Source organism: Nicotiana tabacum, chromosome 22 (genome assembly GCF_000715075.1).
Source record: "Nicotiana tabacum cultivar K326 chromosome 22, ASM71507v2, whole genome shotgun sequence".
NCBI lineage: Eukaryota > Viridiplantae > Streptophyta > Magnoliopsida > Solanales > Solanaceae > Nicotiana > Nicotiana tabacum.
This window is the reverse complement of record NC_134101.1, coordinates 12842800-12914888: the sequence shown is the minus strand read 5'-3', so window position 1 is coordinate 12914888 and position 72089 is coordinate 12842800. Positions and strand designations below refer to the sequence as shown.

Below are 72089 nucleotides of genomic sequence, written 5' to 3'. Positions count from 1 at the left end.
GAGATTCTAGTACATATAACAGTTCTCGTGCCCCAGCTGTAGCCCATCATGGTAGAGGCTATGTGATTCGTCCTATTTATTCAGCACTTCCATCTTCCAGCAATATTATGGCTACTCCTAGACATCAGGTTCCATATTATGCACCGCCAGTGTCTACTGTACCTCCTGCATGGGGTGCTTTCAGCGGTCGGTCCAGTCGATCAAGCCCGAGCCAGTCTCAGCAGCCACATCCTCCGAGGCCTTGTTTTAAGTATGGTGACACTCGTCATATAATAAGGGATTGCCCCAAACTTAGGAAGGGTGCACCTCCATAGATTTCTCAGGCCCTACCTATTCCACAGGGCCCTCAGGCTTCTAAGGGCATGATTACTGCACCAGTTGCTACTCCACCTGCACAGCCAACTAGAGGTGGAGGTCATACAGGTAGAGGTCGCCCTAGAGGGGGAGGCCATGCCATATATTATACCCTTCCAACTAGGACAGACACAGTTGTATCCAATTCTATTATCATATGTATTGTTTCGGTCTGTCATAGGGATGCATCAGTCTTATTTGATCCAGGCTCCACTTATTCTTATGTGTCATCTTATTTTGCCTCTTATTTGGGCGTATCCCTTGATTCTTTGAGTTCTTCTATTTATGTATCTACACCCGTGGGTGAATCTATTATTGTTGACCACATGTATTAGTCGTGTTTGATTATTATCAGTGGTTTTGAGACTAGATCTGGTTTATTATAACTCAGTATGGTAGATTTCGATATTATTTTGGGCATGGACTGGTTGTCGCCCTATCATGCTATCCTTGATTATTATGCCAAGACAGTGACATTGGCTATGCCAGGTCTACCGCGACTAGAGTAGAAAGGTACCTTGGATTATGTTCCTAGCAGGGTTGTTTCATTTCTTAAGGCTAAATGAATGGTTGAGAGAGGGTGTGATGCGTATCTGGCCTATGTGAGAGATGTTAGTGTTGATACTCCTACCGTGGAGTCAGTTTCGGTAGTAAGGGATTTTCCAGATGCATTTCCAGCGAATCTTCGGGTATGCCGCCTAACAGAGATATTAACTTTGGCATTGATTTGTTACCGGGCACTCAACCCATTTTTATTCCACCATATCGTATGGCCCCAGCAGAATTGAAAGAATTAAAAGAGCAGTTACAGGAACTGCTTGATATGGGTTTTGTTCGGCCTAGTGTATCGCCTTGGGGTGCACATGTCTTATTTGTGAAGAATAAGGATGGTTCTATGCAGATGTGTATTGACTACCGCCAGTTAAACAAGGTTACAGTGAAAGATAGGTATCCATTGCCACATATTGATGGCCTATTTGATCAGCTTCAGGGTGCTAAGGTGTTCTTTAAGATCGACTTGCGTTCATGCTATCATCAGCTGAAGATTCAGGAGCCAGACATACTGAAGACTGCTTTCAAGACTCGGTATGGTCATTATGAGTTCCTTGTAATATCAATTGGGCTGACCAACGCCTCAGCAACATTGATGCATTAGATGAACAGTGTATTTCAGCCCTATCTTGACTCATTCGTCATTGTGTTTATTGACGACATTCTGGTGTACTCCTGGAGCCTAGAAAATCATGAGCAGCACCTGAGGAATGTGCTTCAGACTTTGAGAGAAGAGAAGTTATATGCAAAACTTTCAAAGCGTGAATTCTGGTTGTATTCAGTGGCATTATTGGGTCATACAGTATCGAGCGAGGGGATTAAGGTAGATCCGAAGAAGATCGAGGCAGTGCAGCATTGGTCCAGACCGTCCTCAGCTACGGAGATCTGGAGTTTCCTTGGTTTGGTAGGGTACTATCGCCGATTTGTAAAGGGGTTCTCTTCTATTGCTGCACCTATGACCAAACTGACCCAGAAGGGTGCTCCGTTCAGGTGGACCAAGGAATGTAAGGAGAACTTTCAAAAGCTCAAGACAACTTTGACTACAGCCCTAGTATTGGTGTTGCCTACAGGTTAAGGGTCGTATATTATGTATTGTGAGGCATCGCTTATTGGTCTCGGTGCAGTGCTGATGCAAGACGGTAGGGTGATTGCCTATGTGTCCAGACATTTAAAGGTACATGAGAAGAATTATCTGGTCCACGACCTTGAGTTAGCAGCTATTGTTCATACCTTGAAGATTTGGCGGCATTATTTGTACGCTGTCCATTATGAGGTTTATACCGATCACCGGAGTCTACAGCATCTGTTTAAACAGAAGGATCTTGACTTGCGGCAGCGGAGATGGTTGGAGTTGCTTGAGGATTATGATATCACCATTCTGTATCATCCCATAAAGGCCAATGTGGTGGCCGATGCCTTGAGTCGTAAAACGGAGAGTTTGGGAAACTTATCATATTTACCAGTAGCAGAGAGGCCTTTAGCCTTGGATGTTGAGGCCTTGGCCAACCAGTTTGTTAGATTGGATGTTTCCGAGCCGAGCCGAGTTTTGGCTTGTGTGGTTTCTCAATCTTCTCTTTATGATCGTATCAGAGAGCATCAGTATGATGACCCCCATCTGCTTGTCCTTAAGGACATAGTTCAGCACGATGATGCCAAGGAAGTCACTATTGGAGATGATAGTGTATTACGGATGCAGGATAGGCTATGTGTGCCCAATGTAGATGGTTTGCATGAGTTGATTCTCCAAGAGGCTCACGGTTCGCGGTACTCCATTCATCTAGGTGCTACAAAGATGTACCAGGACTTGAGACAACAGTATTGGTGGAGGCGGATGAAGAAAGACATAGTGGAGTATGTAGCTCGGTGCCTAAATTGTCAGCAGGTGAAGTATGAGCATCAGCGACCGGGTGGATTGCTTCAGAAGATAGAGATTCCAGAATGGAAATGGGAGCGGATCACTATGGATTTCGTTGTTGGGCTCCCACGGACTTAGAGGAAGTTCGATGCAGTTTGGGTGATTGTGGATAGATTTTACCAAGTTAGATCATTTCATTCTTGTGGTTACTACTTACTCTTCGGAGCAGCTGGCTCAGGTTTACATTCGCGAGATTGTCATTCTTCATGGCGTACTGGTATCTATCATCTCTGACTAGGGTACACAGTTTACATCACGGTTTTGGAGAGCCATACAGCGAGGGTTGGGTACTCGTGTGGAGTTGAGTACATCATTTCACCCTCATACAAACGGATAGTCCGAGCGCACTATTCAAATATTGGAGGATATGCTTCGTGCGTGTGTGATAGATTTTGGGGGTGCTTGGGATCAGTTCTTGCCACTTGAGGAGTTTGCTTACAACAATAACTACCAGTCAAGCATTCAAATGGATCCGTATGAGGCCTTATATGGGAGCCGGTGTCAGTCTCTAGTGGGTTGGTTCGAACCGGGCAAGACTAGGCTATTGGGTACAGACTTGGTTCAGAATGCCTTGGAAAAGGTTAAATTGATTCAGGATCGACTTCGTACAGCCCAATCTAGACAGAAGAGTTATGCGGATAGAAAGGTTCGTGATGTTGAATTCATGTTTAGTGAGCTGGTCGTGCTCCGAGTTTCGCCTATGAAAGGTGTTATGAGGTTCCAAAAAGAAGGGCAAGTTGAGCCCAAGGAATATCGGACCTTTGGAAATTCTCGAGAGAGTTGGAGAGGTGGCTTACATACTTGCACTACCACCTAGTCTCACTGCAGTTCATCCAGTGTTCCATGTTTCCATACTCCGAAAGTATCACGGCGATCCATCTCATGTGTTAGACTTCAGCTCAGTCCAGTTGGACAGGGATCTATCTTATGTTGAAGAACCAGTGGCCATTTTGGATAGACAGGTTAGAAAGTTGAGATCGAAGAGCATTGCTTCAGTAAAAGTTCAGTGGAGGGGTCATCCGGTCGAGGAGGCGACTTGAGAGACCGAGCATGATATGCGCAGCTATTATCCTCATCTATTCACCACTCTAGGTAAAATTCTAAATCCGTTCGAGGACGAACGTTTGTTTAAGAGGGGGAGGATGTAACGACCCGGTCTGTCGTTTTGAGAGTTGTATCCCTGTTCCCCCATTTAGTACTCATTTTGTACTTTATAGCTGCTATATGACTTGTCGGGGTAGTCGGTTCGGGTCCGAATAGATTTCAGAATTAATTGAGACACTTAGTCTCAAGGTTGAAAGCTTAAGTTGAAATGGTTGACCGGATGTTGACTTATGTGTAAACAACCCCAAAATAAAATTTTGATGAGTCCAATAGCTCTGTATGGTGATTTTGGACTTAGGAGTGTGTCCGGATAATTATCTGGAAGTCCGTAGTTAAATTAGGCTTGAAATGGCTAAAATAGAAATTTAAGTTTGGAAGTTTGACCGGGGAGTTGATTTTTTTATATCGGATCAGAATCTGGTTCTGAAACTTTGAATAGGTCTGTTATATCATTTATGACTTGTGTGCAAAATTTGAGGTCAGTCGGACTTGATTTGATAGGTTTCAGCATCGAATGTAGAAGTTTGAAATTTCTTAGTTTCATTAGGCTTGAATTGAGGTATGATTCGTGGTTTTAGCATTGTTTAATGTGATTTGAGGTTTCAACTAAGTTCGTATGTTATTTTAGGACTTGTTGGTATATTTGGTTGAGGTCTCGGGTGCCTTGGGTGAATTTCGGATAGCTAACGAATCAAAATTTGGACTTAAGCAGCTACTGGAAATTTTGGCCTTCTGGTGCAATCGCACCTGCAGAATTTAGCTTGCAGGTATGGGTTGAGGCCGAGGTCGCGACAAGGTATGGGTTGAGGCCAAGGTCGCAAAAGCGGGCAGATGGTCCGAAGAAGCGACCAGGCATGGGTTGAGGCCGAGGTCACAAAAGCGAATAGGTGGTACGAAGAAGCGACCAGGCGTAAGTTGAGGTTGAGGTCACAGAAGCAAGCAGATGGTCCGAAGAAGCGACCAGGCATGGGTTGAGGCCAAGGTCATAGAAGCGACCAGACATGGGTTGAGGTCGAGGTCGCAGAAGCGACTGCTCGACCGCAGAAACGGCAAAGTTAGTCGGAGGTGCGAAAAGCCCTGGACAGAACATATAATTCGGGCATTGGCCATTTTTACCCATTTTTGGATTTTAAGAGCACGGGTGAGGCGATTTGCAGGAGATGTTTCAAGGAAAACATTGGTGTAAGTGTTCTTAACTCAATTTTTGTCAAATTACCTGAATCCATAGTTGTTTTTAACATTTAATTAGTGATTTAAGGTGGAAGATTTAGAAACTCCTCTTGGTTTAAATTGAAGATTTGAGGATCGAGTTGATGTCGGAATTTAGTAATTTTGGTATGGTTAGACTCGTGGTTGAATCGGCATTCATATTTTGTAACTTTTGTTGGGTTCCGAGACGTGGGCCTCACGAGCGATTTTTGAGTTAAATTTCGGATTTTGTTGGAAAATTAGTATTTTCATATGGAATTAATTCCAATAATTTTTATTGATTGAATCGAATTGATTGTGACTAGATACGAGGTTTTTTGGGGTCCAATTCACGAGGCAAAGGCATAGCGGAGTAAAGAATTACCCGATTTGAGGTAAATGACTTGTCCAACCTTGTGGGGGGAAATTCCCCTTAGGATTGGTATTGATATGAAAATTGTGATGAGTTGAAAGTCGTCTGCGCGAGGTGACGAATGTGTACATGGGCTAAATATGAAAATTTCTGATTTTTAAATTGTGTAGATCTCTATTACATATTAATTAAATTATTTTATCCTGTTATATGCATCATCATTGGTCTATTTTTACATTTTAGATTTTTCTTACCTTTTCCTGCTAATTGTTTTACTTGTTTAGTTGATGCTTTGTCTTCTTTCGTTCTGTGCTCATTATTTGAAGGTTAAATTTCTTAATTGAATTATTATTAAAATGAAGTATTTGACATTAAAAATTTGGTATTGAGGCAAAGTATTAAATTTATGAAATATTATTTTTGTTGAGTTATTCACTTCCGAATATTTTGTGAAATTCTTGTATTCATTATGATTGAGTCGTGAGCTCCTTATTGTGGATAATAATATTGTTGTTGATTTATTTTGACAAGTTGAAATATTTGGGCACTTGATGTGAAAATTGTGATATATTGTGATATTTACGCATACGGTGGTATAAGGTCTGGGTGTTGAAATGCATGCGGTGAGATAAGGCTGGCTTGATACGTGTGGCTAGTAGGAGAACTACTAGAAGTCATGCGGTGTGATAAGAGTGGCTAAAACGCGGGATGCTATTTCGAAAAAAATAATTTCTTTAAAATTAATTGTGAAGGCTCCCGCGATGATATAAGGAAATGAGATATTATGAATTTATTTATGATTTGGGACTATGAGGCAGTACCTCAGTAGTGCCCTTGTTGATGTTTCTTTATGGCTGCATTTGTCTTTGGTTATTTTTGTGTTTTCCTTAAAGTTGTAAATTTCTGTTTTCCTTCTGCGAGGTATTATTTGCCCTTATTCTTGGTAGTTAAATTGTGACATACCCCCTTACACAGTTCATTTCCATTATCATTATTATTAGTATATTGTTAAACCTTTCACCCTGTATTTTATTATTCTAGTAGGGCATGACCTGACCTCGTCACTACTCTACCGAGGTTAGGCTTGGCACTTACTGGGTACCGTTATAGTGTACTCATACTATGCTTTTGCACATCTTTTTGTGCAGATCCAGGTACTTCCTATCAAACCAGGCATCAGTGAATTACCCGTACGCGGAGACTTCAAGGTATATTTGCCAGAGTCTGCAGACCTCGGAGTCCCCTTCTATCCTTATTATGTTGTTTTTCCTTGTTATCTTTAGACTCTGATGTATAGAGACACTTAGAATAAATGCTTAGAATCTTGTGACTTATTTCTACCAGGTTTTAGGAGTTGTAACTATTTGAATCGCGGTTTGATTTATTTTATATGTTGAGATTTGAGTTTCAGTTTTGTATTCCACATAATTGATAGGCTTACCTAGTCTTAGAGACTAGGTGCCATCACGATATCCTACAAAGGAAAATTGGGGTCATGACAATTGGTGTCCGAAAGGTTCAAATCTTGTCATAAATAATTCAATACACTCAACACGAATTGTAGGAATTAATTCCAAATGAAATTACAGATTTTCTTGATTAAAATCCGAAATTCATCTAAAAATCAACGGTGGGACGCACGTCTTGAATCTCAAAAAAAACTCACAAAATCCGAATACCCATTCCAAGACGAGTCCAACCATACAAAAATTATCGAATTCCGACATCGTATTGCCTTTCAAATCCTAAATTTTTGTTTTTGAAAAGTTTTACAAAAATCTCAATATCTTCCATCTAAATCTGAAATAAATGATGAATATTGACATGGATTTATGAAAAACAATCACTTGCGGATAGAGAACACTTACCCAAGTTGAATTTCTGAAAAACTCCTTTGGAATCGCCCAAATCCGAGATTCAAAACTCAAAAATGAGTAAAAATGGCAAACTTTCGATTTTAAACATTCCGCCTAGGCAAGTCACATGTGTGAAATGCGACTTTGTCTCATATTTCCAGGCAAACAAAAACTGCTACCAGTATTCAGTAAATCGATCATAATGTTCTGTATAAATGTCCAAATGATGAATGGTTTACGTTTCTGAAAACTAGAATTAAAGGGATACAACTTTCATGTTTTGAAAATCTCCAGATTACTTATAGATTGCGAGATATAAGCTTTCAAAGTCAGCTCTCTACATCAGAAATTCGCACACTGCTGTAGCCAATAACTGCAATACCAGCCTTCAGTAAATCGATCATAACTTTCTGTACAAATATCCAAATGATGAATGGTTTACCTTTATGGAAACTATAAATAAAGGGTTACAACTTTCATGTTTTGATAATCTCCAAATTCCTTATAGATTACGCGATATAAGCTTCCAAAGTTAGCTCTGTGCATCAGAAATTCGCACACTGCTGTAGCCAAAAACCAGCGTCGAAAATTTGCCATTTTTACTCATTTTTGAGATTTGAGTCTCGGATTTGGGGAATTTCAAAGGGGTTTTTTCACGAATTCGACTTGGGTAAATGTTCTCTATTCGCAAGTGATTGTATTTCATAAATCCATGTCAATATTCATCATTTATTTCGGATTTAGATGAAAGAAATTGGGATTGTAAAACTTTTACAAAACAAAAATTTAGGATTTGAAAGACAATCCGATATTGGAATTCGATAATTTTTGTATGGTTGGACTCATCTCGGAATGGGTGTTCGAATTTCGTGAGTATTTTCGAGATTCGAGATGTGGGTCCCACTGTTGATTTTTGAGATGAATTTCGGATTTTAATCCGAAAAATCTGTAATTTCATATAGAATTAATTCCTACGATTCGTGTTGAGTGTATTGAATTATTTATGACTAGATTTGAAGCTTTCGGACACCAATTCGCGAGGCAAATGTTTATTGGAATCTTGAATTTGGTTGCAAAGCGAGGTAAGTGTCGTGGTTAACCTTGACTTAAGAGAATAGAACCATTGAATTATTTGTTAAGTGAATTTCATGTGTAATGACGTATATGCGAGGTGACGAGTGCCTATACGTCGTCAAGTTGATTATTTGCATATTTATCTAATAATCATAAATTATTTTAAATCATGATTAATTATTATATTAATTAATTCTCTCATATTCCTTGTCCAATATTATGTCTTGAATTCATGCTATAATTGTTACATGTTTATTTGAATTATGTGTCTTAATTGCTACTTGACATTTAACACATTAAATATTAAATTTCCTATTTTCTCCCTGATTTCCATAATTAATTGCTACTTGTCATTACTTATTATTATTATTATTATTATTATTATTATTATTATTATTATTATTATTATTATTATTATTATTATTATTATTATTATTATTATTATTATTGCGTACATGTTAATGTAAGTGACCTGCCTTAACCTCGTCACTACTTCGTCGAGGTTAGGCTCGGTACTTATTGGGTACATGGGGTCGGTTGTACTCATACTACACTCTGCACTTCTTGTGCAGATACCGGGGTTGATTCTAGCGGCGCATAGTAGACTTGTTCAGATTTAGCTATTCGCAGGAGACTTGAGGTATAGTTGCATGGCGTTCGCAGTTCTGAAATCCCCTTCCACTTTATCATAGTTGTGTATTTCTTTCACACAGTTTTATTTTCATTCAGGCCTTTATTTGGATTATTCTAGTAGCTCGTGCACTTATGACACCAGTTTTGGGATGATTTTTAGACATCACTATTATTATGGATTAATCACTTTATTTCAAAATTTATTTCCGTATTTATTTCTTTGTTATTAACTAAATTAAAATTGTTTAAAATGACTAATATTATTCTAACGTTGGCTTGCCTAGCAAGTAAAATGTTAGGCGCCATCACGGTCCCGAAGGTAAAAATTTCGGGTCGTGACAGTATGTGAGGTGACGAGTGCGTACTCGGGCTAAATGTTGAAAATCCGATTTTTGCTAAATAGTTTCTTTAATTGAGTTACTCTAGTACGTGCAGTCGTCATGTTTAGCCTTATGTCACATGCCTACGTGTCTTATCTCTTACTTGCAATTTGTGCAACATGCTTAGTTAAATTACCTGCTTTCTTGATTTTGTATTCAGTCTTTTAACTGTATGATTCCTTGTTGTAATTTCATTGTCCCATTGGTTATGTATTGTATATTTACTTTTGATACTACGAGGCGATACCTCGAGAGCCCCCATGTTGCATATTTACTTTTGGAACTACGAGGCGGTACCTCGGGAGCGCCCCTGTTGCATATTTACTTTTGGGACTACTAGGCGGTACCTCGAGAGCGCCCCTGTTGCATATTTACTTTTGGAACTATGAGGCGGTACCTCGGGAGCGCCCTTGTTATTTACCTCTATTTGTTGTATTGTTGTTGTTGTTGTTGTTTCTTAACTTGTAAGGATCTTGTTTTCCTCACGTGATGTAGTTGTCTTCTTGAATCTCGTGTCGTTATCTTCTGTAAATTCTCATTGTTACTTCTCAGTCATTTCATTATACTATTATATCTTCTGCCTTGTTTCCTATTATTTTCGGTAGGGCCCTGACCTGACCTCGTCACTACTTTATTGAGGTTCAGCTTGGCACTTACTGGGTACCATTGTGGTGTACTCATATTACGCTTCTGCACATCTTTTTGTGCAGATCCAGGTACTGTTTACCAGACCAGGTACCATTGAGCTAGCCCGTACGCGGAGACTTCAAGGTACATCTGCCAGCGTCCGTAGACCTCGAAGTCCCCCTCTATCTTTATTATATTATTTTCCTCATTCCTCATTAGACTCTGATATATAGAGATATTTAGTATTTTTTTTCTCTTTAGAGCTTATTACTTATTTCTACCGGGTTTTGGGAGTTGTAACTATTTTGAATCGCAATTTTATTTATTTCAGATGATGAGATTTGAGTTTCAGCTTACATTCAGTTATTCCGCATTATTGTTAGGTTTACCTAGTCTTAGAGATTAGGTGTTATCACGACATCCTACAGAGGGGGAATTGGGGTCGTGACAACGAGAGAGATAGCTTACAATTGCAGCATTAGAGCTACTGATGATGTACATAGATTAGTTCACAGCTTTATTTTCTAAGTACGTGTATACATGCATATGTAGGCTAAGATTTTGGTTCTTTTTCTTTGGAGGTTGTAAAAGATAGCGAGTTGTGTGAGCAAGCTATGGATTTGTACAGTTTACTGGTGATTAATACAAAAGTTGAATTAATTACCAAAAAAGATCTTCTTTATCATTTCAATTCTCTAAACATTAAAGAAAGTTTTTAATTCTGAAAAGACATTTTACCATAATATTCTCCATTTCTATATCTAATGATATTGGATCTGGAGATTTCATCCCATTGAATTTGTAAAACATACTTAATATAATCCAACAATGACAATACAAAAGGATAGGAAATCAGAACTCAGAGGGGAAAGGAAAGAAATGAGAGAACTTTTCATAATTTGCTTTACTTTTTTACTTTCATAGACTTTTCTGTGGTAACTACGTACTTTATGAGTTTATTCTTTTTTTTCTTAACTATCAAATCAGCAACTTCCCTATGAAAATTATACTGCTATTTATACTTTAAATATCGATGTGGTGTCTTTGCATGAAATAAACCTTTTAGTAATTGTTCCTTTGACCAACACAAATATAACTAAAGAAACTTAATAAAGATTTTAAAATACATATCTGGTCCAAAACTTAAAGACAGTAGTACAAAATGAAATTATGGTGGGTGAAAATCATTTTTACGTCTACTTTGCTTTAAAAATCAAACTTCTCTCTAACATTGAACAATAGTCATTCTTCTCCTTTTACGTCCATTGACTTTTTTAATACCTATATTTACCCTTACATATCAACCCCCCCCCTCTCTCTCTCTCTCTTTTACTTTTTTAAAATTATGATATTTTTCTTTCATTTTATAAAATTTATATAACAAAAGAAAAATTATTCCTGAGACAAAAAAGAAGAGTGAGAAATAGTAATTAAGTAATATGTTCTATAGTGAAATAAATGGGCAGAATAAAAATAATTTAATTTAATTTATAGTAATCGAAGCTCTAATATATATTTATAAAGTGACAATAAAAGGGAGTAAAAACTTTATAAATATTTGAATGCAAGTAATACAAAGATAATGAATAAAATTATAGATAAATTTATAATAGAATTCCATATAGATAAATGAGTTTTAGTCACCATTAATGAAATAAAAATAGAAATAAATTTTCTATTTATATTGTAAATGCATTCTAAATTATAATTTAAATATTATTTTATTAATGGCGATCAAAAATCATTTATCCATATAGATGATAGAGAATAAGAGAGAGCGAAACTTAAATATATATGTATGCACCACTTGGATATACATACTTAATGTATGTAATATTTAAATAACAATCATAAAAAAATTGCATCATATTTTGTAATAAAATTATTAAAAGAATATTTAAATTATAATATTAATAAACTTAAGTGAAAATCTATACTAAGATAGAAAATTATTTAAACTATATGTAAAATGTTTATTTAAAAAATAAAATATTATGCTATATAATATTAAAGTGTATTATATAGATGGAGAATTAAAAATGTTAAGGGCAAAATTAATATTGCATAAGAAGGGGTGAATGACTATTGTTCAAAGTTAAGGGATGATTTTGATTTTTAGAGCAAAGTTGGAGGGTGTAAATGATTTTGGCCCAATTATGGTGATAACATTTTGGCAGCCCTGCTTTTGTATCTAGTAATATAACTGGACCACTTTTTTCACTCATTTTACTGTACTTCTCTTTTCCTTCTATACTTCCTTTGCTTCCAGTCTTCCACTAAGGAGACAAGTATTTAACTCAGTTTACTTGCTTCTTTGAGTACTTCTTGATTGAAATCAAATTGTAGAGATTCACCACTTATTGATTTGAAGCTTGGTAGATTTCCTGATCACAAAAATGCACACAGTTTCAAATCCCTCGAGATTATGACTAATTTGTCTTCAAATTTACCAGCTAAAAGAATGAGAACTGCAGGTTTGAAGTATCAGACACCATATTGCCAGGTTCAAGGTTGTAGGAAGGATCTTAGCTCTTCTAAGGACTACCATAAGAGGCATAAAGTTTGTGAAGTTCACTCAAAGACTGCTAAGGTTATTGTAAATGGCACTGAACAAAGGTTTTGTCAGCAATGTAGCAGGTTAGTAATAGTTATAACCTTCCATATGTTAGTATTTTGTTCAAAAGTGAATGTGCACTAGTATTTCTTAAGTCTGTAATTTGAGTACAATTCCTTGTAGAACAAATTTTTGGTTTGATATTAGTATGTATTTTTCTAAATTCTAAGTCTTATAATTTGTTTTGGTTGCTAGAGAGTAGAGACCAAATGTGTTTCTTCCTGCAGATAATGTAAATCTGGCTTGCTTCTGAATTTGTAGGTTTCATTTACTATCTGAATTTGATAATGGAAAACGCAGCTGTCGTAAACGTCTAGCAGGTCATAATGAGCGCCGAAGGAAGCCTCACACAGGGAGGCGCTCTGATATGGAGTGCCTTAACATAACTTCTACTCAGCTTTTTACTGATTCCTTCTATTCCATTCAGAAAAAACTTGCAATTTTTTTTTTTGTTTTTTTGTTTTTGACCACTATAGGAGTCTTTGATTGTTAAACCATCTTCTTCTGTGATGTTAGGATTTCTACATCAGTTTTCTTTTATGCATTAAGGAAATTGCTGTTGAGGCCTGAACCTAGAGGAGAGTCACCTGATAGTGACCTGATATCACAATTGATCAGTATCAACTTGTATTCTTTGCCTTTTTCAGAGATGTGTTCATATCATTCGATTTCATATGCTTTTTGTGAAATGTTTACAGAAAATTCACAAATTCATTTTACACACTTCCCAGGTTCTGCGGGTACCAAGTTTCGGGGAACTTCTTTTGCTATGTCATCCTCTCTTTGCCAAAATGTTCTTGGCAGCAGCCTTCTAGATCAACCAAAATATGAGATGGACTGGTAGAAGAATGTAAAGTTTGAAGGCACTGGTGATTATAGCCCTCGACTAACCATGCCTTTCGCAAATGGACACTCAAAACCAAAACCCCTTTGCACTTCATACCATACCGAGAAACAGTGTCCACCTCTTCACGACGAAGAAATAACTGCTCTAACAAGAAGCAAAACTGATGAGAGTAGCAAGTCCTATATGCATGATATAGAAGGATATGATTTTGGTACCTGCTCTCTATTCCAAAGTTCCTCAATAGGAGGTGAAGTCTTGAATGTTCTGGACTCAATCTCAACCATTCAGGGGATTTCTGGGATATCAAACTCGGGCTGTGCTCTCTCTCTTCTGTCATCTCAATCACAAGATTCATCAAATCAATCATCTCTAATTCCCACAACAAGTCACATAATTACACAGAGCAGCAATGCTCATTACAATGTGACACACATATCTGAAAAGCTCCTGGGAATTGGCCCTCAGGATTTATCCAGTAGAGTGCCTGATACGTTCAATTCAGTTGGGGTAAATTCTGGAGAGTGTTGCTTGGAACAGATTCTAGTGTCTAACAGTAGCAACAATTGTTTCATAAATGGGATCATTCAAGGATCCGAATATGTAAACGCCAAGGACCAACTTTCTTCTGAAGATGATCCCACGATTGATTTGCTTCAGTTGTCACCACAGCTTCAGTGAGTGGAAATATCAAAGGTGTTTCATGCAAGAGAAGCAGGACAGCAATGCCAGAATCACTTGATCAGGTAGTTGAATAATATGCATTACCAGAATGAGAGTCCTACTTTTGTACATCTTGTATGTGTCCTGGTTATGAATAGTGTAACAGCTTGCTAGCTTTAACAATTACATAGCCTGCTTCTTTTTGGTTGCAAATAATCGGCTAGTGGATAAAATTCTGTTTCGTGTAGAGCTAGCTACCAAATTATTGGAACTTTACCTATAACTTTGTAAAATATTACTTGAAGAGTTGAAGTTTGTGGTGACGCGTAAGGTATTTCTAAGAGTTGAAAAGTACTGTACTTGGAATTAGAATCTTACTATCAGGTAAACCTGATAAAGATGGATGAACTGTCCTAGCAGTGGCAGTCCCCTCTTCTACTAACTTGGACTTGATATAGGGAAGAGTTTTGCCTCCCATTTTAGAAAACAAGGTTGACTAGACTGCATGATGTTTCCCAAAAGCTGATTTTGTCCTCTATTTAGTGTGTGTGTTTACATTTGTGGATATATCAGTGAGAAGTGCGACGCTAATGTTTTGGAAACAGCATCTCTACTCCCTCGGGTAGGGGTAAGGTCTGCGTACTCACTAACCTCCCCAAACTCCACTTGTGAGATTTCACTGGGTTGTTGTTGTTGTTCGTTTTCACTAGAGTTATTTTTTTTTTCCTTATGTGCAAGCCAGGCCATGGCAGATTACCTAAGCGTTCAATCTGTGGCTGGTTGTCGCAATGTATTACATGCCTCTAGTTTAATCTGTTAGTGTATTTTTGGGAGATGGTAAAATAAGTTAGTGATATCACTGGTCCAGACAAATTGCCTTATTATGTTTCCCTTCTTACCATTAAACTTGATACCTGTAGATGCAAATTTCTTTACATTAGTCTAAACATCTGTCCCAAATAAAAATAGTCATTCAAATAGACATAAGAGGTGGAAAAGGATTCTCAAATAAGGGACACTATTAAGTGGACTTGGAGGGAAGCAAAAAAAGTGTGCAAATTTCTTAATAAACTGAAGACCATAAAATGAAAAAGGTTATTTGGGACAACATACTTTAACGAAATGAAGTTTACTGCTATGGACTTGGATAACAGATTACTACCCACAACCCCAACGTACTCATAATATCCCCCACCCCAACAACCCCAATGTACTCATAATATCCATCTTTTCTCTCATTTCATGTATTTTAAAAGTTTGAGTTTTATGCACTAATAATGTAAAAAATTTAACATAAGTCACTAAAAAAAGTATTAGAACCAAGCTAACAAAATTTTGAAAGTGCTCAACTGAAAATTTTCTACCAATTCTTAGAACCATGTATAGTGATAACTTCAAATAATTGAGTCGGTGATCAAACATATTTTTTATTGTTGGATAAAAGACATATACAAAACCGTTAGAACAACAATAATAATCTTGTCGTACTTAGAGGCGGATAGTTTTTTTTAAATGGTTGAAATCTTCTTCACGAGCAGACAAAAGAATAATAGCAATACCACTATCTCCGAAATTCAACTAACCCACAGCAACATAACATCTAAAAAAAATTGCTTTCTATTAATAGATCTGTGATAGATTTCACCTTCGGACTAATGTCTCTCTTTTGTTTTCAAAAAAGAAAATTGCTTTCTTGTGCTCTTTGGTTATATTTTCCAAATGAAAGAACCTTATTTATAGGCTAAGAATTTATTGAAAATACTTAGTAGGCGTTTGGACATAAAAATTATAATATTTTAAAAAGTAGTTTTTGAAATTAAGTTGAAAATTGGTAATTACAATTAAAAATTATGTGAACATGCATTTCACTTAAAAAAAAACATTACAATTATGTGAGTGAGAAACAATTTTTTTCCTGAAAAAACTTGAAAAATGGTCAAAATCATTTTTGATTTTTGTAAAACTCATTTTTCAAAATCTCCAAAAACTTATAAATTTTTATGGACAAACATGTTTTTGAAGAAAAATTCCGAAAAAAAACTTCATGGACTCGAATTCTTAAACAACATTTAAAGGAGTTAATGAATAAATTCATGACTTTTAAAATAACAAATTACACTTGTAAGATCAAGCATATATCTAGGAGTTCAAGAATGAATCTAACAAAATTTTCAATCCATTCACCTTGGAAAACCAAAAGGCATGAACGTATTTAAAAAATTCCATTATTTCAAAATATTTGACACAAGTTCCTACAAAAAAATAATTATAAGTAATTATATTTAATCGTATTAATTGATAACTTAAAAAAATAGTGAATAACATAATATAACATGTTAAATCATATTAATGGTGTAACAATTCATTATACTACATATGTGTATAGCTCAAATTCTTGTTTTAATGCCAATATTCCACCTAATTTCTCTGTTGCTTAATTTATAAATTGGTGTATCCAAAAAAAATAAGTGAAATTCAACAATAGCCAGATTTATAAGTGGTAATTGAAAAATAACCCCGATTTCAAAAGTAATCGAAATTTAGCCACTTTTCATGTAAAGATAAATCTGAACGAAAATACTGTTCAAAAGCTGGAAAATATTCCAGCATAATATACTGGAGTTCCAGCATAATATGCTGGAAGTTCATACACATGTGTTCCAATCTCCAGTATATTATGCTGGAATTTTCCGTGTGCTGGAGTTCCAATATAATATGCTGGAAGTTTATATACATGTACTCAAATCTCCAGTATATTATGCTATAACTTTTCATGTTGCAGCAAAATAGTGACTATTTTTTAATAATTTTGCAAACGCTGATTATTTTTCAATTACCAGTCTGAAAATTAGCTAGTCCGTTCTATCTTCACAAAAAAAGAAAGGCTTTTAAATTGGGCCTCCACATTCTATACGAACTCGTTTAGAGTTTAGACCCAAGCTCATAATCCATCACCCGACCGCTTTCCCTTGACCGTTAACTTTGCGGAGTTGCGGTAAAATCTTTTTTCACTTCCGTTTTTTATTTTCCTTTTCTCATTTTGTTTTTATATCCACTGCACTCTCTCTGTTTCTCTCTCTAGGGTTTTAACCCAGAAGAGGACTTCAAAAATCTCGGATGCGAAACTCGCTGGATTTCAATTCAGATCGTCGAAATCAGTTTAAATTGACAACTTCGGACCTACTAATTCGTAATTTAGTATGCATTGTAAGTGTATATTTGTGCTTAAATTATTTGCTTTCTTTTACTGGGTATGTTTGTTACTGTCATTTGAAAATGCTTGCAATTTAAAAGGTGAGTTTTTTTTCTTCATCTTTTTCGTCTTTTTTTTTTTTTTTTTTCGTTTGGTTTTTTATGCTTACTAATTTGGGATTGAGATGCAGTTGATTGATTCATTATTTTGTTAAGTAAATTTTTCTGTGGAAAGTTTGAAATCCTTATTACCGTTTTTGTGTGTTATAGAATATTTGTTAATTGGAGGGAAGAATGTAGAAATTCCTTAACACTATGAAGCGTTTTGCTGCTTTGGGCAGCTGTAACTTAGACTCTGGAGAAACAAAAATGAGAGGAATAGATGAATTGGGGGCGGGGGGGCGGGCAAGGTATTGGGCGGTGGGTTTGGTTCCTAAGGTCTTCTTAGTTAGGGATTAAGTTAAAATTTATCCTGTTGTTATTTGGGTAAAGATTTCATACCTGTTAAGTATTATTTAGAATGTGCGTTTAGGTGGTTTTGTTAAATATGAAAGTTATCAACTTTATGGACATTCCTGCATGCCTTATTTCTTCGTCGCTGAAACTGTAAATTTTGCAGTCTACATAGTGGTGATAGGCTTTGCTGAAAGAAAAAAGATAAAACTTTTTAATCTTGTTAACTGGAGGAGTCATATCCCTGTGGAGTCTGATTCCTTAACTTTGGACGTGTAGTATCAATGCTGAGATTAGTTGATTACCTTGTCAGTTTTTTGCATTGGCTTCTCCTTTCTTCTCTTCCTCTTGTTTCTTTCTCTTCATATTTGTAAATGCCTGCAAGGTCATGAAAATTTGTTTTTCGCTACTTTGCTGGAATTAGATTTCTTGAATTATTTGAATTGAAGGTTACAGTTTGTCTTTAAACGGGCTGCTGGATGAGTTAATTTGGTGATCTGCACGTCGGAACTCTCTTGGACCGCCAGGTGGGATCGTGCACCCAAGAATTGTTAATTCTATAGGTAGCTGGCTGTTTGAGATGTATGGTCAGGGTAACTATGCCACTCAGATAGGTCAAAATGCTAATACGTCTAGGCCTCCATTGCAGCAGTGGCCTCCTCCCCCTCCCCCTCCTCCTTCTGCCTCTCAGGCTCCACGTCCACCTATGTTGCCACATGGTTATCCACCAGGACCACAAGTTGGTCAGCGTGGCCCTCCTACATATCAGCATGCCCATCATGGTGTACGTCACCCTAGTCCACCTTTTCCAGTTCCAACAAGTGGCAGCAATTCTAGTCAATTTTATGCACTACCTCCTCCTCCTCCTCCTCCCCCATCTGCACAAGTTCATGAAAGCTCCCCAATGCTGCAATCTCACCAAGTTCCTGTGCAGCATTCACAGTGGAATCCTAGTATGCATCATGTTTCACCTGTAATAGCTCCGGGTGCTCATAGAATTCTTCCACCACCTCCATCACTAGGTCAAACGCCTTATAGAGGTGCATTTCATCAGCCATCACCAGACAGTATGCAAGTTTTTCTTCATAACCTTCCTCCTCCTCCACCACCACCACCACCACCTAATTCGCAGAACCCTGGTTTATCCACACCTCCCCCATTTGATCCCTCCATGCATTTGAAAAGTCATGATTCTCATGTACAACCTGCAGTTCCTGGTCCTCAGCCACCTTTGCCGCCTTCACCTCCTGGGGATCCACCTCTTCCACCATCTTCACCACCTCTCATATCTTCCACTGAAAATACTAATGGTGCTAAAGATGAAGGGGCGTTTGAGCACGATGGAGGGATTGTTAACAGAGAAGATTTACCGGTAAATAATAATTTGGCTTCAGATCTTCCATCTTCTCATCCTAAGCCTGTATCACTAGCATTTCCAGGAGAAGCCTCATCAGTTCAACTTATTAATTCAATAAACTCAGCTCCGTCTCATTCCGCTGCTGATTCTGATATGGAGATGGAAGGTTAGTGTACTATATACTGTTTGTATGCTTTACATGCCTACTGTCTATTGCTTATTGCTATTTGATGCTTCTTCTATCCCAATATATAGAAGTTGTTTGACCTAGTACAAAAATCAAGAGAAAGATGAAAAAATGCGAGTTCAGTATTTGTTGAGGGAAACGTGGCCATATGTTGTCTTTGCCCTATTGAAGAATATAAACTGAATAGGTCCTTCATATTTTTTTTCAAGATACATAAGATGTATTAAAACTTTCTATGTATAAGTGTATGTAGCCTTTCAGAAGAGACCAAACTACCTAACTTTTGGAACGGTCAGCATTTTATGGCAAGGATTCTAGCATATGTTTCCTTTGGGAAATGATCTTCGCTTTTACCTGTAAACTCTTCATTTGGGTAAGGTTTGCTTCAGTCTTATTTTCTTTTGTGCTAGCCTAAACCCTGAACTACAAGGACATCTATGAAAGACAGATAGTGGACACGGTGTCATAACTTTAATGTATAAAGCTACATTGCAATCAGTCTGGTGGAGGAAGCACCAATCAATGTCTAATTAATTGCCTCCAATATTATCTTTCATGCCTATTTTAACAGAGGAAAGGTTTAAGAGGTCTTCGTACTAGAGTGCCCGATGCAGTGTAAGGAGCCTGAGTATGATTCTGATGTTTATTTAGAAAAAGAAAGATCAGTGAGATTCTTCCTATCTCAGTTAAAGAATGTGAGGTGATTGAACTATTTATTTCGATTTATTGATTGCTATAATCCAGTTATTTGTCAAGCTCTATTTTGCACTTGCCACATCAATATATTCTTGTTTTCTTTGCAACCTGTTCATTGAAACCTTCACATTTCTTTATTGCCTAGACGCTTCATTTTTTCTGATTGATGGGTGTGAAAGTTTGTAGTCATCTGATCTATCTTGCTTCTCTGTTGGACTATCAGATGATATCACCCAGCTAGATGAAGATCAACAGATCCATCCTTTTGGGGCTGAGAAGCAGTTAAAGGATAGCTTGGCCGAAGATGTACTACATCGAAATTCATCGTGTTGTGGGCCCTTGGAGCCAGAGGAACAAAGACAAGGTGCAAACGTTTATGCCAATAGAGGGTGTGACCTGAAAATTCCGTGAAGTGACTCATGTTAGAATAGCTGACACACGTATCTTTTAGCTTTGTGCTTAGTTCTTTTCTAACTCTGAGCATTCATCATGAGTACGCAATAGAATGTCTATAATTCAAAATACGTTAGGAAGCTACCACTAATCTGAAATCACCTTCAGCTGATATGAGATAAAGACACCCCTGAAACATTTAATTGTTTATTTTGGGATATCTTTTTAGGAGTATTTTGACCTTATTGTAAATTTATATTCCAGTAAAAATATAAACTTTTAATGTTATATTATTGTTACTATTATTTACATGTATATAACTTATTTTCACTTTTATTTTACTTTGGTATAATGATGAGATGAGTTGAGCTTAAATAAAAAAACATGGTTAGTGAGGATACTTATAGCCAGCCCTAACTTGATTGGAAATAAGGCGCAGTTGTTGTAGTAACTTTAATTTTTTGTTTTGATTCTGATGATATATGATTTGATAGGTGGTCCTATCCCGAGTAAAGGAGTGAGGTTGTAGTAGGTTAAAGGCTAGCTTAAGGATAGTCTAATTGTAATGAATCCTTTAAATGCTAACTATAATGAATCCTCTTAACAATGAATTGAAATGAAACTTAGTAGAGCGTAATGGATGCATAGGATTCATATAGCCGGCCCATCTAATTTGGATTGGGGCATACTTATTGATTGATTGGCTGATGAGATTATTAGAGTTTGACTTTGATGCAAAGTTGCCTTCTTTGTGTTTGTATCCTCTTACATCTTCAGTCTCTGCAGATTCTCCATATCGTGCTCCATCAAGTTTTCAGGAACCCTCTTCTGAGGCCAATGGTTTAAACAGGGATAGTGTACCCGTCTTGGATGATCATGTGCAGACATCATCTTCTATAGAGAAAGATATGAGCCATCCTAGTGCATCACCCACTGATAAGGGAGCTCATCTTGAAAATATTCGCAGTCAGCTCATGGAAGTTGCCAGTCCTTTTAGGCTTATTCAAGGCTATGCCTCGGATGACAGTTTAGATAATGCTAGTGAGAATTGTCATGGAAATCTTGGCCCTTTGACAGTTCCTCCACCTAGTGAAGTTGTTACTATAACTGCCAAGACAGATACTGGGAAATCACCCTTATCTTCAGTTAAACCTTCAAATTCTGTTCCCAAAGATGATAAAGAATCTTGTGCTGCTGTAAAATTTGAGGATTCCTTTGATAATGGTGTTGGAAATAGATTATCTTTGAAGACTGATACTGCTAATGAAGGACCTCATAGGGAAAATATTTTGAGTGTTGATGATAGTGACAGTTTTGATTTGCTTAAGGAAGATGCGAAGGATAAATCTCCTATGCGGAAGGTTGATGAGTATGGGAGATTGGTTAGGGAGGGAGTAAGTGACAGTGATTCTGATGATTCACCAAGGTATAAGCGGAGACGTGGAAGAAGAGGAAGAAGCCAGAGCAGAAGCCGCTCTCCTTATGATAGGAGGAAGAGGAAGAGTCCACGGAAGAGACAGGAGAGGCGGGGTCGTTCTCGGAGGTACTCATTTTAATTTGCTTTTTCCTATGTTTCTGCTCAATATCTCTTCTGTTGATTTGATTTCTACTGTAGTTTTCGATGATTTTAAAATTGTCAATGCTTAAACTTTACAGCATCTCTCCAAAGAGACGCAGAAGTAGAAGCAAGTCACCTTCTAGGCGTGGGTTAACTTTTGGTGGTGACAAAATGAGAAGGGACAGAGGTCATCTCCCACAATGTAAAGACTTCCTTCGAGGCAAGTGTTACTATGGAGCATCATGTCGATATTTCCATGCTGAGCTTGACAAGAGTGGTGGATCAAGATCATACAGGAGCAAACATCTGCACCAAGATCTTCTGCCTATTTCGAAGGATTCTGATATGCACGATTTAAAGGATCTGGATGATTTAAAGGATTCTCATGCGCATGAAAATTTTGGTACTACTCTCGAGAAATCGGTCCACAATCATGATAAATCCCAAAGCCAGGGTATTCCTGATATGGAAGTGAGATATATGAAAGAACCTGAGCCTACTTCTCAGCTTTATGGGAAAGAGAATCAAATGGAACTTACTGTGAGTCCAGTAATTGTTGCTGAAGGGCAGAAGCTTCCTGGTGATGATGCTACTGGGGAAATTCCCTCTTCAGTTGGAACTATAGGAATTCATCAGTTTGAAGATCATGTCTCTGATCAGATGCTCCTAAATGTAGATGAGAAACTTAAAGAGAACTTTGATTCGTCTGTTCCGGAGTCATCATCTGTCCAGACATCATCAATGGTCACACCCGTCCAGCTTCCTCAATTTGCGTCTGCTAAGGAGTCATGCCCGTCAATTGTACTCCAGACAGCACCCTTATCAGCTTCCTTTTCTTCACTTCCGCAGGCTTCAAGTACTGCATTTACTCAGCAGATGCCCAGAGATCACAACTTGCCCCCACCATTTAATTCTGCATATATGGAAAGTGTTCCTCTGTATCAAGCTCCATTTCCTCATCAACCGTCTCCATTCGCTGTACCTCTGAGTACCTCTTGGAATTCTCTTCCACCACGTCCAGCACAGTCACAGCCACCACATCCTCCATTTGTGAACGACTCCTCTGGAAATGCAGCTGGTGGACAACATAATGTTCCTCGGGGATATTTTCAACCAAATATAGTAGTTCCAAGAAATGACTTCTATTCGAGCCCATTGCCTAATATTCCTCAAGGTGGTGAACATCATGCTTATCTGCAGACTCAACCTATCTATTCTAGGGGTTCACCAAATAGACCACCAGCTTTCCTTGGCGAACGTCTGCCCGTTGGTGAACTTCCTATTCCATCTTCTACGAGTTACCCTTACATGCAACAGCCGCACTGTGTTCCTCAGACAGCTGGTATTTCTCGACATCTTGTTGAGCCTGGAGGTAGTTCCTCTATGTCAAGGTATTCATCTGATTCGTTAGACCAGAATCAAGCTTCTCGATTGCCTGACTTTGTTGGATCCAGAATTTCAAGTCATTTCAACCCTTATGCATCTACATTTGACCAGCCACTAACCACGAAATTCAGTTCGGATCTTTCAATACATGGAAGAGATATGCTCCCTAGTAATAAATACGGTGCATTTAGTTTGAGCAATATGCCAATTGATGGCCATCATGCTGAAAGCCTTGGTTCACGGAATATTACCCCACCATCTGCCCGTGCAGCTGGAGGAATGTTCAACCAGCCAGGTGGTAACCAGTATGACCCACTTTACGACAGCATAGAGCCATCTACTAGCTCACTTAAGAAGTCTGATCCTGGTCAAAAGCGTGAAGTAACTGATGGCTCGGGTGGTATGTTAAGGCTCAGTGGATCCAATGAACCACTGGATGTTGAAGTAAACAAGAGGCAAAAAGGAGGTGGAGCTATTGCATTTACCGCATCAGCAGAAAATGATGAATTTGGTGAGACTGCTGAGGCAGAGGTAGGTGCTGTTGAGAATGGAAGTCCAAGCGATTCCAGTGATGGAGAGGATGTCCCTGCAGGAGAGATTGAGATCGAACAGGTAAAGCCATCGGGGGAGAAAAAGAAAAGTAAGGATTCCCGATCTATGAAGCTTTTCAAGAGTTCAGTTGCTAATTTTGTAAAAGAGCTGTTAAAACCATCATGGCGCCAAGGTAATATGAGCAAGGAGGTGTTCAAGACCATAGTCAAGAAAACTGTTGACAAGGTCTCTGGAGCTATGAAAAGTCACCAAATACCCAAGTCTAAGGCAAAAATCGACCATTACATTGACTCGTCACAGAGGAAATTAACTAAACTAGTCATGGTATGACCTCTTCTTATCTCTACTGTTTCACAAAGACCCTTTTATGTGTTTAGTTTTTGCCAAGGGTTTTAATCTGTGTGGCCCAACCAAGTTTAAACGGGTTGTGTTACAACCTGTTGATTGACTTGACCCAATGGGTTGAACCTGAAATGACCCATCAAACGATTGGGTCAAAACGGGTCAACATAGTGTAACACTGTAACCTGACGGTCAAGATACAAGCTATACCAAAACATACAAAATCAAATTTGGAGATCGGAATAATGTAAATGTGGAAGAACTTAAGCTAATAAAAAAAATTACTTTAGCTTTCACATTTTTTTTCAAAAAGCAACAAAAAAAGAGGGAATGTTGGGTCATGCTGGGTGTGGTAGGCTATAACTCGTTATTTGACACATCTTGACCAAACCCATCTTGTTTTTGTTTAGGGTTGAATCAAGTGTTTGCCTACTGAAAATTTTTAGCTTGTGTCTATCATTAATGTGGATTGAGTTTACGCTAAAGTGAATGTGCTGGGCATACTTTTTAATAACTATCTTGTGTGTCTGAAATAGGATTATCCTTGAAGTTGAATATTACAGTGCTTATCACTGTTATTTCAAATTGTACCTTTGTTTATCAAATTTGCTATTCCATAGAGACTTATAGTGTAACCTTGGTTGTGTAGGATGCTGATACTCTGATTAGAAGACATTATGCAAATTCAATACAATGTAACTAACAGTTTGTTTTCCAGGGCTATGTTGATAAATACGTCAAGGTATAACTGTCAGTTTGTTGGCTGTTCCAGTTGGCAACAGCAGTTATTTTGCTGTGGTATTTGTCATTGCGGATGCTACTGCGCCACAGCATACAACTACTTATGCTTTGAAACAAAGTCTTGCCTGATGAGCATTGAGCAGTTAGAGTTGCATTGCTGCTTAGGATAAAAGCTCATATGCACGAGTATGCCCAAAATATTGATGCCTCCATATATTTCCTGAAACGAGAAACAGGGTATTTGGGATTACTTTGCCAATATCTACAATCAAACCCCAAACGTGTTGACCCTTGTACGAAGTGTACTATCTCTGCAGAAGTACGGGACCTCAGCAGCACATTGAGAAGGGCAAAATGTATGTATTAAGTTTCTTTTTAGTTTAGTTTTGTTTCCTTAATATATATCCTTGTTGAATGGGTGTTGTGTATACGAATATTAATAGCAAGCCTGTTATTGATTTTTTCTGCGTTATTGATATTCCCAGAATATTAATAGCAGCAAGCCTGTTATAGTTTTGTTTCGGTTAATTGTGAGGATAACTGAAAGGTTCTAGTTAGATTTTGTATTTATTTACTTCCTAATTTTGGAATGACCCGTGAACTCTTAATTCGTGTGCACTTCATATAAAGCTGCTTACTTAAACAAGTATGTAAAATTATGGAATATGAAATAACTCCATTTGAAAAAAATAGAGGAAGGAAATAACTCCCCATCTTAACTATCTCACAATTGACGTTCTTGAATATCGATTATGTGGAATGTCATCGACCTGCTTGTAAAACTTCTGTACATCTAAAAACCAAAATTTCGTAGTCATGATGTTTTGGCTCCTATAAAACTTTTCGAGAATTTTCTCTAGCTGATTTAACTATGAGATTAGTATTTTTAGTGTTGATCGCTAATAATATGTAAAAGTTTCTTAATGACGACGACCTCCAAATCATAAGCTTTACTCTAAAGCGAATGACTTAAGGATAAAAATGTTGGTAGTAATTCTATTCACGCAAAGGGTCAAATATACCCCAATATTTTCGAAAATGGTTTAAGAATACCCCTCGTTATACTATTGGGTTATCTATACCTTGCAGTCATACTTTAGGTTCAAATATACCCCTCATTTAAACGGACGGACATGTGTCATTGTCCTGTTGGTCAATTTTAAATATCTCCTAATTAATTAAAAAGACACATTATCCATACCCGAATAATAATTTTTTTTTGTAAAAACTGAAAAAAACTAAAAAAATATTTTTACTAAAAACTGAAAAAAATGAAAATATTTTTTTTCAGTTTTTACAAAAAACTGCTTGAAAAAAACTGAAAATATTTTCTAAAATAATATTTTTGTAAAAACTGAAAAAAAAAAAACTGAAAAGCAATTTTCTAAAGCAATTAAAAACTGAAAAAACTGAAATATTTTTAACTAAAAAATGAAAAAAAGAATTTGTTTTTTCAGTTTTTACAAAAACACTGCTTTAGAAATTTGCTTTTTAGTTTTTTTTTTTTCATTTTTTACAAAAATATTGTTTTAGAAAATATTTTTTAGCTTTTTTTAAAGCAGTTTTTTTGTAAAAACTGGAAATTTATTTTTTCATTTTTTTCAGTTTTTAGTAAAAAAAAAAAATCAGTTTTTACAAAAAAAATTGCTTTAGAAAATTGATTTTCAGCTTCTTCTTTTTTTTTTTCAGTTTTTTCAAAAATATTTTTTTAGAAATTATTTTTCAATTTTTTCTAAAGCACTGAAAAAAGAATATTTTCGTTTTTTTCAGTTTTTAGTAAAAATAATTTCAGTTTTTTCCAGTTTTTACAAAAAATAATTGCTTTAAAAATTTGCTTTTCGGGTATGATTAATGAGTCTTTTTAATTAATTAGAAGATATTTAGAATTGACGAACAGGACGATAACACGTGTCCCTCCATTTAAATGAGGGGTATATTTGAACCCAAAGTATGACTGCATGGGTATAGATAACCCAATAGTATTACGAGGGGTATTCTTAGACCATTTTCGAAAGTAGATGGGGTATATTTGGCCCTTTGCTGTTTTATTTATTTTCAGGCTGAGAAGGTTTATAGCCCGTTTGGCCAAGGTGGAAAAATTAGCTTATTTTGAGAAGTGCTATTTTTCAAAAGTACTTTTGGCGAGAAACAATTTGTGTTTGATTAATTAATTTAAAAGTAGTACTTCTAAGTAGCAATTAGTGTTTGGCCAAGCTTTTAAAATATGCTTCCAAGTGTATTTTTCTCAAAAGTGCTTCTCCAAAAAGTACTTCTCGGTAGAAGCTACTTTTTTCTGCTTCTCTAATACTGCTTCTGCTTCTTCTCATAAATACTTTTTCTCTCTTAAAAGCTTGGCCAAATACTTTAAATTTGAAAAAAAAAACTTTTGAACTTGGAAAAACTTGACCAAACATGCTATTAGATTCATGGCGAGGCCAAAGTTGGAAGCACGTAAACTTGTATACTTACCTGGGATATTTTAAATTGTAATGTTTGAGCTCGAATTGACGTTACGCAGAACTCTCAAACTACCATAATATACAATATTATAGAACTAACAACTCGATGAGTATGATGTTCACTCTAAACACACTTTTATGTCATGAGGGTCCAGCTCATAGAGCCTCACACATCCAAAAACACTCTTTATGCCTAGATTGCTATATCAAAAATTTTAAATTTTACACTCGTGGATTTTATATTATTCCAAAATACTAAACTTTTTGTATTTATACCATTTTATTTTATTTTTTTTATGTTTTCTAAAAATAAAAAAAAGAAACAAATTTGCACAAATTGGATAAGATTGGTCGGAAGGATCCGAATCCCCAAATGATTATGGATCGGGTTTTCGAGCAAGACAATCTTAAAAATACCAAAATCCCCGCTGTATTTACCCGAAATACTCTGGTCCTTCCACTTCTTACTCAAAAAAAAATCAAAATTCGACTTTCCATTTTCAGTTCTCTCCAACGCTCAACAGATTCAACTAGGTATCTTTCATATGCTTCAAGTATACTGGAAAAAGTTTTTTTTTTTTTCCATTTTCTCTGATTCATTTTACGATTGAGTATTTCGATTAATACAATTTTGTGTTTTCTAGGTTAAATCTACATAGGCATTGTCTCGTATTTGTGTAGGATTCATAAATGTGACTTCTATAGACTTGAGTATAGATTACAATCTCTATAAACTAGCTAGACTGAGCTTACCTGCGTTGACCAAATTGTATTTGACTGTGCGTATATTGCTTTGTTTCCTTTTGGGGAATGTAAACAGTTGTTATTAAGGAAGATTATGAGCATAATTAGTGTAGAGTTTATGGAATCTTAAAAGTGTGTACTTTTTAAAATTTAGCTTTTTTTGGTATTTCAGTTTGCATATTTGGATCAGAGTCGGATCCAGGATTTGCAGTTTATGGGTTTCTATAGCGACCTTAAGTTAACCATAACAACTGGGAGTCTCAGTGAAATATTTATGGGTATTTTATATTTAGTGGATTTCTTAATACATATACAAAGTCTAAGCAAAAGATATTGGGTTCATGTGAACCCATATCTTACACTAGGGATCCATCCTGATTTGGATGCCTGTTTCTACTACTGAGTTGGGTTACAATGACACTTCTGTAAGTAATATAGCCACGTGCTTGACTGCATGGGAATTTTGCGGAAAAGTTTCTAGCTGGTTTCATGCTTCCACTTTTATTGCAAAAATGCACTATTAAACTTCAGTCATAGCCCAATGTTATTCATTGGAACTTGGTTTAATTTTATTGCAGGAACTTCCTGTTAACGTTGTTGCATCCCCTATTGAATGAAAAGGATGCATAGCAGTAGGATTGTTATCCAGGCATTGCCTGCCCCTGGGGCTCCAGACTACTGGGATGCTGAGAAGGGTAAGGGTGGTACTAAACTGAGAAAGCTGAATAGCAAAGCTGCTTTTAGCAGAGGCCATCATAACAAAAAAGTTGATGACCTCATTCCCTGGCAGGCAAAAAGAATGAGAAACAAGCAAAATAGGAGGGTATTTTGTATTGGTAATGCTGACCACATATTAAGAGCTCCATTGAGGATCATGGGTCAAGAAAAAAATTCACATCTCTGGTCTTCTGAAAATATCAAATCAAGTACAAAAGTAGGAAGTTGCATTGCGGACTTGAGTGCATGGAAGGTAAAGAAAAGAAGAAGCATTCTGGAGAGCAAGTGTATTGCCTCGGAAAATAATGTAACTACTTGTGAACAGGCAAATGATGCTGCTATAACAGGGAAGAATCCTTTAGATAAAGGTATAAGTTCAGAAATGGGAGTTGCCACATGCTATGAAGGAGATTTGGTGATGAGCAGTAGTGAGATAAGGGCATGTCTGTCCAAGAATATATGTGATGGGGCAGAAAAAACTAATTGGAACAATCCCTCTAAGTCTACTGGTGCTGATCGTGATGTGGAAACTTGTAGTGATAGGTGCGGCAGTGACATTTCTAAGGATCATATTTTTGTTACTTTGGAGTCGAAGTCTGTCTCTGAAGTTGAAAATCGGGATGAGACAGTTTCTAATGTAGGCGATACTTTGACTACTGAACATGGTAATTTTGTTGAGGTCAATAATGCTGCAATTGAGATGAGGGATCTGCATAGACACCCAAGGCTGGAAGTGCTGATAACTTATTCCAGGAAGAGGAGAAAGAATTCTAGTGCTCCCGCAAGCAGTTTATCATCTATCATGACGGATGCTGCCTCCTCTTTTCCAATTATAGAAAACAAAACAAAAACCACCAGCTCAAACCACTACCAAGTGTCTTTATCGTACTGCTCCGATAATTTGCCTGAAGAAGTAATTACTGGAGGCAGTACCTTGTTGACGGGTGTGCAACAACTGCTATTAGAGAAGGTTCCTGGTGACAGTTCATGCTCTGAAGCTTGGAATAAAAAGGAAATAATTCAACTTGATGATCAGAAAGAGAACATCAACAGTCCAATGGTTTCTATCAAGGATGAGTGTCCAATAGACTCCAAAGCAGAAAATTCTGAGCAGGAGAATATAAATGAGGCAGATGCCACTGTGAATGTGGCATATGAAATTGAATCTACTAAAGAGAGTTCACATTGTGCAAGGTCTTGTGGTCTTAGGGCCTCCAATGACACTAATAGTATGATCACAACAAATGAACCCTTGAATGGGGAAAGACAATCAGCAACTGAAGACAGTCCTCATTCAAGAACGAGTGCTTTTGTAGATGGGAAGACTCAAATCACAAATATGGCTATCATCCCTCCTTTGGGTGGAGTGCTTAATGCACCTTCTAGTAAGAAGCTTCTTGTACTTGATGTAAATGGATTACTTGCTGATATTGTTCCGATTCGTCATGTTCCATATAATTTGAAAGCGGATATCATTGTATCAGGGAAAGCAGGTAGAGTTGGCCAACTTTTTATTTCACCTTTTAGTTTTACTTTCCTTTTAGAAATTATTCTAACTGGATTGTATCTGCTGTGCCAGTTTTTAGAAGGCCTTTTCTGGAGGATTTTCTGCAATTCTGCTTTGAGAGATTCAATGTAGGTGTATGGTCATCAAGGATCAAGTACTCTTCAAACTTTGCTTACTCACCGTAGTACATTTATTGGATATATTCGGTAGTTGAGATGTGGACTCGTATGATTATATCTGTCCCGTGTATGTTGTTGAAAATTTTGCAGGAAGAATATGGAGTTGGTTCTAGATGTTCTTCTGAGAAATGCCAAGCACAAGTTGGTCTTTTGTTGGGTAAGAATTTCTTGCTTCTCATATTCTTTCATGATGTGGTGCTTGTACAAATGCTCAATTCTTGGTGTTCATAGCAGAGGACTAAAAGAAAATCTGGTGATTCTTGGACTTTAATATCATTTGAAAAAGGGAAAGTGCATGGTGAAAATTAGTTATATTTTCTGATTTTCTCCCAAGAATTACTAATGCATGGTTACATAAATGTGGATATCAGGGGGAACCTAGGAATACCTGCCTTGGTATTAGAATCAGACTCAAGTTGAGAACACATGAGTTATTGGTCTTGTTTGTCTAAGCACGCATACTGTATTTCTCATCTCAAAGGATAATTTGAGGATTCAAATACATATTCTACTTCATTTGACTATAGAAGAAGGATTTTCATTCATGCCCAATCTGAGGGATTGAAATCCATAGATAGTGATTAGAAAAATAACTAGATATGATAATGAAGCTTGATTGTTGCACTACTTTGTCATATATGCATCTCTTTTGTTTGCTGATGCATGGATTTCTGAATTATCAATCCAATAGGAGTCTCAATCCTTTTCCCGCTCATTTCCAGACCCAATAATCGAACTGCTCTAGATATAAATTGGTGGAGGGGTGGCCAATTATTTAATTTCCTTTCAGGCTTGATTGCCGTTCTTTCAAGTTACCCTTTCAAGGCTCAAATTCTACGACAGTTGGTCACTCTTCCCTTTATATGTCCGGTTATGTTTTGGGCCTTCACGAATGGGATGTGTTATTGACCTTTCATAGTGTGAGAAAATAAAACAGCTAAACTCTTTTCTTCGCGAAAGAAAATGAGTGGCTTGGAAAATTTTGCTGGTTCGGGATGAAAACAAGTCCCCATGATTGCCACGTAGCTTACTGAGTATTCTTTCATTAATTCTCCCCTGCCCTTATTCCTCAATGAAACCAAATACATAAGGATACATATGGTGCCAACTTCCCTCTGTTGCCATGCTCTACAACCTAATACTTTCTGGGCTCTAGTTGAATTCCTGAGAACTACATTAAGTCTGCTGCTTGGCTTGTGAAATTATGGTTTTACCTTATTGCGATAGATGGAGTTTCCAAACTAGTGGCTCATTCTCTCTTGGATAGTTATTTTAAGATCTGGTAACCTAGTTCGATAAACACTTTTGATTGAACATAGTTAATGTTTGTGGCTCTACCCACTTGATTGATGTATGAACTAACATATGGAAATGTCTTCCTAATTGCCAAGTAAGATCGATAAATACTTTTTGTTGTTTTTTTGTTTTCTTCTCGTTGGGAGAATAAATGTTATGTTGGAGAAGTTCTAATTTCCATCCTGCCTTTTTTTTTTATTTTGGTTTTCTTTGTACTCATTTATTTGTTTTTCTGTTTGCCTCTTTTCATTTATTCATTTAAAAGTAGTATAACAAACTTGAATATTATGTAGGATCAATCCCACTGCACTGATACAGGTTTTCCTGTTGTCGGGAAAAGGAGGACCAAGCCTATTATCTTGAAGAAGCTTAAAATGTTATGGGATAAATCTGAACCAGATCTTCCATGGGAGAGAGGTGAATATGATGAGTCAAACACACTTTTATTGGACGACTCTCCTCACAAAGCCTTGTGTAATCCAGTGAGTTTTAATCCTTTCCTCTTCCTGGGAAATTTAAATTTACTGCATGAGCAAAATTCAATAAGTTTCAACTTGTATTTTCGTTTTTGCAGCCAAATACAGCAATATTTCCAAATTCATACCATTATTTGGATGAGAAAGATGACTCGTTAGGTGAGCTTCCTTCCTTCTCCCTCTGTGTGTGTGTTTTCTCTTGCAAAACTATCACAACTACAGGGGTAGGTGAGTCAGACATGTCAATTGTGAACTTTGTTTCTTGGGCTTCTTCATTGAGAGTCTGGTGATGGTTGAACCTCGCGAGTACTGGTGATGGTTGGACCTCGCGAGTATATCATGTGTGTTTTCCGATGAATAATGCAAATTGATACTGAACTCTGTTACTTGGAATTTCTTTGTGCTTTCCTTTTGTACAAGGACTTTTTGCTATAGTATTTGCTTCTCCAGGATTCATACTTCCAAGTTCCAATTATATGATTAGTTAAAATGCTTTACACTACTATATGTGACCGCTTAAACGGCTTGGGTCATTCCTATCCTGTATGGGGTAGAGATGTGGGTTTATGATTGTCGTTACCCTCTTTGTGTATGCATGACATGAATTGTATTCAATCCAATTCATGCTGTTAGAAAGTATGTAACTTCATTTTGTTTATCTGCAGCAGGGCCCGGCGGTGATCTGCGTGTTTATCTTGAAGGATTGTCCATGGCAGAAAATGTTCAGGAGTATGTAGAGAGTAACCCATTTGGTCAACGACCTATCACTGAAAAGAACGTATCTTGGCGTTACTATCGCAAGGTTATTGATGCCGCGACATATTTACAAGAAAGCGGTACTAACAAATTCTCAACTTATAGATGTCGATATTGATGGAAAACTTGATTTTCGCAACGTGTGTTTTTTGTATAAAACCTATAGTTGGCTCGGTAGCTTTTTGATTGATGTAGCTGGGATATCTACCTTATTACAATGGGCAACAAGTCCAACAACGTAGAATACTTGCCTTTGCTTTGTGGGCGTACACTCAGCGGACACGTCTAGAAGCAGCTTTTTGCACGGCATTTTGCATATACTTACCTCATACCTAACCCAAACGACTAGTTATTTTTGGCCCAACCAAACTATTTAGGAAGCAAGTTGTATATCGTAGGGTTAATTTTTGTTGTAAACTTGTTCTAGTCCTTGTGACCATGCAGATTAATCTGTTATGTATTGTATACAGCAGTAATAGAAATATTCTTACTCTTACTGATCTTTGTACGAGTATCTACTTTTGCTCTCATATTAGTAGCTTCTTGATGCATTCATAAACTCCCATAACAGTAATTAAGGTACAATGCAAAAGACTGGATGTCGACTTGTCAATCAACTCCAAATAAACTGCCATTTGATAGACGGAAATGTGAGTCCGGTATTGACCTTTTTTCAATAATTTAGATTTGTTAGTTTACATGTATATAGCGTAGTATTATCCCTGAATCTGAATCCCAAGCTATAGGCGGCTGGTCGAAAAATTAAATTATCTCACAGTGACTAGACCCGACATTTCTTATCTTGTGAGTGTTGTAAGTCAGTTTATGAATTCTCTCTGTGATAGTCATTGGGATGCAGTTGTCCGCATTATTCGATATATAAAATCGGCTCCAGGCAACGAGGTCATGAGCAGATCATTGGATACTCAGATGCTGATTGGGCAGGATCACCTTTTGATAGACGTTCTACGTCTGGATATTGTGTTTTAGTAGGAGGAAATTTGGTGTCCTGGAAGAGCAAGAAACAGAATGTAGTTGCTCGGTCTAGTGCAGAAGCAGAGTATCGAGCAATGGCTATGGCAACATGTGAGCTAGTCTGGACCAAACAATTGCTCAAGGAGTTGAAATTTGGTGAAATCAGTCGGATGGAACTTGTGTGTGATAATCAAGATGCCCTTCATATTGCATCAAATCCGGTGTTCCACGAGAGAACTAAACACATTGAGATTAATTGTCACTTCGTCAGAGAAAAGATACTTTTAGGAGAGATTGCTACAAAGTTTGTGAGGTCGAATGATCAACTTGCAGATATTTTCACCAAGTCTCTCACTGGTCCTCGTATTGGTTATATATGTAACAAGCTCGGTACATATGATTTGTATGCACCGTCTTGAGGGGGAGTGTTAGTTTACAGCATGTATATAGTGTAGTATTGTCCCACATTGATAGAGGAGTAGTATGTCCTTGTATAGTATAGCTATAAATAAGGACCTCTTGTATTGTATTGTTCATCCAATATCAATAACATATTTTCTCCCGTGCCTTCTCACAAGATTGTTATTGGACAAGTTGAAGTTACTTGATGGACTCAACATCATTTTGATTTTACAGGTTAGATTATTTGGAAAAACAAACTCTAAGTTTTTTTTAAAAGTCTTCTGTTAGGAAAACTCTAGGATTGCTAATCTTGCCACTTGGGAAAGAGAACTAAAATCCCAAGCTATCAGAACCAGTAGAGATCAAGACTTTGCTCCTCCCCTTCCTAGTCACTGTTTGGATCACAATTCTTATGTTAGAATCGATTATTCCAAGACCAAACCTATCTATCACTTAAACCCTTCTCCAGTATGCATACTATTAAAATTTTCTGGTAACACCAGTTCTCTTATGTGGGACTGAGGCGATCAAGTCGTTGCCTTTGGGCTTCGGTATTTTTACGAAGAATTAACCCAGATAGCCGCCCACCTAATATTAAGCTATAAATAGCCGGCGGATATATAATATTATATACAATTCATGATGCATAACTATGTATATTTAATGTATAATCTATATACCGTCTAAAAAAAGTAAGTATTGAATGTGACGGGCTATATGAGTAACAAGTCATAATGCGAGTTAATTTATGAAATTTCTGTTTCCTAACAACCTGGTATCCGATTCATTTAACTTGTGTCTTGTTGTAACTTGTAAAACAATATTATCTAATATAAACAATATATATCAACTATTGTGCAACGTGCCTCCGTAGCATAGTGGTAGTGCGTTCGCTTCGTAAGCGAAAGGTCGCGAGTTCGATCCTCGCCGGGGGCTTTTATTTACACGATTTTTTTGAGCCAACTTTCAGTTGGGTAAGCAGTAAGCACTAAACAGAAATTTTTGCTTCGTTCTTTGGTAATTTCATATAAAACTTAAATGCAAGATGCTCAACCGCGAGTTAAGGTATGATTTGGTTAGAAGAAATGAACTACTATCCTCTATCCCATTTGCAAAACGGCAAGGGCCAAATATACCTCACTACTTTCGAAAATAGTTTAAAAATACTCATCGTTATACTATTGGGTTATCTATACCCCTGCAGTCATACTTTGGGTTCAAATATAACACTCATTTAAACGGAGGGACACGTGTCATCGTCCTGTTGGTCAATTCTAAATATCTCATAATTAATTAAAAAGACTCATTATTCATACTCGAAAAATATATTTTTTTTTTGTAAAAACTGAAAAAAACTAAAAAAATATTTTTACTAAAAACTGAAAAAAACGAAAATATTTTTTTTTCTAGTTTTTACAAAAAACTGCTTTTAAAAAAACTGAAAAATATTTTCTAAAACAATATTTTTGTAAAAACTGAAAAGCAATTTTCTAAAGCAATTAAAATCTGAAAAAAACTGAAAAAAAAGAAAATATTTGTTTTTTCAGTTTTTACAAAAACACTGCTTTAGAAATTTGCTTTTTAATTTTTTTTTCCTGTTTTTACAAAAATATTGTTTTAGAAAATATTTTTTAGCTTTTTTTAAAGCAGTTTTTTTGTAAAAACTGGGAAAAAAAATATTTTCGTTTTTTTTCAGTTTTTAGTAAAAAAAATTTCAGTTTTTACAAAAAATATTGCTTTAGAAAATTGATTTTCAGTTTTTTTTTCAGTTTTTTCAAAAGCATTATTTTAGAAAATATTTTTCAGTTTTTTCTAAAGCAGTTTTTTTGTAAAACTGAAAAAAAAACTATTTTCGTTTTTTTCAGTTTTTAGTAAAAATAATTTCAGTTTTTTCCAGTTTTTACAAAAACATATTGCTTTAAAAAATTGCTTTTCGGGTATGATTAATTGAGTCTTTTTAATTAATTAGAAGATATTTAGAATTGACCAACAGGACGATGACACGTGTCCCTCCGTTTAAATGAGGGGTATATTTGAACCCAAAGTATGACTGCAGGTGTATAAATAACCCAATAGTATAACGAGGGGTATTCTTAGACCATTTTCAAAAATAAAGGGGTATATTTGGCCCTTTGCAAAAGTTGTTCTTGCTAAGTTCTCCTGGTGCTGCAATATGAATATGTATATTGTTCAAAATTTCAGGCTAAATGACAAGAATCTCGCGAGTAAACAGAACTGGTGACTAAACTTCCTTTAAATAACAAGTAGTATCCGATTCACTCGACTATCTATATCTATATATATACTATATTAAAAGCACGAAAATCCTTAGCGAAATATCGTTTACCTTTTTTACGCCTGAAAACTAGATTTCACACTAGACAAAATAGTAATTTAATTATCTTCCTAATATTTAAACTTTAAAGTCAGCTAAAATTTTATTTATTAAATATTATCTTATCTAAATTAGGTAGAAAGGCCTAATATTTAAAATTTTAAAATTAATTAAATTTGCCTTTGTAAAAATTATATACTAATATTTAGACAGTAGCTTGCAATGAACTTTAAATTCAATTAGAGTTATGTAATTTATGTAAATCGGAAAAGGTCCAAATATACCCCTGTACTATGAGAAAAGGTTTAAATATACCCCTCGTTATACTTTGAGTCCAAATATACCTCTGTCGTTATACTATTGGTTCAAATATACCCCTCTTCCGTTAAGTTTGGCAAATGTGGACATCCAATCCTACATGGCACTAATATTTGATGAGATGGATGCCACGTGACATGCCACCTCAACACCCCTACCCATTTTATCCCTCCCTTCTATTTTGTTTTTCACCACTAAAATTCTCTTCCGATAATATTGAATTTATACAAAGCTACTTGTTGCTCCCAAATGCACGCACAAGTATACGTGGTCGACAAGTTATAATATAGGATTGTAAGTTCAGATATCGTACCCACATGGACTTGTGATTAACTATCAACTAAATTAAATCAAACAATTAATCTATTCAAGCGAATCCTAACGTATGAATATTTAACTAAAAGTAATCTAGAGTAACAATTTAAGAGATTAAAGAAAACAACGACAAGCTTAAAGACAAATTCAATGCGAGTGAATATTCTAGAGCTATAGGCTTTTAAAATCCGTAACACCCTTGCTACAAGCCTCGCGCCGCGACTTCTGTCGCGAGCTTCATCTCGTTGTAACCCTGGCCTCGCAAGCTCTGTAGCATGCCTTCTCTCGCTGTAGGTCTCGCGGCGCACACTCAAACGCGAGATAAATACCTCGCCTCGCCTGCTCTAACGCGAGCAACATGGCTCGCTTCGCCTGACTTCTTTCTGCTTCACTTTTGAGTTGCTTTGCCTACTTCCCAATGTCACGATTTGTCTTCTTTTTTCAATTGACTTTTGTCTTCTTTTGTAATGTCACACTTTACTCATTGTATATCCAATAATTAAATGATCATAACTCCACTCTTGTAGTGCATAAAATACACATAAAATATCTACTTTTCTCTCAATTTCGTCTTCAACATACCTACACATAAAATAAACTCAATTAAGCACAAATATAGTATGGTTTAATATTAAAGCCCCAAAATATAAGGTAAGTAATGCACTAAAAATATGGAATTATAGCCAAACATCACTACCCCACACTTAAACATTGTTCGTCCTCGAGCAATCAAACTATACTTTATATAGACACAATCTTTTTAAATAACTTTCCTAACTCATCACACCAAGAATCTTTAAAATAGACTAAGTACAAGGGTGTAACATCTTCACCTCAAAATTTGACTCACAAGTACCTCGTATTATTCACAACTAACTCACTTACTCTAACATTGAGGTCAATGACATTACCTTTCCTTCATGAATCAAGTGCCCTCACATAAGCACAATAAAAATTTAAGAGCAATTAGGAACTCAAGATAGAAAAATTCACTCACTCTCAGAAATAACATTCATATGCCACAAAAGATGCACCATAGGCTTGCCTGTAGTGTACTACTCTACTAATCAAGCTCATTCAGTCTAGGATCAAGTAGGACTTTAATTGGTTGTAATGTAGGCTGCGGGTCGGGTAGGATACACTTGGATATAATAGTGACTACACCTCCCTAAGCACTTTAATACATACACTTTAACATTTAAACTCCACACTTATGTCAAACCATAACTCCACATTCACATCAATGTATATTAACTCCATACTTCTTTAAGCACAATTGCATCAAGAGTCACCACTATCAAGGAATATTTTTCACAGCAATACAACTATTTTTTTCTTTCTTTCTTTTTCAATTCAAGTGGCTTTAATTTTTTTTAAAACAATGCACATTTCTCCTTATTTTATTAGTTCCACTCAAAAGCCAAACCAACCAACCCACACTTTAACTTTTACAAAGTTCATAACAATTCAAGTACTCATGAGAGGTAAAAAGGTTCAAATAGATGATTAATTCAAACAAATGGGTAAGGCTTGTAATGTGGTTGCCAAAGAAACAGGATTACAGGCTCAAAGGGGTTAACTACGATACATAATAATTAGGCGGGTAAACTATATATATCTGGCTCAACAAAGAAACGCATATATCACTTCCCAGAATGAACAAAACTATTATTTCGCTTTGCAAATACACGGGGCAAGTACTAGATATCAAATGCAATGCACAGAATAACACACAAACCTCACACACACATGGCACATAACTCTCTCAGGATTGGACTCATCAAGACACTCTAGTCAAAGCAAGCAAAGTTAAGATCATACGATTTAAGGTACTTATACAAGAGTCAAAAACTAAGCCTAAGCGTCACAACCAAAGTACTCACTATTCTCAAGGCATAATAAAGTCAAGAGATATTGCTCCAATTTAATTCATCCCACAGTGGTTCCTACTCCTAAAAAATAAAATGCTCCTACTCCTAAAAAATAAAATTACCTACACCCGATTCAAATAAAACCACTGGAAAAGAACCGCAACACAAAGAAAAATCAAGGGGGAATTATTACACTGCCTACAAAGAAAATCTTTTTTTTTCTTTTTCTTTAGACTTAAATCCCTCAAGCCACATGTCGAATGCGATACATCGTCGGGAGAAGTCAATTTTTATTTTTTTTGATAAAAACTACTACACTCAGAACAAGTACTACAACTAAGCTAAGATAGCATAGAAAATTACCCAGATAATCTCCTCACCTCACACTTAAAATTATGCAATGTACTCAATGCACACTATAAATAATAAGAGGGTAAAAGAGACTCCCCGGTAGGCCAAAGGCCGAAGAATTAGCAGCTCACGGGATACTCAGACTTCTCCCAGGTATGGTCCTTTGCGTGGGTACCTCACACTTTGTTTCAACCACCTGCTCTCTTTTGCACATGCATATTGGCTTTGACTCCATGCTCATACTCCTAAAAAATATAAAAATAACACAATTAAAAAAATAAACAAAAATAAAAATATACAATTGGGTTGCCTCCCAACAAGCGCTTGATTTAACGTCGCGACACGACACCATCACTTTCACCACTTTTCCTTCCACTTTGAGGATTTTAATTGCGCCCTCAATTTTGCATCAATTTTTCTATCACGTTCCTGAGGCGGTGGTGTGAATACAAAAGAACCAAGCAATAGATGTCGCATCTTGCACTTATTGGCTTTTAAGTGAGAGATGTCATTTTGTCTTTTTGGTGTGGTAAATTTTAGAATGTAAGGATCTTGTTCTTCATCTATACATCTCTCCAAAGTCTCGATCTCCATGTTTTCATCCAAACATAATGTAGAAAAATATTTAGAATGAGGACCAACACACTCCAACTCCAAAACTGCATTATTTTTGACATTCTCAATAATATATACTTCCTCAACCTCGACATTATCAACAAAAGCATGGTCTAATGATTGGTATTCTCGTTTTAGCTCCTCAATTTGGCCTAGAAGATCTTTTTCAACTTCACATAATTCATCACTAAATTGTTGGGTGTTACACGCATCAACCTTTGCACTCAATTGAGCCTCTAAGTCGCGAATAGAACTGCCAAATTGGTCGATCTCTTGTCCTAGTTCAGCTCTTCCTTCTATAAAGTGTTGTATCCCATTTGTAATTTTCTCACGAAAACCTCCATATTCCTCTAATAATTTCCTGTGCATATCAAGAATATGAACATCATGTTCCACATCATCAAATCCGTTACTCCTGTCAAACTCACAAGAATTATTAGAATCAACATAAGAAGAGAATGGAGTAGGATAACAACACTTAGGGACAATTATTCCAATTATCACCACAAATAGTACAAGATTGAGATGGTGCACACAACTCGGTCCTGAGAATATTTTTACAATATTGCCACAAGTGGGGTCCTTTACAATATGGACAAGGATCACAAAAATAAGAATACTTACTATCCCACCACTTTTCGTTCAAAGATATCATGTAAAAAAAAAATGTATTACTAACTACCCTAAACTAAAATTAAAAACTTAAATAGATAAAAAATAAAAATCTAATCTAGAAGAATAGTTAATTTCTAAGTCCCCGGCAACATCGCCAAAAACTTGTTGCTCCCAAACGCACACGCAAGTATACGTGGTCGACAAGTAATATAGGATTGTAAGTCCAGATATCGTACCCATAGGGACTTGTGATTAACTATAAACTAAATTAAACCAAATAATTAATCTATTCAAGCGAATCCTAACGTATGAATATTTAACTAAAATTAATCTAGAGTAACAATTTAAGAGATTAAAGAAAACAACGACAAGCTTAAAGACGAATTCAATGTGAGTGAATATTCTAGAGCTATGGGTTAGCTAACAATCCCATTGAGTTTTTCACTTAAATCGGCTAATTAATTTATCTGGTTTATTGGTTGACAGGGTTAATATTGCTCGTAGCCTTCTCCCGAAGTACTACTCGTCTATTCAAGCTAATCTAACGCCTATATTCCTATGGAATTAGAATTAACAATAACGCATTAATAATTCCTGTATAGTAACCAAACAAGGCAATTAGGTATATTCCTATCCTAATCGCAAATCCTCCCCCCACTCAGAGTTAAGATCTTGCTCTACTCAATCTTATATGCAATCTAGAATTCCCTCTCCCGAGTTCAATCCTAGATTCGTAGATAGTATTCAATTGGTGATCAAGCAATCAAATAATTAAGCGCAAGATTGAATAAATAAACCAATATGATAAAATAATAAGAACAATTCAAGGTTCAAACTATAACGTTCATGAAACACCCAAAACTCTAGAGCTAATAAACTATAAGATTAAAAGAAAAGAAGAAAAGAAAAACTAGTTAGAAGCCTCCTCCAAGCCTGATGTTCTTGCCTCCGGTCGCCAAACTCCCTTAAAAAAGGTATTTAATGACTATTTATATATGTAGAGAAGAAACCTAGATGAAATAACCAAGTCCAAAATAAAAAAGGAGACGAAATAGGCTTTTAAATTTCGTAACACCCTCGCTATAAGCCTCACGCCGCGACTTCTGTCGCGAGCTTCATCTCGCTGTAACCCTGGCCTCGCGAGCTCTGTAGCGCGCCTCCTCTCGCTGTAGGCCTCGCGGCGCACGCTCAAACGTGAGATAAATACCTCGCCTCGCCTGCTCTAACGCGAGCAACATGGCTCGCTTCGCATGACTTCTTTCTGCTTCACTTTTGAGTTGCTTTGTCTACTTCCCAATGTCACGTTTTGTCATTCTTTTTTCAATTGACTTTTGTCTTCTTTTGTAATATCACTTTACTCATTGTATATCCAATTATTAAATGATCATAATTCCACTCTTGTAGTGTATAAAATACACGTAAAATATTTACTTTTTTTCCAATTTCGTCTTCAACGTACCTACATATAAAATAAACTCAATTAAGCACAAATAAAGCCCCAAGATGTAAAGTAAGTAATGCACTAAAAATATAAAATTATAGTCAAACATCACTGCTCATCAATCTCAAAATCCTCATCGGGAAGTCATTCATCAATCTCACGATCCTCATCTGGAAGTCTACCAATAACATTCCAAGTTCGGCTATATGTCCACCAGAAATACCAGCAGTGCAAATGACAGAAATCATTTTAAAGAGGAAATATTGGTTCTAGAAAAGTAAAGAATCTTGCAAATGACATTAAAGAAAAAACAAATGGTGGCCTCGGTGACCATGAATATAGCTGTTTGCCCTTCTCTCTGACTAATCTGTAGATGTAGATTGTCTTACTCTAGTGCTTACATAATTTTTTGACCATTCATTTACAGAGCATAAGAACAATCAGTAAGTATATCGAAGCCTTAGATTTACGGAGGATATCCATGATTTGATTTGAGTTATTTTTGGTGTAAAGAAGTTTTACATTAAGATTTACTACCACCACCACGAGCCCCATACTCTTCTAAGAACAAACATATTGGGAATATTGCCGATGGTGGCGGTAATGGTGGCAATCGTGGTGGAGATGAAGAGAATTTTAATGGTGAAAAAAACAATACAAGGGAGGGGTACAATTGCTTAGGGGCGCTGAGGTGGCATGCCATGTGGCACCCACCTTATCAAATATTAGTGCAACGTAGGATTGGATGTCCACCTTGTGAGCACCTAATTTTTATCATATTTAGATTTTTATCACCTTTTAGTGTTTAAATATTTGTTAAGTTTAATCTTGATATTTTAGTATTTATTTTACTTTTTAGTAGGTTTATTTGATAAAATTAAAAATCATACAAAAAGTATCACATTTTAGATAATAGTTGTGTTTTATGTGCAAAAAAAAAAAAAAAAAATTAAAATAAAGAAATTCACAAAAATATGTTTTTCGTCTAATTTTGGTAAGACTAGCTATTTTATAACTTTTTCCTTAATAGTTTCTTGTATTTTTTTTTAATTTTTAATATTAGTGTAGTATTTTTAATTTTAGATTAGCTTTAAAAAGAAAATACAAAAAGACAAGGAAGAAGGACTGATCGTAAATACTAAATGACTTTATTTTTAAGTCACACAACCCAAAGACGAATAAGAATTCATATATATGGACATATATTTAAGAAAGCCGACAAAGTGACATATATAGATGTCGAATACCCTTTTTAACCGAACGAGTGGAATATCAACCTAATAGCATCATGAAAATACTTCTGCTACGATACCAATGCCTTTAAAAGAAGGTCTTTCTAGCAACAGAATAGTAAAATATAACATTTGGCGTCTTAGGAATTTCCCAAAATTTGTGCTAAAAGGAAGGACAAAGCTTAGCCTTAACATACCTCTCCAACGAACGTCCGAATGCCTGTGGTTCCTTCACGAAAGTCATTCCTTACGTCCTAAGCTTCGAAACCACTATATATATGCAGCTTATACGTACCTATAAATAGTTCATAAATGAGTTTAAATCAGCAGATTTGCCATATAACCCCAATTTGACGAAACGCCCGTAGAACTTTGTAAAAACGATCATAAAAGAGTCCCAAGATGATTACCTTGGTAAACCAAGTATAAATCCCGAATAACCAACAAGAGCAACAATTTCCTATCTTCCAAAAATAGCTCCAAACACAGCTAATAGAAGGGGAAAACGATTGCAAAGCGTAGAGATTGCGCTTCTAGGCACGGGGGCAAACTTTAACGATAGAAATCGTTAAAAATGCACCTTAATCACTCAAGAATACCATGAAACCCTCTCTTAAGCTTTCTCACTGTTTTGGGACGAAGATGAAATGTTTTGGGGTCTTAAAAGTCGGATTTTCCGACTTATACCACTTGTTTGACCCGGCCCGGTTCGCGACCCGATTTCAGTCCGGACAGTCCGCGGTAAAACAGTCATAACTCTTTACTCCAATGTCGGTTTGGTGTGAGATTTCTTTGGTTGCAAACTAGATTCGTAGACCTTCGATTTGATAGGTTGTGGGTCCCATAACTCGTTATATATTGGGAGAAATAATCTAATACATTTGACACAAAGTTTAGAAAATTTATTAGAGAAATTTACGATAACTTTTGCCGACCTTTATTTCGCAACTTGCTTGACTCCAAAACTTAACATGTGACCAGTGTGATATTATAATACGTCATAACACATTATTCTTTAGTATATTATACGCTTATAGTCTTATCCCACAGGTGCAAGTTAACTTAAACCTTCCAAACACGCGGGGTGCTACCCGAGCCATTTCTTTAACCATGAACCTTTGTTTAAGAGATTCCTTTGACTTAAAGCTTTAGTTTAGTTCCTTGATATTACCACACATTTTCAGTCTTATTCTCCCAATGTGCTATACCCAATCATATATACCTAATATAACTACGCCACGTTACGTATATTACGTAAGAGAAGAGAGTTTAATCTGTTATTAGGTTGGTGTGCGGTTTACAAATTATTAAATCTCGGTGTTCGGTGCGGTTTACGGTTTTGGTACCTCGGTTGTTCGATTAACCGAAAAAACCTAACTATGCTCTATGTTCTGAAAACTACGTATTATGGGCTGGAACTAATGGACTCCTGAAAGCCCAATTTGGAAAGCCCAATTTGGAGTTTGGACCTAGTGGCCCTATTATCAATTATCATTTACAAATAAAATAAAAAGTAAATAAGTAAATAGTCTTTACTCTTTAATATTATCGAAGACCAATAGTCCAACACCCCTAATTTCATAAGATTTTTCATTTTAGAATTTAGGATTATTTCACTTTACTCTTCTGCGACTGGTGACTACTGCTGGTCATCCGAGTGACCGAGTCCGACTGCCGTCGCTCTTATTCTCTTCCGAGTTTCGACTGTCGCTGATCCGCCGGCCTTCACTGTTACTCCGCTGGCCACTACTTAGTCTGCTCTTCGCCAATCCCCTGCTTCTTTTCTTCTTCAAGTGTTTTTTTTTTTTTTTTTTTTTTTTTGCTTTTTGGCTTTTTGCTTTCTTTGTTGTAAGATATTTTTTGGCTTTTTTCTTACTACTTACTCGTGTTATCTGGAAATTGCAATTCTACTGAAGGAGTGAAGGTGCACATCCTTAATGTTTCAGTTCACTGAAGGTGCATGTCCTTAAGAAAATAGTGCAGCCCGTCCTTTTTATTTTTTTTCTTGAGTGAAGCTTTTTTATTTTAGAAGCAAATACATTAGCTATTTTTTTGTTAAGCTAGTTTCAATCCAAAATGACCATGTAAAAAGGTTTGTTGGGTCATAAAATATAAGGTTAGCAGCAGTGGTTGGAGCCAATTATTTTACAAAGGTGATTTAAATTTTAAAATATAAAGAAGATTGCCCATGACATATGGTAATTAATCTATGCTTAATGTTGATAAACTAGGACAATAACCGACCGAACAAAAATCGAAAACCAACCGAACCGTAGTTTCAAATACCGAACCAACCGAAGTTATATTGGTTCGGTTATCGGTGCACCAAATCAATAACCGAATACCGAACAAACTGAACCGAACTTCTTGCAAACCGCACCGCACCGGCCGATGCCAACCCCTATCCCCCCCCCCCCCCCGAAAAACAAATTACATTTTTTTGTATTTTAAATTTTCTTTTTTTTCATTGTTTTCATTTTTTGCACCACCCCAACCCCCTCAACCTCACCCACCCCCTCGGCAAAATTTGTTTTATATATATATTTTCAGTTCTGATTTTTTCATTTTTCAGTTTACATGTTCGAAATTTTACGATTTCCAAAGTTATGAGTTTGGAGGTTTATGTGTTTGGAAGTTTGCGAGTATAGAAATTATAGAGTTTACAAGTTCGAAAGTTTGGCGGTTCAGAAGTTTATGTAATTTGTGGGTTCGGAAGGTGGTTGGTTCGAAAGTTTATGGCTTCATGTTTATTGTATCTAAATTATTTATGAATACTCTTGAGAAGTTATTTTCCTTAATTTGCATATCAAACACCGAAAAGTGAGTAAGATTACTACTTGTTTTCCAAGAAAATATTTTCCGTTATACCAAACACACCCTAAAGTGAACAAAGAAATAACCTAGCAAAAAAGGACCAAATGTTAGAATCTGGTCCAAATTAAAAGCCTTAAAAAGAAAAATTTACTATCATAATAAAATGTATGTGAAGAGAGTAAATGAAACTAAGAATTCATATATGAATGACCTTGATTGAAAAACAATTTATTTGGGATTCAACCTTGAAATTGAGGTTATTTTTTACCAATAACACTAAGGGTGTGTTTGGTATAAAGGAAAATATTTTTTAATTTTCTCATTTTTGGTTGGTTTAAATGTTTTAGAAAATATTTTCCTCATGAACTCATTTTCCTCTAATTGGAGGAAAATATTTTCCCTATTAATAAGAGAAGAAAATATTTTTCAAAACTCCTTCTCAACCTTCCCCACCCTATTCCCCATCCCCAACAACCCACTTCCATACCCCACCACCACCCACCCCCACCCCAAACCCCCGCCCCACCCCCACCTACCCACCCCATCCCCTCCACCTCACTCCCACCCTAAATAAAAATATTATTAATAGTACTTTCTTTGTATGTTATAGATAGATTTTTTTTCATTTCAATAAAATGAGTATTTTCTTTTCATGAATGTAGAAAATGTATTTTCTTTTATTTCAATAAAATGAATAATTTTTCTTTTTTAACTAAAAAAAGAGTATTCTCTTTCTAGATATGGAGCACAAATTACGACGTTATTTTTGCGTAAAAAAGTAAAGCATCACATTAGTTCCTTTGGGTTTGTGTGAATTTTTAGAGACTTGGGGGGAGGGGGGGGGAGGAGAGTAGCATAATAAAATATTTTGTACTCCCTAACCAAATACTAAAAAATATTTTTCACTCACCAACCAAACAAGGGAAAATAAGTGATAAAACCACTCATTTTCCATGAAAACATTTTCTAGGAAAACATTTTCCTTTCATACCAAACACACCCTAAAATCAATATATTCCACTGTTTTTTGTAATGTAATAAGTAACAAGTCGAATTACTTTATCAAATTTCCTAGGGAGTCAAATAAATAGCAATGTTAAATAAGGAAAGCCAGATGGTATATACATAGACCTATAAATAGCATTGGCTTGATAAGACAATGTTAAATGCAATTGATCTCAGTTGAAGTATTTGAACTTGGAGAGCATCAATTCAATCTTATGCAGAAGTCTAGTTGCTTCTTTTTCTCCAGATGCAAATGGATTGGTCCATTCCTGATAATGGTGAAGGCTGCCTGTGAAATCTGTGAAGAGCCCATCGACGCCTATCTTGTTTATCCAGTAGTCATACTCATTGTACGGATCTTCACTGAAGTTGAAGTGTAAGAATTTGTTCTCATTCCGGAAAGTGTATGGATGAACCTGGATTTGTTATTGAAACTCAGAGGACGAACGTGTAAGGAATGAAGATGAATTGCAAGATAGGAAAGAGAACAACAACAACCCAGTGTATTCCCACAAATGGGGTATGGGGAAGGTAGAATGTACGCAGCCTTACCCTTATCCTAGAAGGGAGAAGAACGTTGTTTCCAATAGATCCTCAAATAAAGAAAAGATGAAAAGAAGCACCGATAGTAATAGAAGATAGGAAAGAGAACAAGAAAGACTTATTTTGTGGAACCAACTCAACAATCCAAAGAAAGCACACAACATGCATTCCAATTCAAAACACTTTATATAAGATGTATACTTATTTTGTTTCCCTTCATTTAAAAGTAATCTAATCTTAGTTCACAATAAAATCAATAACTGTGGAAAGAGATCTATGAAAGGAATAATAAAGCACCGATTAACTTCACATGTCAACAATATCCGAGAAAAAAAATGATTGATCACATACCTGTAGATTATGGGCATGTGCTCTTGCTACGAGATCAGAAGGTGTTTGCAGATAATTGCTAGAAACAGGAATTATGTTGTCCTTCCAAGGCCCAATCCCCACCACATATTCCTTGATGAAGTCGAGATAACTGTCTGAAGTAATCTCCCAATATGACTGAAATGTAAAAAAAAAAAAAGATCACTAATTTTCTTAGTAATAGCAAAATGGTGTGACAAACAGATTTCTCCAGGGACAATGTTGCGCAGACTCTCCAAAATGCCGCCACACCAGTGTCGGATCCTCAAAAATTGCACTACTTTTGGAGAATCCGACACACACCCGGCAACATTTTCGAAGAGTCCGAGCAACATAGTCTAGGGAATATTTTCAACATGCTACGTCCCCGAAAAGAGAATGCATGTTAGAATGTAGGTTCATTTCTTAATCAGGAGAGAGTAAACTTCTATTATTTATCAAGGCTGTAGAATGTACCTGTTAACCTTTAAACTTTAAAACAAGAATCTTTTAATATTAAATGCTTTCTACAAATCTTTACCACGTCTACATATAGACTGCAGATGATAGTAGGCATTTTTATCGAAGTCCCAAATGTAAACGGGTTTCCTTTTTGTATGTGCTTCTAAATTGTGGGTAAAAGCTCCCCCCCCCCCCCCCCCCGCTTTTTTCCCCCCCCCCCAAAAAAAAAATAAATAAATAAATAAAGATAGTCAATATCTTTGTCACATACAGTGCTAACTAGGTGCGGGGGAATGAAAACCTGATTGGTGTCTTGTGTTGGCATATTCACGTCATCAATGAGGAAGATCTTAGGCAGATCTGTTTGATTTGATATGTAAATTAGTGACGTTGGAGCAAAAGATTGAATGAATGCAGGCTGCTTTAACCATTGCTTTGACATATATGAACCTCTGTATCCATACTTCTTCAGCGTCTCAACAAACTTGTCCTCGAATCTCTTATCGCCTGGCCATTTAACCTGTTGGAACCTGCTGTTAGCGTATAAGATAACTGAAAGTAACACATAAGGATACCGGTTTTAAAATTGAGAATAACATATAAAGGTATCAACTGATTTTCCGGCAAAACATACTTTGCGATAAAAATAAGTTTCCCCTATTTTGTAGCAGAAAGGGAAAGAACTCGCCTGTTGGTTGATAAAGACTGGATTTTTTATCTCTGGATATATTCCAACTACTCTATGGGCATCCAATGCAATTGAGATGAACTCATCAAAAGTAATAATAGAAAATTCTCCTGCATGTTAAATTGACAATAAAGACGGTGAAAAATATTGGAGGCAATGGGATGCGTTTTTCTGAAAAACTATAGCAGGAATATGCATGTTATTATTGGGAAAGGTCAATCAAAGCAACATTTTGGCTCATGTTACATATTTCAAATAGCATACATTTTCCCTATCTTATTTTCTATGCACTAATCACATATCTTCAGTAAAGAAGTGCAAACCCATGGTCAGACTATGAAAATATTTTTCTACATAACATTTGTTACCAGCACAACATTTAGAGAAAAGGTCACATCATATTTTACAGGAACCTTAGAAAACTAACCATTATATTGCTGATCTCTGAAAGGATATCTTTGCTTTACTCGCAGAAGCTTCAATTCTTCAAGGGTGAAATCAACTGCATATTGGTACAAGAAATTACTAACAGACGAAGTAATCATACATATCATATCAGTAAATAAATAGTATACAACCTGGAAGTACATACTTATTTACATTTTCTAATACACATGGTTTAAATTAAGAAAATGAAGCTGACACGAAATGACAGCAGAAGGACCAAATGTATTATCGACTTGAAAAAAACAGAAGTTAGCACGAGTGATATTGTAACATCCGTACCGAGAAAAAATCCAGTAGTGTTGACCCCTTGAACCTCATAGGTCCTCTTCCGATTAGCAAACTCCTTGTGATTTGTTATATCAGTTGTATCGTCGAGGGTGACATCATGGAAGCATATAAGAGCACCGTCTTTAGATGCTAAAATATCTGTCTCGATGAAATCAGTACCCTCTTCAATAGCTCTCTGCATAATACTAAAGTTTCAGGAGCATATTTTGCAGTTTATCTAGAAAAACAGACTGCTTCTATTTAGCATCATTTATTGCAAGCAGAAAGGTGTTATTACAAAGAGTAAAAAGCATTTCCCCGACAACTGTTGGCAGTATTTACCAATTTCATTATCAACCATGTGGCCTTAAGTGAAGCTTTGTTATTGGAGACTAGATCCGGTTCCTACTTGCTACTTTCAGAAACCGGATTGTTTTAAAAACTATATAACGATTCTGTTACAGACATACCATGTATGCTGCTGCAGTTTCTTCAGGAATTTCTCCATTTGAACCTCGGTGTGCAATGTTGTACGCTCGAAATGTTTGTAAAGGCTGTTTATTTCTATCATTTCTTCTGCCAGGAAGTGGGTAGAGAGGTCTCGCCGAGCATCCAACAAAAAGTAGCAGAAAAATATAAGGGACAACACCTGCAAAGTACATTGAGAAAGAGGTAATATTCTGTGCATACACGCAGACAATTATACTCACCTATGCTTGTCTGTCTACGGTCAACGGTTTCACACGCAAACACATGGTATATGTAATGGTGCATGTATGGTTAGAGATCAGTATATACATGAATGCATGTAATTGATATCAGCAATTGATCAACTCTGTTAATCAAATTTATTGCGGCTTGAGAAAAGTTATAACCTCATATCTTTCAATCTTAAACATGGAAAACTTTTGGAAATTAACAAGCTGGATTACTCACGCAACAACAGCTGTGCCTCCGTATCAAAACTAGGATCATTTAGCACTTATATAAGCAGTCAATTCACATTCTTTAGCAACAAGCAGCACGATAAACGTGTGAAGTATGTACATTTAACAACCAACCATTCGGTCAGCCAAAGAATAACTGAATAGTATTTGCAGCTCAAGGATATCTAAACATATCATAACAATGCTATGTATTATTAGAGAAGAACTGCAAAACATCATTTGTGGTCCTATGGTTGGGAAACAAAGGAGACTACAAATTCACCTAACATCACATGATATTAATGGGAAAAAAGAGAGCCAACAAAACTATTCAGATCGAACAGTTTCTACTCTGAATGCTAACACCTTTCTGCGGTTTGTGGCACCAAATTGACCTACAAAGTGCTGTACAAACCGAATTCAGTAACCCCTAGTTAGCATGTAAAATTCTAAAGTTACATAAGATTTTTCACCAGTAAAAGATACTAACTGATTTCATAGGTGTAAACTATACTGCATTTATGAGATGCGAGCAAGCTTTAACATACTTATCTTCTTGTATCAGTACCACTCCTCCCCATAACAAATATTGTTAATGATATCACAACAAGTTACTTTAGATATAAAAATAAATGCAAAGACAGCTGCATATAACTCGTTCTTATCCGGGAAAGTTTTCACAAGATTTGGTAATTACCAGACAAAGCACACAGGTAAAGCTCTTGACAAACTTTTCAACCTTCCCATTTACTCAAAAGTGGATTATGCAGATATCATCAACTGAATGCAGATTTTCTATGACTTATTGTCACAGTACATTATTTAAACCTCCTAATAATTTTAATTTGATTAGTAAACTTCCTAGCTGCAACATATTGGATTTGATCCAATGCAACTGATTTAGTGCACTTTGGAAACAGTCAAACAGGGATTAATTTATTAATCCAAGATTTGACCCCACAGAGTACTTAAAACCCATGAAGCAACCAACTGTCAATATGAATTCACTTAATGCAGCTGCTATATTCTAAAAGGTGTCCTAGATATACAAAATCTAAGCTGAAAAATACATTTTTTCAAGAACCAAATTACAACAACAACAACAACAACAACAACAACCATATGGAAACTAAATCTCATTTTGAAAATATTATAACATATACACATTAATTCGACCATATGGAAACTAAATCCATTTCTGCTCTATTTGATTCAAATACTATATACAACAAATACTAACAAAAAAGAAAATTACAGAGACAAAATCTCATTTTTTTGCAAGAATTGCCAAAGGGGGTTTGTAATGCTTACTTGGTGAAACCATGGAGATTGTCCCTTAAGAATTTTCCAAAGAATTGCCAACTTGTTTCAGAGATAAGTCCTACACAAGATTGAAGTTTTATTGACGTATTTTGCAGATTCGTTGCCGTGGATTAACCAGTAATTCCAAAGAATATTCTTAAAATTGGATTTTCAAATCCCAGACGTGTTAAGGTTACATAAATGCTTCACTTAAAAAATGACAGTTTAATGAGAAAAAAATAAGATTTAGATCTACGGTTAATATGATTCCTCAAGATGACTGGCATGTCAGTGTAATTGAGATCACATTTAATTTGATGGGTTGGCAACTGACAATGGGAATCGTGAACAAAGCGACGACTTACCTGATTGAGATGATGATAAGTCCAATAATGATTGGCATAAACAATATCGTTTCGTTTTAAAATAGTCCAATCAATTCCAACCTTAGGTTTCTAAACGAAAACTTATTCATCTATTTGCTTTCCATTTTTTGCGACCAGTTTGATTCGACTTAGAATTTAAGATTTTTTTTCTTCAAATATGTGTCTAAAATAAGTTATGAATATTTTTATGGTCATGGAAAATCTCATTAAAGATAAAATAAAAGATTTAAAATTAAATTATTTTTAAATATAAAAATATATAATATTATTTTTAGGATTAACTAAAAAAAGTACATAAACTAAATTGGGACGAAGAGAGTAAAAGAAAGCTAGGCAAATGCATAAGAAAAGAACTTAATTCCAAGAAAGCTTCAGTATTTAAGAAGGGGAAAAGAGCTTCAATAATAATATAATAATAATAATAATCATAATATAGTATTTAAGAACGTCGCACTCGCATCGTGAGTTAAACTTCGTTGTACCCTTGAGCAGGGGTGGTAGGGAGTTAACCTAAACCTCCTTCTCCGAAAAATTACACTGTACATATAAGGTAAAATTTGTTTTATATTTTTATATATTATATTTTGAATCCCTTGTCACTGCCCAAAAGTATAATTTAGTTGTCAAGGATGTTTAAAACCTTTGTGAGCTTGCTGGTTCAATTCTCATTGGCCATAATTTTTTCTTTTTTGAACCCCTTGGCTGAAATAAGTTTTTCTTTTTTGAACCCCTTGGCTGAAATAATTTTTTCTTTTTTCGCGCCACTGCCCTTGAGTAGTGTAGTATTGTAGTTTGACAAAAAAGATTTATGTACTATTCCTAAATCCTAATCTTATATGCAAGTCTAGACTCTACTCAAAATCTTTGACTAATACTAGGGCTGCTTATCGGGCGGATTGGGCGGTTAATTACTTTTAACGGTTTGGCTTAACGGTTATCGGCTTTTAAATGTATTAATCCGCTAGCCACCAGATAAGATATCGGGCGGATTGGTATCGGTTTAGCTCTTATCGGGCGGTTTATCGGCCTAATTAAATCTATATTGCGTGCATTAATTGTTTGTTGACCGCCTAGCATACAAATTCATAATAGAAAATTACACATTGAGTCCCGACAAACATGTCTGCTAACGCCTACATAAGAATGATGTAGTGTGTCATGTGTTGTAGAGTGAAAAAAGTAGAACACATTGTAGGCTAGATTACATCCCAAAGCAGACCACATATGAGTCCAGACATACATGTATGTTAATGCCTACCATTAAATCCCCAAGCAGACTACATTACATGAGTCCAGACATACATATGTCTGTTAACGCCTAGCATACAAATTCAGAATAGGAAATTTCAGTCTATATTCAAAGTGAGCCCAGGATACATATTTCAAAATGATTAATCCATAAGTGAGCAGAATACACAGAAATGTTTGGTCTGCAGCTAACGCCTAACAGAGCTTGAATTTATGCAGCTTCAAAGTTCAAACAACAACTTCAAATTTCTAACTTAAACTCTCAACCAGGCATTTCACGCTATATCATTAACCATACAAACAACACCGAGCAAAAGGCAGTTATGTATAGAAATAGGTATGGATTATAAGTAGTAAACAATTTACCGGAAACGCAGATGCGCTATTTCCCCGAACATAATTCAAGACAGTACTATCATCAATATTGTGGGATAAAAGTTGTGGCAACAACACTGTTGTTCTTCTATTAAACATAGACAACAGGCATTAGTTTTAAAAAACAAAAGCAGAGATGAACCATAGACAGCAGCTTAAACAATCTTATAGTAGGGTGGGAGAATAAGCTAAGCAAATAGCTGGAAGAAGTGGAAGAGTTTTTGATATTTAATATATATATGGATAAAAATAAATTTTATATATATATATATATATATATCAACGGGTTAACGGATTATTCGTTAAGAAAATTGAATAATCCGCCCCCAAACCGATAAGCCATTAATAAAAAAATTTCAATCCGTTCCCCGTCCGTTAAACCGTTAACCCGATACCAATAAGCCATTAAGTTTCGATTTCGGTTCGATTTTCGATTTCGGTTTGGTTTTGAACATCCCTAACTAATACACCACTTTTCTTATTTTTATTATTGAATTTAATTTGTTGGTGGGGGAATTAGTTCCTGAACAGAGGAAAGAGAAGAAAGAACCATTTTTCGTGCAACTTACACTGTTGAACATAAAGTGGAAACAATCATCCTTTTATAACGATCGGAAAATAATTTGAGATGACTAAGAAAAAAGAAATTTTGACCACTTCTTGGTTTTGTGTTTTGACGTCCAAATTCAAAGCTAACCGCATTAATGGGTAAATTTTACAAATAGTCATATAACTATAATTTTTTTTCACCAAAGTCATATAACATTGTTTTCTCACACAAAAATTATATAACTATGACTTATTTTCATCAAAGTCATACAACTGTGTTTTCTCACACAAAAATCATAAAACTTTTACTAACTTACACAAAAATCATAATGATCGAAAAATATAATTTTTAGTAGTATTTTCTTATCTTGTAGTTTTTTATTTTTTATTTTTAGTTTGATAAATAATAATCCCGATCTAGCCCACCCTAAAAGTGAATAATAAATCCTTCAAAATATGATATTTCTATCTTTTATTTTCTTTTCAAGATTTTTATTCAAATTGGTAGCATTTTTATTTCAAGTGCTCTCTAATTATGCCTTTTATTTCTTTATTTTTTTGTCAGAATCTCATGCATTCCGAACTAAATTTTTTATGGGAGAAGAATTCACTTTTAGTATTATTTTAACTTACGTATATGAGTATTGGGTCAGGCTAGGTTAGGTCATTCCTATTTTAAGAGAAAAATATAAAATTAACCGGCCGACCGAAACTAATTGCGTTTGCTAACCAAAATATATATAGAATATGTATGTCATATGTATATAATACACATATATATAAAAAATATTTTATCGGCTATTATTTTTAGGAGCAACTAAAAATATACTCATATTTCTTCTATTTTAATTGGGTAATTATTTATTAGACTGAAAATAAATAAAATAAAAAAAACATAAAATAAGAAAATACTATCGGAAAATTTATTTTCCGACCATTATGATTTTTGTGTGAGTTAGTGAAAGTTATATGATTTTTGTATGAGAAAATAAAGTTATATGACTTTGGTGAAAAAAAAGTCATAGTTATATGATTTTTATGTGAGGAAACAAAGTTATATGACTTTGATGAAAAAAAGTCATAGTTATATGACTATTTGTGAAATTTGCCCGGCATTTAGGGTGTGTTTGGTATGAAAAAAAATTCTAATTTTCCCATGTTTGGGTGATCTAAATGTTTAGAAAATATTTTCCTCCAATTGGAGGAAAATGTTTTTCCTATTAAGAGAAGGGAAAACATTTTTCAAAACTCTTTCTCAACCTTTCCCACCCTATTCCCCATCCTCACCAACCCACCCCCATACCCCACCACCACACACCCAACCCCACCCCACCCCAACACCAAACCTCACCCCACCCCCTCCAACCCACCCCCACTCTAAATAAAAATATTATTAATAGTACTTTATTTTCATGTTATAGATAGGTTCTTTTTTCATTTCAACAAATGAATATTTTTTTTTATGATATAAAAAAGTATTTTTTTATTTTAATAAAAAAAACTTTTTTTTCATGTAGGAAAAGTATTTTTTTTCATTTCAACAAAAAAATACTTTCTTTTCGTGATGTAAAAAAAGTATTTTTTTCATTTCAACAAAAAGAGTATTTTCTAAAAAACTATTTTCCTAAAAGAAATATTTTCTACTCTCTAACCAAATACTAGAAAATATTTTTCGAAAAATATTTTTTACTCACCAACCAAACAAGGGAATAAGTGATAAAACCTCTCATTTTAAATGAAAATATTTTCTAGGAAAACATTTTGCATGAAAAACATTTTCCTTCATATCAAATACACCCCTTCAGTCTTTCATTCTCTTTTGAACTATAATTGAGTAATTTGCCAATCATTTACCCCGCAATTTATTAGCCAAAACACCACAATCTGAATCATATATCACGAGTTTGAATTCAATAACCTCCAAGCTACTGACATCTAGTTAGAATTTCTTTACTAGTATCTTGTTCATTTTATTTTCTTTAGCTCAAGGTTTACTAATCCTATTTATTCAGTAAAATTAAAAAAAGAAAAAGAAAAAAAGAAGTTGGTTGGTGCCCGTGGGTTATAGAAATTTAGGAGGGACAGGCAGTTTGCTTTTTGTTCTGGAAATAAAAGCATTATTGGGAGCACGCAGTAGCAGTCATCATTGACTTCGTCACGTCTGCCAATTCTTGTTTCCTTAGGGATGGTGTTCCCACTGTCAAGTGTCAAGTGATGTATATTGGGTTGGAGTATATCCTATGAGAAATAACTGTCTCAACCGATAGTGACACTACAGGCATACTACAGTAGAATCCCAAAATTTTATGGTTACGGCTTCGAGCCGTAGAAATAGCTATTAATATTTGCATTAGGGTAGGTCGTCTACGTCACACCTCTTAGTTTGCGGATCTTACCCGGATCATGTATGAACGTGGAATACTTTGTGCATCGAACTGCTCTTTTTTACCTTTAATGAAGATGACCACTAAAGCTAATTAGGCAAAGTAAAGTGACACTTGGAAGATGAGAAAAAGATAAATGACTTTGATAGCCAATTAATCCAAGTTGAGTGACCATCTAACCAATCTAACTCTTTTGGAGTTTGCGTTGCCCATCATGTTGATATATTTTCATTTTTCAGAAAATTTTAGAGAGGCTAGGGCTGGTTACATTAAAGTCCTTGACTGTCACTGTTATGGGGTTATAAATAAGAAAAGGACGTGCAGAATCATTAACTGAAGTACCCGTTTAAGAGTAAAAGGTGTAAGATATAAGTCTAAGTTCTATATATAGTAAGTTGTTGTGGTGTAGTGGTTATTTATTTTGCTTTTACTCCCAAATTTCACTTGTGTGATTATAATGATTATGTTGTTGGTTTTGACTTGTTGTTATTGTGGTCTACGTTCTATGTATACACAGATAGTTATAAGTTAATAATTACAGATAAATTTAATTTATATATATATATATAAAAGATGATAATGCATGGCTCTGTTACAGAGCTTGAAGTAGCTGCAGTTAGCACAGTCCATTATCTGTTCTGTTGGCCTTTAGGAAAACAGACTGTCTGGGATTTCCGGGTCCATTTATGATTGCTTATTTGTTATTATGTGAGTAATTAATATCTATATCTTCAACTCACATATGGCGACAGTTTGAACTTTCTTTTCTGAACCCACAGTTTATTTCCCTGCCTTCTTTTGTATATATACATAAGCATAATCAATTTCAGCAAGAATATGCAACAATCTATACCTCAAATCCTCAATTCTAAGTAAGTTGGATCGGCATCATCGGCTGTATGAATCTTCATTGTTCATGTCATTGCATTTAAGTCCGTCTGAATATATCTAAATATATATTGTGAGGATATCATCATAAATTGATTAATTTTATGTTTGTAGTTGTCAACCTATCGCAATTCTCATCCTTTATCCGGACTTGGGACTGGCACTGCGAGCAAGCATATCTAAACATTTTCAAATAACCAAAATACTCTCAGAAGACTGTCTTCAATTCTGGGGAAAGTTAACTAACATAACAAGTTTTAATTCACAGTAGTTTCCAGGACCTGGTTCAAGTAAGAACAATGCTTTGTTGCTTTTTCAATACCCAATGGAGGGTTCCAAAATGTTAGGTGGTTTAGCTGCTCACTATAACATACAACAACAACAACATACCTAGTATTATCTCAAACCGTGAGATTTGGGAAGGATAGTATGTACGCAGACCTTACCCTACCTTGTGAAGATAGAGGCTGCTCATTATAATGTAAGAACAAATAAGTAAGGATCAGCTTTTTGACCGCTATAGTTGCAGCCAGCTACAGTACTTTTCCAGGCTCCAACTCCCCGAAAACCTTTTCTGGACTTATATAAGTTAGCTTCTCTGTCTAAAATAGCAGCCCGGTGCACTAAGCTCCCGCTATGCACGAGGTCTGGGGAAGGGCCGGACCACAAAGGTCTATTGTACGCAGCCTTACCCTGCATTTCTTCAATAGGTTGTTTTTACGGCTCGAACTCGTGACCTCCTGGTCACATGGCAATAACTTTACCAGTTAAGCCAAAACTCCGCTCAACAACTTTAGCTTCTCTGTCTATGGAGTTACATTCTTTCCTCCAAATTATATTGCTGCATGCTATCTCACTGCAAAATGAGTGTGGTCCTCTCTGTATGTACTAAGTGGAAAGGCTTTTAAGAACTTGTATGGTTGGTCCCTCCTCTACAAGTGTAGCTGTTCTACTATCAATTATCTCATCCACCTAATGAACTACAACATCATGCACCACAAACTTAATTTGGCTTTCCACTTGCTACAGTTTTATATAATTAGTTTTGAGTTTGATCTAAAACAATATAAAGAAATTTTTACAATATTAAGTGATTCAAAAGATACTTATAGGTAACCCTCCGTAAAACAAGCTAGTGAAATTTGTAATCTTGAAATAAGATATTATTTTACAATAGATGAAAATGTATATATTTGTTGAACTGTCAGTGTACATAAGTTAAACTCGTCGATTTTTCTTTCTGGCATTAAATTATAAAGCTAGTGAAATTTGTAATTTTGAAATAAGACATTATTTTACAACGGTTGAAAGTGTAAACATTCTTTGAACTGTATGTGTATATAAGTTGAACTTGTCGGTTTTTCTTTCTGACATTAGATTAATAATTGTTTTATAGTAGCTATAACTATTCATGCCATTTATCTCAATTAGTGGAATTACTACAACAAATAGCAGAAACAACTTTTAATCCCTTTAAAGAGGACAGAGATGCAATAAAAACCTAGTTGATTAGATACTAACTTTTCACTAGCTAGTTGGAAAAAAAGAAGAGAAAAGCAATAACTCCTTTTTCTTTTTCCAACTCTAGGGTGGTCCTTTTGAGGTTAACACCCTATACCTTACTTATGTAGCATCATAATTAACAGTATTTAACCAGCAAACTAACTACTTCTTCATTATGCAAAAATTGTTCTTTGTGTAGTCTAAACTTGTTTAAATTCCTATTAATACGTTACGTATTATCTTGAATCGATAACACGTGGCTACAAATTCGCCATACCTTTTTCTTCATAGTAAGATTCTATTACATTTCTCCTTTTCTAAAACTTTAACTTATCCTATAATATAAGTTTATTCTTTGCACATGAGTTAGGTTTCTCGTCAAAATTGCTTTAGTCACTCATCTTGATACAAGGCAGGAGGAACAAGAGGAAATTAAAGAGAAAAAATTGATTTTTTTTTTAAGAAGAAGGAGGGATTATTACTTCACGAGCCAATACTAATAATCGAAAGGCGGTAATAACCATTGTACATCTCAGGGAAGAATCTTTTCTTCTCCAACTATATATTGGTAAGTGATCAAACCAAGATTTTGTTTACCCTAATTATCTACTGAGGTTCAATTTTATGGATGGAAAATTCAAGTTGCATAAACATCAAGTCCTACCTAATTGTCTTCACAGTAAGCTTCTAGAATTGTTAACAAGAAATCTCACACTAATAAATTTCTCTTGATTAATTACCTCTTTTGTTACATTTTTGTTGAATCATAACTTGCAATATGTTAAAGAATCATCATAGCAAATCAAGACTTCTTCATTTAGTTTTCTCAATCTTCTTGTGGGAAAGAGTAGCTAGATCTTTTTTTAAATCCTCATCAAACAAATTAAAATCTTTACTACATCTAATTGAACCTACTTTAATTTCTTCATCTTTCTATTTTGTTGGTTTTCTGTAGATCATCAGTAATGACAAAAACAAGTTGATGATGAATCCAAGTGGAAACAAATCTCAGGCTAATAAGCAAGAAGCAGATCATGATCATGACACCAATAAGAGTAAAATCTCAAGGACTCCATCATCAAGTTCAAGGCAGTCATGGGCAGGCTTTAAAAATCCAAGAATTGTGCGCGTTTCGCGTTCATTTGGAGGGAAAGATAGGCATAGTAAGGTTTGCACTGTAAGGGGATTAAGAGACAGAAGAATTAGACTTTCAGTGCCTACTGCAATTCACTTGTATAATCTTCAAGATAGACTTGGGCTCAGCCAACCTAGCAAAGTTATAGACTGGTTACTTGATGCTACTAAACATGAAATTGATAAACTTCCACCTTTGCAAATGCCACCACCATCTCTTTCTCACTTCTTCAATAATACAAATACATATATGAGAGATGGATCAAATCAAGAATTGTTGTCTATCAATGAATCTGGGGCTAAAATAGGTGACCATTTAATGAGAGAAGCAGCATTTGGAAAAGACAAGTGGATTGCCTCAAATGAGCAAGAAAATCAGGATGGTACTAATATTGGAAGTTATGTTCCACTACTTTCATCTCAAAACATTTCTTCTTTACCTGCAGGCATGTTAAATAGCAATATGCCCTTCAATAATAACTACCATAACTTGTCTTTAGCTCTATTTGGAAATAATAACCATACCTTTTCATCACAAACAGAAGATAATCTTCCTATATCAGTAGCATCATCCAATTATATGTCTTTTCCTTCAGGCTCTCATCAATTATATTTCTGTCCAACTGCTACAACATTGTCATCTCTTGTTCCAGCTCCATTTATGAGTACCACTAATTCACAGCTCAACCACTTCCATTTTTTAAACTCAAGTACTACTAATTCACAACATGTCCTTCCAAATCCGCTCGCGCCAACTCTTCAGTTAATCAGTCCCCCTGTGAAAACTTCCAAGACGAATGACCATCCTAATGGGATTAACTCACAAGATAATGGTGATCTTGACAACCAGTAATTACCACATAAAGAAGGCAGTGGTTCTTAATTAGCATATGGATTAGAAGAAATTGCCACATGGAAGTTGCTCTATCTTGGGACTTAAGGTAGAAAGCTTCAACTATATATATGCCTTGAAAAGCCTCATTCTACACCTTGTCCCGGATACAGCAAATATAAATTTGCTACATTCTTGCTTCTTTACAGATATACAGCATTTAGCAAGGTACATTCTGTCTCTTTTATGTTTATAAATTTTTTTATCTCTTTAACTACGGAAAATAATATGGATATTGGACTAATTGTTCTACTACCACTATACGTGGTAATTCTTTATTTTTTTTTTTACTTTTTATTTAACGACCTAATGTGTAAACCAACCAAGTTACCGTTGCACCATAAGGCAAAGCTACGTCAACATAAAACACTAGTATATCTTGCAGGGGCGAATGCAGCATTAAGGTATTGGGTTTATCTGAATTTACAATATTTTTATTTGGAGCATAATTTATTCTAAAAATCTATTATAAATGCATTAGATAGTAGATATGGACCTATAACATTAAAAATAAAATGGGTTCGGTCATAAGGATTTTAAGATCGCATAAATCATAAAGCTGAAATCTTGCACTTCTCCAAGTGAGGTTAGGGGTTGATGCCCTTTCATGTGTTTTTATTAAGTACTTTTGTCTTCTTCTTTTTTGCTTTCTTTCTTTGGTTTATTTTTTCTAATTTCTAAGTCTAACACATTAAAATTTATTCTCCTTTTCTCATCGTAAGATTTTAAATAATAAAATTAAATGTATATTAAAACTAGTAGTAGTTGATCGAGGATATAGCAAATTGTCCATCGGTTCAATTGATCCCAAAGTTTCTGGCATATAGTATAGATAAATATGTACAAAAGCTAATACGTCAAATAGTTAGAACCTAATGGTTGAACGTTAGCCCGTTAAATTTATATTTTGGATCCACCTCTTCATATAGTGCAACCATCTTCTCGAAATGCTAGATCCGCCTCTACGTGACACGTGGAACCATTATATCATACGACACTTTGAGCTTGAGCATACACATATACATTAAATTATTTTTGGAAAATATACTAATATTATTTTACATGATTGAAAGAGAGGAGCATAAGTTCACGCATACATTATTGTTACTTGAGACATTTTCAAGTCCATCACACTATACTTCAGTACAAATTTAACTCATAAATCTTAAGTTTTTTGGTAATAACTGTGAAATATTACCATTAACAAACCAAATGATTCTTTACAACCCGTTGGAGCGATCAGTACTATAACCACCTCCTATGAAGGTTGTTACACTCTCTGAATCTCCGAAAAAACAAAAGACCACTATTTACAAATCCTTTGTATCACACTGTGACATTTCCTAGCTCTCTTTATATTCCCTATCCAGTCTATCCTTTCCCTAATCTCTCTTTGTATCTGCCCTATTACAAAATCTGTATTTACATCTATGTTTCGAAATATTTTCCAGTTTCTTGCTTTCCAGGTATAGTATATAGTTGCTCCCACAATTGCAACAACTATCTCCTTCTTGAACTGCTTCTATCTACTTCTCTTAATCCATCGTAAGCTAGTTGTTGGATCTTCCTATGCTAGTTGAATCCCCGCCCATTTTGTTATAGCATTCTTTACCACTTTGATCCAACTACATGTGGTAAATAGGTGAAGCTGCTTTTCCTTAGTATCCTCTGTGCTTAGGCTACATTTGTCATCATGAATAGGCACTTGTATTCTCTGCAATCTTTCCTTTGTTAACAACCTCTCTTGATATGCCAACCATTGAATTACTCTTTGTTTAGGCAGCATAATAGTACTCCACACCAGATTTACAACATTCATTTTTGTAGGACTCCCTAGTATAGTTAGATAGCTTCTGCTTACAGAGTATTCACCTTTAGTAGTCATGACATACTCTCCATTATGATACCATTGCTTCATCGTATCCTTAAGGGCATTTATTTTTTTCAGTACCAGCTACAATCCTGTGGTGGAGTGTGATTCCAGAAATCTCCATTTGTCTTCATATACACTTCATTTACCCATTTCACCCATAACACATCTTTCTTCACAGCCACTTGCCAAAACAGTTTGCCCACAGATGCTATATTCCATTCGCTGCAGCTTTTAATATTTAGTCCCCCATATTTCTTAGGCACACACACTTTGTCCCAAGCAACTAATGTCATTTTCCTTTTCTCCTCATTGCCCCCATAGGTAATCTATGCATTTCCTGTCTAACTCGTTCAATACACTTTGATGTAAGATGAAGACTGCACCCCAGAAATTGTATATAGAGAACAATATTACATTGATCACTTGTAGTCTACCAGCATAGGAAAGATTCTTTGCATAGGCTTGCTTTATTTTTTCGGTTATCTTTTCCATCAATTGAAAGCACTCTATTTTATTCCACTTCTTAGATGAAAGGGGCAATCCTAAGTATGTGATAGGCAGTGTTCCTTTAGAGAATCCTATATACTGCAAGATCCTAGCATGTTCATCCTCTTCCATACCAGCTAGAAAGATGTTTGACTTCTCTAAGTTTGCCATCAAGTCTGTCACAACAATAAAGTGGTTTAGTGCTTCCATAACTCTCGTTATAGATGCTAAATTTCCTTTGCAAAAGACCATCAAGTCATCTGCAAAAATCAGGTGTGTCAACTTGGTAGCCTTGCACATAGGGTGATATCTGAAGTCCGGCAGATCACTCATTATTTTCAGCACTCGAGTGAGATATTTCATAACCAATACAAACAAAAGTGGTGATAGAGGATCGCCTTGCCTCAGCCCTCTTCTCCCTTCAAAGAAGCCAAATCCTTCCTCATTAACCTTCAATGTGAATTTTGTAGAGGTTACACAAGTCATGATCAACTGAGTCACTGATCAAGGGAATCCAAATCCATTCAAAGCTTCTTCAATGAAATCCCAACTCACCATATCATATGCTTTCCTCAAATCAATCCTCATAAGACACCTAGATGATGTCTTTCTGTTGTAGTGTCTTAAGAGGTCATGGCATATAAGCACATTGTGAATGAGTGATCTACCCTCAACAAATGCTGCCTGATTCTTATCCACAATCAGTGGAAGTATGTCCTTAAGTCTTGCACATATCATTTTAGATATGCATTTGTAAAGGACATTGCAATAAGATATGAGTCTAAATTGGCTTGCATTCTGTGGAATCTTCACCTTAGGTATTAGTGTAATTACAATTGAGTTGATCTGTTTTAGCAGCTTACCATTCTCAAAATATTCCAGTACAGCTCCTATTACCTCCTCTCCTACCACATTCCAAGCATCTTGGAAGAATCCACTTCCAAAGCCATCTGGCCCTGGACTCTTATTTCTATCAATACCAAACATTGCCTCATTTACATCCTTGTCTGTATAAGGTCTTAATAATTTTAACTGATCCTCTACAGATAAAACATATCCATTCTTTATAAAACTTCTAAATGCATTAGTTCTTTCCTTTTCTTTTTTCCCTAGTAAGTCTATGTAGAAGTCTACTAGTATTTGAGCAATATCTTCCGGTCTGACTGTAGCCTGCCATATTTTCCCCTCAACTGAATAATAGCTTGTTACAGCTTCCTATGTTTAATTATAAAGAATAAATACCTTGTGTTATCATCTCCCAATTTTATCCACGTGGCCTTACTCCTTTGTTGCAGGAAGAGTTCAGCCAAGTAAGATGATCTTCTGAATTTCTGATGTGCCTCTTTTTCCTCCTGTTGCAGTTGTTTTTTGTTATGTGGATCCTTCTATAGTGTCTGCTGAACTTGTATAAGAATTTGTCTATCATCTTCCACTCCAGTAAGTATATTTCTGAAATGTTGACCATTTATCGTCCTCAGATCACTCTTCAATAGTTTCATCTTCCTCACTACCCTCATCATTTGACATCTTTCTATGCTCAAGTTCCATCCAGCTTTCAACCTTTCCAGAAATAAAGGGCGACTAGACCACACATTACAATATTTGAATGGCTTCCTTTCTTTCTTTGGGGAGTTCAGCAAAGATAGCTTCATTGGACTATGATCACTGATCCCCTCAGGCAGGAAAGTAGTACTAAAATCAGGCATACTATCCAGCCATTCCGAGTTCACAAATACCTAGCCGATTTTTGAGAAAATTCTGCTTCCACCATGTTTACATGTATACCTGCTCCCCTGTTTTGGCAATTCAAGGATTCCATAGTTCTCCACACATTCATGAAATTCCTTAACTTCAGCCATACTAACTGGATTGCCCCAAATTCGATCATCCATGTGCAATACAACATTAAAGTCTCCCATTATAATTCATGGTTGACTAATATTTACACCCGCTGTTTCTAAATAATTCTACAAAGGTCTTCTTTCCTCTTTGGTGTTGAAAGCATATACCACTGTTAGAATCATTATTTTTTGTAGTGATCTATAAACCACTTCACATGTAATTGCCTGTTCCATACCACTTACCATTCTTATCTAAAAGTAGTTTGTCCTTCAAACTAACCATATTCTTCCATTTTGATGATAGTCTAAATTAGTTATAGACCCCCATCCTTCAAACAATTTGTTGACAACTTGCTCAATCTTGCTTCCTTTTATTTTGGTCTCCACTAGACTTGCCAAACCAATTCTTTCTCTACTACAAAGGAGTTTTACTTCCTTTTGTTTGTTAGGGGTATTGAGGCCCCTAACATTCCTGTATAAAATATTATCCATGTCCTGAGAGAGGTAAGTTAGTACCTCCCCCTTTCCTAGATGGGCTCCTAGGTAACACTGTACTAGCCTCTGGCTTGTCCAATATCTGGAATGAATTATGTTGACCTCCTTCCTGCTCATGATATTTTGGTGGATGTTTGACAGTGTTCAATGGTGTCACCCAAGTTGTTCTTCCTGAGTTCTGGTAGTTCTTTATATTGCTTCGAGTTCCTTCTGTTCCCCCTGTACTCTTCTGTGTATTTCCTTTTTCCTCTTCCTTCTTTCCATTTGTTGGTCTTTGCCTATATTTAGTTGCTGGGATTACATCTTCTTTTATCTACCTTTTTTCTTTTTGATGTTTTGGGGTAGCTGGCTCGTCATTTTTCCTTTTCCTGCATTCCTCCTCTGAGTACCCATATTTATGGCAACAAGCACACAAGGTAGGTTTCCAATCATATTATACCTTTTTCTCAATCAGATTCCATTTCTCATTTCTGAAAATTACTTTATCCGGTAGACTTGAATCTACTTCCACTTCAATCAATAATCTTGTGAAATTCAACCCCATCTTTTTCTCTGTGTTATGGTCCACCATTATAGGTTTTCCAATGAGACTCCCTATTTTACTCAGGCCCTTAGGACTCCAGTATTTGAAGTCCAATCCTAGCAATTTCACCCAAATAGGGACTGTGTATAGTGCTTCCCTTGTGAATTCCATATCTGGCTCCCAAGCTTTTACGATCAATGGTTTGTTGTCAAAATGATATATCACTCCTTGGATCACATCATTTTTACCAATAGCAGTATCAAACCGAACCAATATTATGCCATTTTTCAACATAGAGACCTTATTTATTCCATGTTTTCCCCAACTCCTCTGAATATAGCCATTCAATATAGAAAATGGTGGGTAAGCTCCTAACATGTAGCATACTATTGCATTTTTCCAATATGCTATTTCTCTTATCACTCCAAGAGCAAGGTGTGGAGTTCTTGGAGGGAGGGAGTCGAGGGTCTATCGGAAACAACCTCTCTACCCTAGGGTAAGGGTAAGGTTTGCGTACATACTACCCTCCCTAGACCCACTAGTGGGATTATACTGGGTTGTTATTGTTGTTGTTGTTATTGTTGTTGTGCTATTTCTGTGCTTATATCTTCTAGTTCAATTTTACATATGGATGACTCACCATGTTTGTCCGGTGAGACGAATTCTAGCTTGAACCCAGCGTTCGACACCTTTGCTATATCAAAGTTGTCCCAAATCGATGCCTTCGTCTCCAAATCTGCTGATGCTTCCACCTCGTCTGCCCATGATAGTTTACTCTCACTTTCCGATGCTTGTGATTCCTTCCTCCACTTTAATTGCTCAATTGTATCCTCAATTTCCATAGTTTTCCCTAGCTCTGTTTCAATGGTCTTTGCCGGTACATCCTCTCGATTGCCGGTAATTGCTGGTATTCCTTTCGATTTCTGCTATCCAGCTCCACTTGCGGCAGATTCCTGAGCTTCAATTGCCTTCTGCGAAGGGATTCTCATTCTCTTTCCCCCCATGGACGCGCATGTTAGTTATAATGCGCCGAGAGAAAACGAGCCTTTTCTTCCTGAGAGCACGTTATTATTATAAATCTTAAGTTGCAAAGCAGTGGCGTGAACAAAATGCCATTAGTTAGTTTTCCCTTGCCATCTCATCAAGAGGAGTGAAACAAGGAACAACAGATAAAATGCGGCATAACTCCACGGACACAACTAAAGAGTCTGCACATTTGGAGACAGCAAGTACCGCCACTCCCAATTTTTCAGAACGCAAAGGAGCAATCACAAAACAATTTCCATTATATAGGTCAACCAAAACTGGAGTTCTATGATAACTCATCATAAAAGGTTCAAATTCCTCACTAAGTTTCCATACAAAGTTCTCTTCAAGACTTGTTGATTTAAACCATCTTTGCTTGGAAAAATCGTATCCATACAAGCGCAGGTCACAAGGGGTAAACCAATACAATATTGAGTTGCTTAGCCTTGCATTTGTCGCCACATACATTATTAGTTGGTCAAATTCATCATCATCAAGCCTATTAGACCCATTAGGGATGTCATAGCAGCTTGGCCGTTCTCCAATATTAAAGTGGGGATGAACTTCAAATTTGAAATCATCCTCACGTACATTGTAAAATAGCAAATGGCCCGTCAGAATCTAAGTAACATATAACGATCGTTTCTCCTTCCTTATTTTTCATAAGGGCCGTAGAACTATTAGTAAAAATAGCAAAATCCTAGATATTCAATGCACACAGATCCCAAGTTTGGGTGTCAACGTCGTAAACTTCTCCACAGAACCTCCCTTAATCCTCGTCGGCTACATCTAAATTTTTTTTGCTTCCGAGAACATAGATCTTCCTATCGAGGGCGAAAACACAGACTTCGTGCTTACGAAGTTTCTTAGAAGAAGATACGACTTCCCAAGAGGAGGGATTTGGGCTTGTGATTTTGTGCCTATATAATTCCATAGAGGAATAGGCGATTTTGTGCCGCCTATACAATTCGGTAGAGGAGTATGCTTTACAATGTTTGATTCCGCCAGCCCAGTAGATGTGTTCACCCATAACGGCCCAGCTTCCTTAGTTTTCGAAGGCAATTTCGGCAACCGGAGAAAGTTGCTCAGGCAAGGACTGTAAATCAATACAATACCACAAATCCTCGTGACCATAACCATGGACATTTATCAAAGGCTGCGGTTGCCTCAGTTTCGTGGCCATTGAAGTTGAAGTACTGAGCTACAAAAAAAAAAAACGTACTCCTATGGCTTTTACGTCTAGGGTTTTGGAATTTGCGTGAATTGCAAAGAAATTGAAACAACCTACTCTTTAGGTCTAGGGTGTATTGTTTTAGGGTTTTTTAGGTCAAGGGCTTTAGAATGGGCGGCGTCTATACGTGGTAAATATGATACTTACTCAAGTTTGTAGATTCTTTATTTATTTACTTTCTTTCTTTTTTTTCATCTGTTTTTGAATAAAGCATGAAAAAGGTATTGCCACATATCAGCAAAATGGGAAATGAGTTAGTTTGTAGGTAAACCTTACTTTGAAAAGCTAGAAAATGGTGTCCTAAAGAAGGTGGAAATTAAAATAGTAGAAACTAAAAAAAAAAAGTTTGGACGGAACAAATCCTAATATATATTTCCTTTTCTTGTTTACCATTTGTTCAAAAAATTTGAGTTTCATAGGGAGCAATGCTTCTATCATGATTTGCCGCGCCTTTTCTCTATGTCATTTTCCCAAGCAAACTATTTATATAATCAAATCACTTATAATGCTATAAGGTAATTACGGACAAATTTCTATCATATTAATTAATCAATTACCTAGTAAAATTAGCAACAACTGACGTACAATCTCATTCCCTGATAGCTATCTACATAGATTCTTCTTTATGTGACAGAGGGTGAAAGGGAAATAAGATAAGCTATGGTTATTGCACTTGCACTCAATTATCAGCATGTCACTAGATCCAAGAAATTAAAGTTTAAAGGAATGGTCACAGCAGTTGAAACCTATTAAATTGGGCCTGAAGATGCACTTTTTATAAAGCAGTGAAGGGTTTCTGTGGTCCTCATAGAAGAATATAGAAAGAACTTAACCAAAAGAAAAAAAATTAATAATATATATATATATATATATATATATATATATATATATATATATTCTAATTTCGGAAGTTTTAAGTTAGAGAATTGGCTAAGGTTTAACTTTTGAGTAGATGACCTCAGAATAGGGATTTGAGGGTTTTAATAGGTTCGTATGATAATTTCGGACTTGGGCGTATGTTTGGGTTGAGTATCGGATCACCCGGGAGCATTTCGGCGCTTGTTATGGAAGGTTGGTATTTTAAAGGTTTAAGAATTTCATAAGTTTGGTTTGAAGTGGATTTTGATGTTATCGATATCCGTTTGGGGTTCCGAGTTTTGGAATAGTTTCGTTATATCATTTATGACTCATGTGTGAAATTTGAAGTCATTCTGGACTGATTTGATACGTTTCGGCACAAGATATAGAATTTGGAAATTTAAAAATTTATAAGTTTGATTCGAGGCGCGATTCATGATTTTGATATTGTTTGACGTGGTTTAAGGCTTCGACTAAGTTCGTATTATATTTTGGGACGTGTTGGTATATTTGGTCAAGGTCCCAGAGGCCTCGGATGGATTACGGATAGTTAACGGATCGGATTTTAGACTTAAGGAAAAACTGGAGGATTCTGGTTGTTGGTGCAACTGCTTCTGCGGAAGCTTCATCGTAGAAGCGGCCTCCATAAGCGAGGTAGTGGATCGTAGACGCGGCTAGAAGGGTGCTGGGAAGAGGCCGCATGTGCGAAGGAATTTCCGCACTTACGTGACCGTAGAAGCGGCCCAGGGGTCGCAAAAGCGGTATGGAGTGAGGCAGGCTGGAGGCACAGGTGCGAGGTTTGTGCCGCACCTGCGAGACTGCAGAAGTGGATTCTTGGTTGCATGTGAGACTCCGCAGAAACGGAGTCTGGTCCACTGATGCGAAGACAGGGGGGTTGAAGGGGGACTGCAGAAGCGATATTTTGGCCGTACCTGCGAAACCGCAGAAACGGTCAAGTGGCCGTAGGTGCGAGAGGTCGTTGGACATTGTGTTCTTTTAAGAACGGGATTTGTCCTATTTTCTTCCATTTTCACTTGGTTGGGGCGATTTTTGGAGAGCTTCAAGGGGAGATTTTCATCAAGCAACACAAAATAAGTGATTCCCACCTATTACAAGTTAAATACATGATTTGTATATGGATTTAAAAATAGAAATTAGTAGGAATATGGGATTTTGGTAGAAAACCTAGAATTTGGTATTTATTATTTTGACCACGAAATTGAACATGGAATTTGGAATAAGTTATATATTTTAGTTCGTGGTGTTATAGGTAAAGTATATCTTCGAATAATTTTGAAATTCGGGCACGTGGGCCCGAGGGTTGTCTTTGTTGGCTTTTGAGCAGAGTTGGGAATCATTTTCAATTGTTAAATTATACGTATTGGGGTACATTTTGATTGGGTTGCACGTTGTTTGACTATTTTTGAAGAGACGGGCATCGATTTGAGGTGTTTGAGAGGTGTTGGAGCCAATTATGGAACTTTGGAGCGAGGTAAGTCTCATGTCTAACCTTGTGAGGGGGAAACTACCTCCTAGGTGATATTTATTGTTATGTGCAACTAGTTGTGGGTGCTACATACGCACGAGGTAACGAGAGTCCGTACGTAGCTACAACATGTTTATGTTCGGGTAGACTTAGGATTTAATCATCTAATATTTGAAATATGTGAACTCATTATGCCGACTTAATTAATTGAAGTTATAAATGAAATTAATTTAGAAATAAATATATGTATACTAGGCCAAGCCTTAACACTTTGAGTTGTGGGCGAGTTATTTGAGAAACGGTAAAGATTATATCCATTATGTACTCATGTACGGTATTGTAAACACGTGTCTCGTAATTCGGTAACTTTCTTCTTTTTCTTGTGGAGCGGGCCGAACGACTCGACAGTATATAGGTGCATCTATGGTTCGTGCCGCTCGACCCTGGACAGTGTACACATTATTCTGGATC

At 36.0% G+C, this 72089-nt stretch overlaps 4 protein-coding genes, 1 non-coding gene and 1 pseudogene across 9 annotated transcripts in view; 5 read left to right on the top strand and 1 right to left on the bottom strand.

The window, feature by feature from the left end:
- Positions 1-12275: 12275 nt before the first annotated feature.
- On the top strand, positions 12276-14913 carry LOC107790629 (uncharacterized; annotated as a pseudogene).
- Positions 14914-17187: 2274 nt separating this feature from the next.
- Positions 17188-25503, top strand: LOC107816232 (uncharacterized). The gene is made up of 6 exons (XM_075243559.1): positions 17188-17384; positions 18272-19345; positions 20286-20426; positions 21242-21998; positions 22112-24275; positions 25012-25503. Exons 2-6 carry the CDS (start codon positions 18403-18405, stop codon positions 25039-25041), a joined length of 4035 nt encoding a protein of 1344 aa, XP_075099660.1. The 5' UTR covers positions 17188-17384; positions 18272-18402; the 3' UTR covers positions 25042-25503.
- Positions 25504-27892: 2389 nt separating this feature from the next.
- Positions 27893-34717, top strand: LOC107816241 (uncharacterized). Of its 4 annotated transcripts, XM_016641943.2 has the most exons (8): positions 27893-28027; positions 28816-30447; positions 30534-30615; positions 30731-30797; positions 32230-32418; positions 32511-32571; positions 33081-33248; positions 34014-34717. In XM_016641943.2, exons 2-8 carry the CDS (start codon positions 28851-28853, stop codon positions 34049-34051), a joined length of 2202 nt encoding a protein of 733 aa, XP_016497429.2. In that variant the 5' UTR covers positions 27893-28027; positions 28816-28850; the 3' UTR covers positions 34052-34717. The 4 variants fall into 4 exon arrangements, with proteins under 4 accessions (XP_016497429.2, XP_075099657.1, XP_075099658.1 ...); XM_075243556.1 differs by lacking the exon at positions 34014-34717 and having other exon boundaries at positions 33078-33664; XM_075243557.1 differs by lacking the exons at positions 27893-28027; positions 34014-34717 and adding an exon at positions 28393-28515 and having other exon boundaries at positions 33078-33664.
- A 692-nt stretch (positions 34718-35409) lies between these two features.
- On the top strand, positions 35410-35481 carry TRNAT-CGU (transfer RNA threonine (anticodon CGU)). Its single transcript has one exon. It is a non-coding gene; the product is annotated as a tRNA-Thr (tRNA).
- Positions 35482-47414: 11933 nt separating this feature from the next.
- LOC107791195 (glycerophosphodiester phosphodiesterase GDPD6) lies at positions 47415-52951 on the bottom strand. Its single transcript, XM_016613214.2, has 9 exons — positions 52806-52951; positions 52450-52519; positions 50683-50861; positions 50225-50408; positions 49926-50000; positions 49499-49608; positions 49112-49330; positions 48352-48507; positions 47415-47873 (listed from the first exon to the last, which is right to left on the bottom strand). The coding sequence occupies exons 2-9, from the start codon at positions 52460-52462 to the stop codon at positions 47631-47633; spliced, it is 1179 nt and encodes a 392-aa protein (XP_016468700.1). The 5' UTR covers positions 52463-52519; positions 52806-52951; the 3' UTR covers positions 47415-47630.
- A 7003-nt stretch (positions 52952-59954) lies between these two features.
- The window catches only part of LOC107791186 (transcription factor TCP5), a 12727-nt gene continuing 592 nt past the window's right edge, over positions 59955-72089 (top strand). Inside the window, exons 1-2 of one of the 2 annotated variants that reach the window (XM_016613203.2) lie at positions 59955-60341; positions 60729-62166. In XM_016613203.2, coding sequence (XP_016468689.1) covers positions 60756-61760 — 1005 coding nt within the window. In that variant the 5' untranslated portion in view covers positions 59955-60341; positions 60729-60755 and the 3' untranslated portion in view covers positions 61761-62166. Of the gene's footprint in view, positions 60342-60728; positions 62167-72089 lie in introns of those variants that run through there. The other variant, XR_012705082.1, reaches the window with a different exon arrangement.

Bases quoted from the DNA above. Each gene is read 5' to 3' on its own strand.
- LOC107816232 (XM_075243559.1), top strand. From the start codon at position 18,403: ATGTATGGTCAGGGTAACTATGCCACTCAGATAGGTCAAAATGCTAAT. The intron at 19,346-20,285 runs GTTAGTGTACTA...TTGGACTATCAG, and splicing joins TTCTGATATGGAGATGGAAG to ATGATATCACCCAGCTAGAT. The intron at 21,999-22,111 runs GTACTCATTTTA...TAAACTTTACAG, and splicing joins AGGCGGGGTCGTTCTCGGAG to CATCTCTCCAAAGAGACGCA.
- LOC107816241 (XM_075243556.1), top strand. From the start codon at position 28,851: ATGAAAAGGATGCATAGCAGTAGGATTGTTATCCAGGCATTGCCTGCC. The intron at 30,448-30,533 runs GTAGAGTTGGCC...CTGCTGTGCCAG, and splicing joins CATTGTATCAGGGAAAGCAG to TTTTTAGAAGGCCTTTTCTG. The intron at 30,798-32,229 runs GTAAGAATTTCT...AATATTATGTAG, and splicing joins ACAAGTTGGTCTTTTGTTGG to GATCAATCCCACTGCACTGA.
- LOC107791195 (XM_016613214.2), bottom strand. The intron at 50,409-50,682 runs GTATGTCTGTAA...AGTATTATGCAG, and splicing joins AAACTGCAGCAGCATACATG to AGAGCTATTGAAGAGGGTAC. The intron at 48,508-49,111 runs GTTTTCATTCCC...TTTACATTTCAG, and splicing joins CAACACAAGACACCAATCAG to TCATATTGGGAGATTACTTC.